Here is a 71,477-nt window from a genome sequence, read left to right as displayed (position 1 = left end):
ATGTTTTCGATGTTGGAGGTTATGCCGGTTCTTCTCAGTTGGAGGTTTCAGTCCTCTATTTGTTGGCATACCTCCCCTGCCTCTTCTTACTATATTATTGGTTCTTGTTTGGTTCTTCTCTTTGTGAGTTTTGGAGCTTATGGTCATCTTGGCGACAAGCTCGAGTTCATCGAAAACGGAGTTCACTCGCATCTTCTATGATGTTTTCGATGTTGGAGGTTAAGCCGGTTCTTCTCAGTTGGAGGTTTCACTCCTTTATTTGTTGGCATACCTCCCCTGCCTCTTCTTACTATATTATCTGTTCTTGTTTGGTTCTTCTCTTTGTGAGTTTTGGAGCTTATGTTCATCTTGGTGACAAGCTCGAGTTCATCGAAAACAGAGTTCACTCGCATCTTCTATGATGTTTTCGATGTTGGAGGTTATGTCGGTTCTTCTCAGTTGGAGGTTTCACTCCTCTATTTGTTGGCATACCTCCCCTGCCTCTTCTTACTATATTATTGGTTTTTCTTTGGTTCTTCTCTTTGTGAGTTTTGGAGCTTATGGTCATCTTGGTGACAAGCTCGAGTTCATCGAGAACGGAGTTCACTCGCATCTTCTATGATGTTTTCGATGTTGGAGGTTATGTCGGTTCTTCTCAGTTGGAGGTTTCACTCCTCTATTTGTTGGCATACCTCCCCTGCCTCTTCTTACTATATTATTGGTTCTTGTTTGGTTCTTCTCTTTGTGAGTTTTGGAGCTTATGGTCATCTTGGTGACAAGCTCGAGTTCATCGAAAATGGAGCTTACTCGCATCTTCTATGATGTTTTCGATGTTGGAGGTTATGCCGGTTCTTCTTAGTTGGAGGTTTCACTCCTCTATTTATTGGCATACCTCCCGTGCCTCTTCTTACTATATTATTGGTTCTTCTCTTTGTGAGTTTCGGAGCTTATGGTCATCTTGGTGACAAGCTCGAGTTCATCGAAAACGGAGTTCACTTGCATCTTCTATGATGTTTTCGATGTTGGAGGTTATGCCGGTTCTTCTCAGTTGGAGGTTTCAGTCCTCTATTTGTTGGCATACCTCCCCTGCCTCTTCTTACTATATTATTGGTTCTTGTTTGGTTCTTCTCTTTTTGAGTTTTGGAGCTTATGGTCATCTTCGCGACAAGCTCGAGTTCATCGAAAACGGAGTTCACTCGCATCTTCTATGATGTTTTCGATGTTGGAGGTTATGTCGGTTCTTCTAAGTTGGAGGTTTCACTCCTCTATTTGTTGGCATATCTCCCCTGCCTCTTCTTACTATATAATTGGTTCTTGTTTGGTTCTTCTCTTTGTGAGTTTTCGAGCTTATGGTCATCTTGGTGACAAGCTCGAGTTCCTCGAAAACGGAGTTCACTCGCATCTTCTATGATGTTTTCGATGTTGGAAGTTATGCCGGTTCTTCTCGGTTGGAAGTTTCACTCCTGTATTTGTTGGCATACCTCCCCTGCCTCTTCTTACTATATTATCGGTTCTTGTTTGGTTCTTCTCTTTGTGAGTTTTGGAGCTTATGGTCATCTTCGTGACAAGCTCGAGTTCATCGAAAACGGAGTTCACTCGCATCTTCTATGATGTTTTCGATGTTGGAGGTTATGCCGGTTCTTCTCAGTTGGAGGTTTCACACCTCTATTTGTTGGCATACCTCCCCTGCCTCTTCTTACTATATTATTGGTTCTTGTTTGGTTCTTCTCTTTTTGAGTTTTGGAGCTTATGGTCATCTTGGCGACAAGCTCGAGTTCATCGAAAACGGAGTTCACTCGCATCTTCTATGATGTTTTCGATGTTGGAGGTTATGCCGGTTCTTCTCAGTTGGAGGTTTCACTCCTCTATTTGTTGGCATACCTCCCCTGCCTCTTCTTACTATATTATCGGTTCTTCTTTGGTTCTTCTCTTTGTGTGTTTCGGAGGTTATGGTCATCTTGGTGACAAGCTCGAGTTCATCGAAAACGAAGTTCACTCGCATCTTCTATGATGTTTTCGATGTTGGAGGTTATGCCGGTTCTTCTCAGTTGGAGGTTTCAGTCCTCTATTTGTTGGCATACCTCCCCTGGCTCTTCTTACTATATTATTGGTTCTTGTTTGGTTCTTCTCTTTGTGAGTTTTGGAGCTTATGGTCATCTTGGCGACAAGCTCGAGTTCATCGAAAACGGAGTTCACTCGCATCTTCTATGATGTTTTCGATGTTGGAGGTTATGCCGGTTCTTCTCAGTTGGAGGTTTCAGTCCTCTATTTGTTGGCATACCTCCCCTGCCTCTTCTTACTATATTATTGGTTCTTGTTTGGTTCTTCTCTTTGTGAGTTTTGGAGCTTATGGTCATCTTGGCGACAAGCTCGAGTTCATCGAAAACGGAGTTCACTCGCATCTTCTATGATGTTTTCGATGTTGGAGGTTATGCCGGTTCTTCTCAGTTGGAGGTTTCACTCCTTTATTTGTTGGCATACCTCCCCTGCCTCTTCTTACTATATTATCTGTTCTTGTTTGGTTCTTCTCTTTGTGAGTTTTGGAGCTTATGTTCATCTTGGTGACAAGCTCGAGTTCATCGAAAACAGAGTTCACTCGCATCTTCTATGATGTTTTCGATGTTGGAGGTTATGTCGGTTCTTCTCAGTTGGAGGTTTCACTCCTCTATTTGTTGGCATACCTCCCCTGCCTCTTCTTACTATATTATTGGTTTTTCTTTGGTTCTTCTCTTTGTGAGTTTTGGAGCTTATGGTCATCTTGGTGACAAGCTCGAGTTCATCGAGAACGGAGTTCACTTGCATCTTCTATGATGTTTTCGATGTTGGAGGTTATGTCGGTTCTTCTCAGTTGGAGGTTTCACTCCTCTATTTGTTGGCATACCTCCCCTGCCTCTTCTTACTATATTATTGGTTCTTGTTTGGTTCTTCTCTTTGTGAGTTTTGGAGCTTATGGTCATCTTGGTGACAAGCTCGAGTTCATCGAGAACGGAGTTCACTTGCATCTTCTATGATGTTTTCGATGTTGGAGGTTATGTCGGTTCTTCTAAGTTGGAGGTTTCACTCCTCTATTTGTTGGCATATCTCCCCTGCCTCTTCTTACTATATAATTGGTTCTTGTTTGGTTCTTCTCTTTGTGAGTTTTCGAGCTTATGGTCATCTTGGTGACAAGCTCGAGTTCCTCGAAAACGGAGTTCACTCGCATCTTCTATGATGTTTTCGATGTTGGAAGTTATGCCGGTTCTTCTCGGTTGGAAGTTTCACTCCTGTATTTGTTGGCATACCTCCCCTGCCTCTTCTTACTATATTATCGGTTCTTGTTTGGTTCTTCTCTTTGTGAGTTTTGGAGCTTATGGTCATCTTCGTGACAAGCTCGAGTTCATCGAAAACGGAGTTCACTCGCATCTTCTATGATGTTTTCGATGTTGGAGGTTATGCCGGTTCTTCTCAGTTGGAGGTTTCACTCCTCTATTTGTTGGCATACCTCCCCTGCCTCTTCTTACTATATTATTGGTTCTTGTTTGGTTCTTCTCTTTTTGAGTTTTGGAGCTTATGGTCATCTTGGCGACAAGCTCGAGTTCATCGAAAACGGAGTTCACTCGCATCTTCTATGATGTTTTCGATGTTGGAGGTTATGCCGGTTCTTCTCAGTTGGAGGTTTCACTCCTCTATTTGTTGGCATACCTCCCCTGCCTCTTCTTACTATATTATCGGTTCTTCTTTGGTTCTTCTCTTTGTGTGTTTCGGAGGTTATGGTCATCTTGGTGACAAGCTCGAGTTCATCGAAAACGAAGTTCACTCGCATCTTCTATGATGTTTTCGATGTTGGAGGTTATGCCGGTTCTTCTCAGTTGGAGGTTTCAGTCCTCTATTTGTTGGCATACCTCCCCTGGCTCTTCTTACTATATTATTGGTTCTTGTTTGGTTCTTCTCTTTGTGAGTTTTGGAGCTTATGGTCATCTTGGCGACAAGCTCGAGTTCATCGAAAACGGAGTTCACTCGCATCTTCTATGATGTTTTCGATGTTGGAGGTTATGCCGGTTCTTCTCAGTTGGAGGTTTCAGTCCTCTATTTGTTGGCATACCTCCCCTGCCTCTTCTTACTATATTATTGGTTCTTGTTTGGTTCTTCTCTTTGTGAGTTTTGGAGCTTATGGTCATCTTGGCGACAAGCTCGAGTTCATCGAAAACGGAGTTCACTCGCATCTTCTATGATGTTTTCGATGTTGGAGGTTATGCCGGTTCTTCTCAGTTGGAGGTTTCACTCCTTTATTTGTTGGCATACCTCCCCTGCCTCTTCTTACTATATTATCTGTTCTTGTTTGGTTCTTCTCTTTGTGAGTTTTGGAGCTTATGTTCATCTTGGTGACAAGCTCGAGTTCATCGAAAACAGAGTTCACTCGCATCTTCTATGATGTTTTCGATGTTGGAGGTTATGTCGGTTCTTCTCAGTTGGAGGTTTCACTCCTCTATTTGTTGGCATACCTCCCCTGCCTCTTCTTACTATATTATTGGTTTTTCTTTGGTTCTTCTCTTTGTGAGTTTTGGAGCTTATGGTCATCTTGGTGACAAGCTCGAGTTCATCGAGAACGGAGTTCACTTGCATCTTCTATGATGTTTTCGATGTTGGAGGTTATGTCGGTTCTTCTCAGTTGGAGGTTTCACTCCTCTATTTGTTGGCATACCTCCCCTGCCTCTTCTTACTATATTATTGGTTCTTGTTTGGTTCTTCTCTTTGTGAGTTTTGGAGCTTATGGTCATCTTGGTGACAAGCTCGAGTTCATCGAAAATGGAGCTTACTCGCATCTTCTATGATGTTTTCGATGTTGGAGGTTATGCCGGTTCTTCTTAGTTGGAGGTTTCACTCCTCTATTTATTGGCATACCTCCCCTGCCTCTTCTTACTATATTATTGGTTCTTCTCTTTGGGAGTTTTGGAGCTTATGGTCATCTTGGTGACAAGCTCGAGTTCATCGAAAACGGAGTTCACTCGCATCTTCTATGATGTTTTCGATGTTGGAGATTATGCCGGTTCTTCTCAGTTGGAGGTTTCACTCCTCTCTTTGTTGGCATACCTCCCCTGCCTCTTCTTACTATATTATCTGTTCTTGTTTGGTTCTTCTCTTTGTGAGTTTTGGAGCTTATGTTCATCTTTGTGACAAGCTCGAGTTCATCGAAAACGTAGTTCACTCGCATCTTCTATGATGTTTTCGATGTTGGAGGTTATGTCGGTTCTTCTCAGTTGGAGGTTTCACTCCTCTATTTGTTGGCATACCTCCCCTGCCTCTTCTTACTATATTATTGGTTTTTGTTTGGTTCTTCTCTTTGTGAGTTTTGGAGCTTATGGTCATCTTGGTGACAAGCTCGAGTTCATCGAGAACGGAGTTCACTTGCATCTTCTATGATGTTTTCGATGTTGGAGGTTATGTCGGTTCTTCTAAGTTGGAGGTTTCACTCCTCTATTTGTTGGCATATCTCCCCTGCCTCTTCTTACTATATAATTGGTTCTTGTTTGGTTCTTCTCTTTGTGAGTTTTGGAGCTTATGGTCATCTTGGTGACAAGCTCGAGTTCATCGAAAACGGAGTTCACTCGCATCTTCTATGATGTTTTCGATGTTGGAAGTTATGCTGGTTCTTCTCGGTTGGAAGTTTCACTCCTGTATTTGTTGGCATACCTCCCCTGCCTCTTCTTACTATATTATCGGTTCTTGTTTGGTTCTTCTCTTTGTGAGTTTTGGAGCTTATGGTCATCTTGGTGACAAGCTCGAGTTCATCGAAAACGGAGTTCACTCACATCTTCTATGATGTTTTCGATGTTGAAGGTTATGCCGGTTCTTCTCAGTTGGAGGTTTTACTCCTCTATTTGTTGGCATACCTCCCCTGCCTCTTCTTACTATATTATCGGTTCTTGTTTGCTTCTTCTCTTTGTGAGTTTCGGAGCTTATGGTCATCTTGGTGACAAGCTCGAGTTCATCGAAAACGGAGTTCACTTGCATCTTCTATGATGTTTTCGATGTTGGAGGTTATGCCGGTTCTTCTCAGTTGGAGGTTTCAGTCCTCTATTTGTTGGCATACCTCCCCTGCCTCTTCTTACTATATTATTGGTTCTTGTTTGGTTCTTCTCTTTTTGAGTTTTGGAGCTTATGGTCATCTTCGCGACAAGCTCGAGTTCATCGAAAACGGAGTTCACTCGCATCTTCTATGATGTTTTCGATGTTGGAGGTTATGCCGGTTCTTCTCAGTTGGAGGTTTCACTCCTCTATTTGTTGGCATACCTCCCCTGCCTCTTCTTACTATATTATCGGTTCTTCTTTGGTTCTTCTCTTTGTGTGTTTCGGAGGTTATGGTCATCTTGGTGACAAGCTCGAGTTCATCGAAAACGGAGTTCACTCGCATCTTCTATGATGTTTTCGATGTTGGAGGTTATGCCAGTTCTTCTCAGTTGGAGGTTTCAGTCCTCTATTTGTTGGCATACCTCCCCTGCCTCTTCTTACTATATTATTGGTTCTTGTTTGGTTCTTCTCTTTGTGAGTTTTGGAGCTTATGGTCATCTTGGCGACAAGCTCGAGTTCATCGAAAACGGAGTTCACTCGCATCTTCTATGATGTTTTCGATGTTGGAGGTTATGCCGGTTCTTCTCAGTTGGAGGTTTCACTCCTCTATTTGTTGGCATACCTCCCCTGCCTCTTCTTACTATATTATCGGTTCTTCTTTGGTTCTTCTCTTTGTGTGTTTCGGAGGTTATGGTCATCTTGGTGACAAGCTCGAGTTCATCGAAAACGGAGTTCACTCGCATCTTCTATGATGTTTTCGATGTTGGAGGTTATGCCGGTTCTTCTCAGTTGGAGGTTTCACTCCTCTATTTGTTGGCATACCTCCCCTGCCTCTTCTTACTATATTATTGGTTCTTGTTTGGTTCTTCTCTTTGTGAGTTTTGGAGCTTATGGTCATCTTGGCGACAAGCTCGAGTTCATCGAAAACGGAGTTCACTCGCATCTTCTATGATGTTTTCGATGTTGGAGGTTATGCCGGTTCTTCTCAGTTGGACGTTTCACTCCTCTATTTGTTGGCATACCTCCCCTGCCTCTTCTTACTATATTATCGGTTCTTGTTTGGTTCTTCACTTTGTGAGTTTTGGAGCTTATGGTCATCTCGGTGACAAGCTCGGGTTCATCGAAAATGGAGGTCACTCGCATCTTCTATGATGTTTTCCATGGTGGAGGTTATGCCGGTTCTTCTTAGTTCGAGGTTTCACTCCTCTATTTGTTGGCATACCTCCCCTGCCTCTTCTTACTATATTATTGGTTGTTGTTTGGTGCTTCTCTTTATGAGTTTTGGAGCTTATGGTCATCTTGGTGACAAGCTCGAGTTCATCGAAAACGGAGTTCACTCGCATCTTCTATGATGTTTTCGATGTTGGAGGTTATGCCGGTTCTTCTCAGTTGGAGGTTTCACTCCTCTATTTGTTGGCATACCTCCCCTGCCTCTTCTTACTATATTATCGGTTCTTCTTTGGTTCTTCTCTTTGTGTGTTTCGGAGGTTATGGTCATCTTGGTGACAAGCTCGAGTTCATCGAAAACGGAGTTCACTCGCATCTTCTATGATGTTTTCGATGTTGGAGGTTATGCCGGTTCTTCTCAGTTGGAGGTTTCACTCCTCTATTTGTTGGCATACCTCCCCTGCCTCTTCTTACTATATTATTGGTTCTTGTTTGGTTCTTCTCTTTGTGAGTTTTCGAGCTTATGGTCATCTTGGCGACAAGCTCGAGTTCATCGAAAACGGAGTTCACTCGCATCTTCTATGATGTTTTCGATGTTGGAGGTTATGCCGGTTCTTCTCAGTTGGAGGTTTCAGTCCTCTATTTGTTGGCATACCTCCCTTGCCTCTTCTTACTATATTATTGGTTCTTGTTTGGTTCTTCTCTTTGTGAGTTTTGGAGCTTATGGTCATCTTGGCGACAAGCTCGAGTTCATCGAAAACGGAGTTCACTCGCATCTTCTATGATGTTTTCGATGTTGGAGGTTATGCCGGTTCTTCTGAGTTGGAGGTTTCACTCCTTTATTTGTTGGCATACCTCCCCTGCCTCTTCTTACTATATTATCTGTTCTTGTTTGGTTCTTCTCTTTGTGAGTTTTGGAGCTTATGTTCATCTTGGTGACAAGCTCGAGTTCATCGAAAACAGAGTTCACTCGCATCTTCTATGATGTTTTCGATGTTGGAGGTTATGTCGGTTCTTCTCAGTTGGAGGTTTCACTCCTCTATTTGTTGGCATACCTCCCCTGCCTCTTCTTACTATATTATTGGTTTTTCTTTGGTTCTTCTCTTTGTGAGTTTTGGAGCTTATGGTCATCTTGGTGACAAGCTCGAGTTCATCGAGAACGGAGTTCACTTGCATCTTCTATGATGTTTTCGATGTTGGAGGTTATGTCGGTTCTTCTCAGTTGGAGGTTTCACTCCTCTATTTGTTGGCATACCTCCCCTGCCTCTTCTTACTATATTATTGGTTCTTGTTTGGTTCTTCTCTTTGTGAGTTTTGGAGCTTATGGTCATCTTGGTGACAAGCTCGAGTTCATCGAAAATGGAGCTTACTCGCATCTTCTATGATGTTTTCGATGTTGGAGGTTATGCCGGTTCTTCTTAGTTGGAGGTTTCACTCCTCTATTTGTTGGCATACCTCCCCTGCCTCTTCTTACTATATTATTGGTTCTTCTCTTTGGGAGTTTTGGAGCTTATGGTCATCTTGGTGACAAGCTCGAGTTCATCGAAAACGGAGTTCACTCGCATCTTCTATGATGTTTTCGATGTTGGAGGTTATGCCGGTTCTTCTCAGTTGGAGGTTTCACTCCTCTCTTTGTTGGCATACCTCCCCTGCCTCTTCTTACTATATTATCTGTTCTTGTTTGGTTCTTCTCTTTGTGAGTTTTGGAGCTTATGTTCATCTTTGTGACAAGCTCGAGTTCATCGAAAACGTAGTTCACTCGCATCTTCTATGATGTTTTCGATGTTGGAGGTTATGTCGGTTCTTCTCAGTTGGAGGTTTCACTCCTCTATTTGTTGGCATACCTGCCCTGCCTCTTCTTACTATATTATTGGTTTTTGTTTGGTTCTTCTCTTTGTGAGTTTTGGAGCTTATGGTCATCTTGGTGACAAGCTCGAGTTCATCGAGAACGGAGTTCACTTGCATCTTCTATGATGTTTTCGAAGTTGGAGGTTATGTCGGTTCTTCTAAGTTGGAGGTTTCACTCCTCTATTTGTTGGCATATCTCCCCTGCCTCTTCTTACTATATAATTGGTTCTTGTTTGGTTCTTCTCTTTGTGAGTTTTGGAGCTTATGGTCATCTTGGTGACAAGCTCGAGTTCATCGAAAACGGAGTTCACTCGCATCTTCTATGATGTTTTCGATGTTGGAAGTTATGCTGGTTCTTCTAGGTTGGAAGTTTCACTCCTGTATTTGTTGGCATACCTCCCCTGCCTCTTCTTACTATATTATCGGTTCTTGTTTGGTTCTTCTCTTTGTGAGTTTTGGAGCTTATGGTCATCTTGGTGACAAGCTCGAGTTCATCGAAAACGGAGTTCACTAGCATCTTCTATGATGTTTTTGATGTTGGAGGTTATGCCGGTTCTTCTCAGTTGGAGGTTTCACTCCTCTATTTGTTGGCATACCTCCCCTGCCTCTTCTTACTATATTATCGGTTCTTGTTTGCTTCTTCTCTTTGTGAGTTTCGGAGCTTATGGTCATCTTGGTGACAAGCTCGAGTTCATCGAAAACGGAGTTCACTTGCATCTTCTATGATGTTTTCGATGTTGGAGGTTATGCCAGTTCTTCTCAGTTGGAGGTTTCAGTCCTCTATTTGTTGGCATACCTCCCCTGCCTCTTCTTACTATATTATTGGTTCTTGTTTGGTTCTTCTCTTTTTGAGTTTTGGAGCTTATGGTCATCTTCGCGACAAGCTCGAGTTCATCGAAAACGGAGTTCACTCGCATCCTCTATGATGTTTTCGATGTTGGAGGTTATGCCGGTTCTTCTCAGTTGGAGGTTTCACTCCTCTATTTGTTGGCATACCTCCCCTGCCTCTTCTTACTATATTATCGGTTCTTCTTTGGTTCTTCTCTTTGTGTGTTTCGGAGGTTATGGTCATCTTGGTGACAAGCTCGAGTTCATCGAAAACGGAGTTCACTCGCATCTTCTATGATGTTTTCGATGTTGGAGGTTATGCCGGTTCTTCTCAGTTGGAGGTTTCAGTCCTCTATTTGTTGGCATACCTCCCCTGCCTCTTCTTACTATATTATTGGTTCTTGTTTGGTTCTTCTCTTTGTGAGTTTTGGAGCTTATGGTCATCTCGGCGACAAGCTCGAGTTCATCGAAAACGGAGTTCACTCGCATCTTCTATGATGTTTTCGATGTTGGAGGTTATGCCGGTTCTTCTCAGTTGGAGGTTTCAGTCCTCTATTTGTTGGCATACCTCCCCTGCCTCTTCTTACTATATTATTGGTTCTTGTTTGGTTCTTCTCTTTGTGAGTTTTGGAGCTTATGGTCATCTTGGCGACAAGCTCGAGTTCATCGAAAACGGAGTTCACTCGCATCTTCTATGATGTTTTCGATGTTGGAGGTTATGCCGGTTCTTCTCAGTTGGAGGTTTCACTCCTCTATTTGTTGGCATACCTCCCCTGCCTCTTCTTACTATATTATCGGTTCTTCTTTGGTTCTTCTCTTTGTGTGTTTCGGAGGTTATGGTCATCTTGGTGACAAGCTCGAGTTCATCGAAAACGGAGTTCACTCGCATCTTCTATGATGTTTTCGATGTTGGAGGTTATGCCGGTTCTTCTCAGTTGGAGGTTTCAGTCCTCTATTTGTTGGCATACCTCCCCTGCCTCTTCTTACTATATTATTGGTTCTTGTTTGGTTCTTCTCTTTGTGAGTTTTGGAGCTTATGGTCATCTTGGCGACAAGCTCGAGTTCATCGAAAACGGAGTTCACTCGCATCTTCTATGATGTTTTCGATGTTGGAGGTTATGCCGGTTCTTCTCAGTTGGAGGTTTCACTCCTTTATTTGTTGGCATACCTCCCCTGCCTCTTCTTACTATATTATCTGTTCTTGTTTGGTTCTTCTCTTTGTGAGTTTTGGAGCTTATGTTCATCTTGGTGACAAGCTCGAGTTCATCGAAAACAGAGTTCACTCGCATCTTCTATGATGTTTTCGATGTTGGAGGTTATGTCGGTTCTTCTCAGTTGGAGGTTTCACTCCTCTATTTGTTGGCATACCTCCCCTGCCTCTTCTTACTATATTATTGGTTTTTCTTTGGTTCTTCTCTTTGTGAGTTTTGGAGCTTATGGTCATCTTGGTGACAAGCTCGAGTTCATCGAGAACGGAGTTCACTTGCATCTTCTATGATGTTTTCGATGTTGGAGGTTATGTCGGTTCTTCTCAGTTGGAGGTTTCACTCCTCTATTTGTTGGCATACCTCCCCTGCCTCTTCTTACTATATTATTGGTTCTTGTTTGGTTCTTCTCTTTGTGAGTTTTGGAGCTTATGGTCATCTTGGTGACAAGCTCGAGTTCATCGAAAATGGAGCTTACTCGCATCTTCTATGATGTTTTCGATGTTGGAGGTTATGCCGGTTCTTCTCAGTTGGAGGTTTCAGTCCTCTATTTGTTGGCATACCTCCCCTGCCTCTTCTTACTATATTATTGGTTCTTGTTTGGTTCTTCTCTTTGTGAGTTTTGGAGCTTATGGTCATCTTGGCGACAAGCTCGAGTTCATCGAAAACGGAGTTCACTCGCATCTTCTATGATGTTTTCGATGTTGGAGGTTATGCCGGTTCTTCTCAGTTGGAGGTTTCACTCCTCTATTTGTTGGCATACCTCCCCTGCCTCTTCTTACTATATTATCGGTTCTTCTTTGGTTCTTCTCTTTGTGTGTTTCGGAGGTTATGGTCATCTTGGTGACAAGCTCGAGTTCATCGAAAACGGAGTTCACTCGCATCTTCTATGATGTTTTCGATGTTGGAGGTTATGCCGGTTCTTCTCAGTTGGAGGTTTCAGTCCTCTATTTGTTGGCATACCTCCCCTGCCTCTTCTTACTATATTATTGGTTCTTGTTTGGTTCTTCTCTTTGTGAGTTTTGGAGCTTATGGTCATCTTGGCGACAAGCTCGAGTTCATCGAAAACGGAGTTCACTCGCATCTTCTATGATGTTTTCGATGTTGGAGGTTATGCCGGTTCTTCTCAGTTGGAGGTTTCAGTCCTCTATTTGTTGGCATACCTCCCCTGCCTCTTCTTACTATATTATTGGTTCTTGTTTGGTTCTTCTCTTTGTGAGTTTTGGAGCTTATGGTCATCTTGGCGACAAGCTCGAGTTCATCGAAAACGGAGTTCACTCGCATCTTCTATGATGTTTTCGATGTTGGAGGTTATGCCGGTTCTTCTCAGTTGGACGTTTCACTCCTCTATTTGTTGGCATACCTCCCCTGCCTCTTCTTACTATATTATCGGTTCTTGTTTGGTTCTTCACTTTGTGAGTTTTGGAGCTTATGGTCATCTTGGTGACAAGCTCGAGTTCATCGAAAACGGAGTTCACTCGCATCTTCTATGATGTTTTCCATGGTGGAGGTTATGCCGGTTCTTCTTAGTTCGAGGTTTCACTCCTCTATTTGTTGGCATACCTCCCCTGCCTCTTCTTACTATATTATTGGTTGTTGTTTGGTGCTTCTCTTTATGAGTTTTGGAGCTTATGGTCATCTTGGTGACAAGCTCGAGTTCATCGAAAACGGAGTTCACTCGCATCTTCTATGATGTTTTCGATGTTGGAGGTTATGCCGGTTCTTCTCAGTTGGAGGTTTCACTCCTCTATTTGTTGGCATACCTCCCCTGCCTCTTCTTACTATATTATCGGTTCTTCTTTGGTTCTTCTCTTTGTGTGTTTCGGAGGTTATGGTCATCTTGGTGACAAGCTCGAGTTCATCGAAAACGGAGTTCACTCGCATCTTCTATGATGTTTTCGATGTTGGAGGTTATGCCGGTTCTTCTCAGTTGGAGGTTTCAGTCCTCTATTTGTTGGCATACCTCCCCTGCCTCTTCTTACTATATTATTTGTTCTTGTTTGGTGCTTCTCTTTTTGAGTTTTGGAGCTTATGGTCATCTTGGCGACAAGCTCGAGTTCATCGAAAACGGAGTTCACTCGCATCTTCTATGATGTTTTCGATGTTGGAGGTTATGCCGGTTCTTCTCAGTTGGAGGTTTCACTCCTCTATTTGTTGGCATACCTCCCCTGCCTCTTCTTACTATATTATCTGTTCTTGTTTGGTTCTTCTCTTTGTGAGTTTTGGAGCTTATGTTCATCTTGGTGACAAGCTCGAGTTCATCGAAAACGGAGTTCACTCGCATCTTTTATGATGTTTTCGATGTTGGAGGTTATGCCGGTTCTTCTCAGTTGGAGGTTTCAGTCCTCTATTTGTTGGCATACCTCCCCTGGCTCTTCTTACTATATTATTGGTTCTTGTTTGGTTCTTCTCTTTGTGAGTTTTGGAGCTTATGGTCATCTTGGCGACAAGCTCGAGTTCATCGAAAACGGAGTTCACTCGCATCTTCTATGATGTTTTCGATGTTGGAGGTTATGCCGGTTCTTCTCAGTTGGAGGTTTCAGTCCTCTATTTGTTGGCATACCTCCCCTGCCTCTTCTTACTATATTATTGGTTCTTCTCTTTGTGAGGTTTGGAGCTTATGGTCATCTTGGTGACAAGCTCGAGTTCATCGAAAACGGAGTTCACTCGCATCTTCTATGATGTTTTCGATGTTGGAGGTTATGCCGGTTCTTCTCAGTTGGAGGTTTCAGTCCTCTATTTGTTGGCATACCTCCCCTGCCTCTTCTTACTATATTATTTGTTCTTGTTTGGTGCTTCTCTTTTTGAGTTTTGGAGCTTATGGTCATCTTGGTGACAAGCTCGAGTTTATCGAAAATGGAGTTCACTCGCATCTTCTATGATGTTTTCGATGTTGGAGGTTATGCCGGTTCTTCTCAGTTGGAGGTTTCACTCCTCTATTTGTTGGCATACCTCCCCTGCCTCTTCTTACTATATTATTGGTTCTTGTTTGGTTCTTCTCTTTGTGAGTTTTGGAGCTTATGGTCATCTTGGTGACAAGCTCGAGTTCATCGAAAATGGAGTTCACTCGCATCTTCTATGATGTTTTCGATGTTAGAGGTTATGCCGGTTCTTCTCAGTTCGAGGTTTCAGTCCTCTATTTGTTGGCATACCTCCCCTGCCTCTTCTTACTATATTATTTGTTCTTGTTTGGTGCTTCTCTTTTTGAGTTTTGGAGCTTATGGTCATCTTGGCGACAAGCTCGAGTTCATCGAAAACGGAGTTCACTCGCATCTTCTATGATGTTTTTGATGTTGGAGGTTATGCCGGTTCTTCTCAGTTGGAGGTTTCACTCCTCTATTTGTTGGCATACCTCCCCTGCCTCTTCTTACTATATTATCGGTTCTTCTTTGGTTCTTCTCTTTGTGTGTTTCGGAGGTTATGGTCATCTTGGTGACAAGCTCGAGTTCATCGAAAACGGAGTTCACTCGCATCTTCTATGATGTTTTCGATGTTGGAGGTTATGCCGGTTCTTCTCAGTTGGAGGTTTCAGTCCTCTATTTGTTGGCATACCTCCCCTGCCTCTTCTTACTATATTATTGGTCCTTGTTTGGTTCTTCTCTTTGTGAGTTTTGGAGCTTATGGTCATCTTGGCGACAAGCTCGAGTTCATCGAAAACGGAGTTCACTCGCATCTTCTATGATGTTTTCGATGTTGGAGGTTATGTCGGTTCTTGTCAGTTGGACGTTTCACTCCTCTATTTGTTGGCATACCTCCCCTGCCTCTTCTTACTATATTATTGGTTCTTGTTTGGTTCTTCTCTTTGTGAGTTTTGGAGCTTATGGTCATCTTGGTGACAAGCTCGAGTTCATTGAAAATGGAGCTCACTCGCATCTTCTATGATCTTTTCGATGTTGGAGGTTATGCCGGTTCTTCTTAGTTGGAGGTTTCACTCCTCTATTTGTTGGCATACCTCCCCTGCCCCTTCTTACTATATTATTGGTTCTTCTCTTTGTGAGTTTTGGAGCTTATGGTCATCTTGGTGACAAGCTCGAGTTCATCGAAAACGGAGTTCACTCACATCTTCTATGATGTTTGCGATGTTGGAGGTTATGCCGGTTCTTCTCAGTTGGAGGTTTCACTCCTCTATTTGTTGGCATACCTCCCCTGCCTCTTCTTACTATATTATCTATTCTTGTTTGGTTCTTCTCTTTGTGAGTTTTGGAGCTTATGTTCATCTTGGTGACAAGCTCGAGTTCATCGAAAACAGAGTTCACTCGCATCTTCTATGATGTTTTCGATGTTGGAGGTTATGTCGGTTCTTCTCAGTTGGAGGTTTCACTCCTCTATTTGTTGGCATACCTCCCCTGCCTCTTCTTACTATATTATTGGTTTTTGTTTGGTTCTTCTCTTTGTGAGTTTTGGAGCTTATGGTCATCTTGGTGACAAGCTCGAGTTCATCGAGAACGGAGTTCACTCGCATCTTCTATGATGTTTTCGATGTTGGAGGTTATGCTGGTTCTTCTCAGTTGGAGGTTTCAGTCCTCTATTTGTTGGCATACCTCCCCTGCCTCTTCTTACTATATTATTGGTTCTTGTTTGGTTCTTCTCTTTTCGAGTTTTGGAGCTTATGGTCATCTTGGCGACAAGCTCGAGTTCATCAAAAACGGAGTTCACTCGCATCTTCTATGATGTTTTCGATGTTGGAGGTTATGTCGGTTCTTCTCAGTTGGAGGTTTCACTCCTCTATTTGATGGCATACCTCCCCTGCCTCTTCTTACTATATTATCGGTTCTTGTTTGGTTCTTCTCTTTGTGAGTTTTGGAGCTTATGGTCATCATGGTGACAAGCTTGAGTTCATCGAAAACGGAGTTCACTCGCATCTTCTATGATGTTTTCGATGTTGGAGGTTATGCCGGTTCTTCTTAGTTGGAGGTTTCACTCCTCTATTTGTTGGCATACCTCACCTGCCTCTTCTTACTATATTATTGGTTCTTGTTTTGTTCTTCTCTTTATGAGTTTTGGAGCTTATGGTCATTTTGGCGACAAGCTCGAGTTCATCGAAAACGTAGTTCACTCGCATCTTCTATGATGTTTTCGATGTTGGAGGTTATGCCGGTTCTTCTCAGTTGGAGGTTTCGCTCCTCTATTTGTTGGCAATCCTCCCCTGCCTCTTCTTACTATATTATCGGTTCTTGTTTGGTTCTTGTGTTTGTAAGTTTTGGACCTTATGGTCATCTTGGTGACAAGCTCGAGTTCATCGAAAACGGACTTCACTCGCATCTTCTATGATGTTTTCGATGATGGAGGTTATGCCGGTTCTTCTCAGTTGGAGGTTTCACTCCTCTATTTGTTCGCATACCTCCCCTGCCTCTTCTTACTATATTATTGGTTCTTGTTTGGTTCTTCTCTTTGTGAGTTTTGGAGCTTATGGTCATCTTGGCGACAAGCTCGAGTTCATCGAAAATGGAGTTCACTCGCATCTTCTATGATGTTTTCGATGTTGGAGGTTATGCTGGTTCTTTTTAGTTGGATGTTTCACTCCTCTATTTGTTGGCATACCTCCCCTGCCTCTTCTTACTATATTATCGGTTCTTGTTTGGTTCTTCTCTTTGTGAGTTTTGGAGCTTATGGTCATCTTGGTGACAAGCTCGAGTTCATCGAAAATGGAGTTCACTCGCATCTTCTATGATGTTTTCGATGTTGGAGGTTATGTCGGTTCTTCTCAGTTGGAGGTTTCACTCCTCTATTTGTTGGCATACCTCCCCTGCCTCTTCTTACTATATTATTGGTTTTTGTTTGGTTCTTCTCTTTGTGAGTTTTGGAGCTTATGGTCATCTTGGTGACAAGCTCGAGTTCATCGAGAACGGAGTTCACTTGCATCTTCTATGATGTTTTCGATGTTGGAGGTTATGTCGGTTCTTCTAAGTTGGAGGTTTCACTCCTCTATTTGTTGGCATATCTCCCCTGCCTCTTCTTACTATATAATTGGTTCTTGTTTGGTTCTTCTCTTTGTGAGTTTTGGAGCTTATGGTCATCTTGGTGACAAGCTCGAGTTCATCGAGAACGGAGTTCACTTGCATCTTCTATGATGTTTTCGATGTTGGAGGTTATGTCGGTTCTTCTAAGTTGGAGGTTTCACTCCTCTATTTGTTGGCATATCTCCCCTGCCTCTTCTTACTATATAATTGGTTCTTGTTTGGTTCTTCTCTTTGTGAGTTTTGGAGCTTATGGTCATCTTGGTGACAAGCTCGAGTTCATCGAAAACGGAGTTCACTCGCATCTTCTATGATGTTTTCGATGTTGGAAGTTATGCCGGTTCTTCTCGGTTGGAAGTTTCACTCCTGTATTTGTTGGCATACCTCCCCTGCCTCTTCTTACTATATTATCGGTTCTTGTTTGGTTCTTCTCTTTGTGAGTTTTGGAGCTTATGGTCATCTTGGTGACAAGCTCGAGTTCATCGAAAACGGAGTTCACTCGCATCTTCTATGATGTTTTCGATGTTGGAGGTTATGCCGGTTCTTCTCAGTTGGAGGTTTCACTCCTCTATTTGTTGGCATACCTCCCCTGCCTCTTCTTACTATATTATCGGTTCTTGTTTGCTTCTTCTCTTTGTGAGTTTTGGAGCTTATGGTCATCTTGGTGACAAGCTCGAGTTCATCGAAAACGGAGTTCACTCGCATCTTCTATGATGTTTTCGATGTTGGAGGTTATGCCGGTTCTTCTCAGTTGGAGGTTTCACTCCTCTATTTGTTGGCATACCTCCCCTGCCTCTTCTTACTATATTATCGGTTCTTGTTTGCTTCTTCTCTTTGTGAGTTTCGGAGCTTATGGTCATCTTGGTGACAAGCTCGAGTTCATCGAAAACGGAGTTCACTCGCATCTTCTATGATGTTTTCGATGTTGGAGGTTATGCCGGTTCTTCTCAGTTGGAGGTTTCAGTCCTCTATTTGTTGGCATACCTCCCCTGCCTCTTCTTACTATATTATTGGTTCTTGTTTGGTTCTTATCTTTTTGAGTTTTGGAGCTTATGGTCATCTTGGCGACAAGCTCGAGTTCATCGAAAACGGAGTTCACTCGCATCTTCTATGATGTTTTCGATGTTGGAGGTTATGCCGGTTCTTCTCAGTTGGAGGTTTCAGTCCTCTATTTGTTGGCATACCTCCCCTGCCTCTTCTTACTATATTATTGGTTCTTGTTTGGTTCTTCTCTTTGTGAGTTTTGGAGCTTATGGTCATCTTGGCGACAAGCTCGAGTTCATCGAAAACGGAGTTCACTCGCATCTTCTATGATGTTTTCGATGTTGGAGGTTATGCCGGTTCTTCTCAGTTGGACGTTTCACTCCTCTATTTGTTGGCATACCTCCCCTACCTCTTCTTACTATATTATTGGTTCTTGTTTGGTTCTTCTCTTTGTGAGTTTTGGAGCTTATGGTCATCTTGGTGACAAGCTCGAGTTCATCGAAAACGGAGTTCACTCGCATCTTCTATGATGTTTTCGATGTTGGAGGTTATGCCGGTTCTTCTCAGTTGGAGGTTTCAGTCCTCTATTTGTTGGCATACCTCCCCTGCCTCTTCTTACTATATTATTGGTTCTTGTTTGGTGCTTCTCTTTTTGAGTTTTGGAGCTTATGGTCATCTTGGCGACAAGCTCGAGTTCATCGAAAACGGAGTTCACTCGCATCTTCTATGATGTTTTCGATGTTGGAGGTTATGTCGGTTCTTCTCAGTTGGAGGTTTCACTCCTCTATTTGTTGGCATACCTCCCCTGCCTCTTCTTACTATATTATCGGTTCTTCTTTGGTTCTTCTCTTTGTGTGTTTCGGAGGTTATGGTCATCTTGGTGACAAGCTCGAGTTCATCGAAAACGGAGTTCACTCGCATCTTCTATGATGTTTTCGATGTTGGAGGTTATGCCGGTTCTTCTCAGTTGGAGGTTTCACTCCTCTATTTGTTGGCATACCTACCCTGCCTCTTCTTACTATATTATCGGTTCTTCTTTGGTTCTTCTCTTTGTGTGTTTCGGAGGTTATGGTCATCTTGGTGACAAGCTCGAGTTCATCGAAAACGGAGTTCACTCGCATCTTCTATGATGTTTTCGATGTTGGAGGTTATGCCGGTTCTTCTTAGTTCGAGGTTTCACTCCTCTATTTGTTGGCATACCTCCCGTGCCTCTTCTTACTATATTATTGGTTCTTGTTTGGTTCTTCTCTTTGTGAGTTTTGGAGCTTATGGTCATCTTGGTGACAAGCTCGAGTTCATCGAAAACGGAGTTCACTCGCATCTTCTATGATGTTTTCGATGTTGGAGGTTATGCCGGTTCTTCTCAGTTGGACGTTTCACTCCTCTATTTGTTGGCATACCTCCCCTGCCTCTTCTTACTATATTATCGGTTCTTGTTTGGTTCTTCACTTTGTGAGTTTTGGAGCTTATGGTCATCTTGGTGACAAGCTCGAGTTCATCGAAAACGGAGTTCACTCGCATCTTCTATGATGTTTTCCATGGTGGAGGTTATGCCGGTTCTTCTTAGTTCGAGGTTTCACTCCTCTATTTGTTGGCATACCTCCCCTGCCTCTTCTTACTATATTATTGGTTGTTGTTTGGTGCTTCTCTTTATGAGTTTTGGAGCTTATGGTCATCTTGGTGACAAGCTCGAGTTCATCGAAAACGGAGTTCACTCGCATCTTCTATGATGTTTTCGATGTTGGAGGTTATGCCGGTTCTTCTCAGTTGGAGGTTTCAGTCCTCTATTTGTTGGCATACCTCCCCTCCCTCTTCTTACTATATTATTGGTTCTTGTTTGGTTCTTCTCTTTGTGAGTTTTGGAGCTTATGGTCATCTTGGCGACAAGCTCGAGTTCATCGAAAACGGAGTTCACTCGCATCTTCTATGATGTTTTCGATGTTGGAGGTTATGTCGGTTCTTGTCAGTTGGAGGTTTCACTCCTCTATTTGTTGGCATACCTCCCCTGCCTCTTCTTACTATATTATTGGTTCTTGTTTGGTTCTTCTCTTTGTGAGTTTTGGAGCTTATGGTCATCTTGGTGACAAGCTCGAGTTCATTGAAAATGGAGCTCACTCGCATCTTCTATGATGCTTTCGATGTTGGAAGTTATGCCGGTTCTTCTCGGTTGGAAGTTTCACTCCTGTATTTGTTGGCATACCTCCCCTGCCTCTTCTTACTATATTATCGGTTCTTGTTTGGTTCTTCTCTTTGTGAGTTTTGGAGCTTATGGCCATCTTGGTGACAAGCTCGAGTTCATCGAAAACGGAGTTCACTCGCATCTTCTATGATGTTTTCGATGTTGGAGGTTATGCCGGTTCTTCTCAGTTGGAGGTTTCACTCCTCTATTTGTAGGCATACCTCCCCTGCCTCTTCTTACTATATTATCGGTTCTTGTTTGCTTCTTCTCTTTGTGAGTTTCGGAGCTTATGGTCATCTTGGTGACAAGCTCGAGTTCATCGAAAACGGAGTTCACTCGCATCTTCTATGATGTTTTCGATGTTGGAGGTTATGCCGGTTCTTCTCAGTTGGAGGTTTCAGTCCTCTATTTGTTGGCATACCTCCCCTGCCTCTTCTTACTATATTATCGGTTCTTGTTTGGTTCTTCTCTTTGTGAGTTTTGGAGCTTATGGTCATCTTGGCGACAAGCTCGAGTTCATCGAAAACGGAGTTCACTCGCATCTTCTATGATGTTTTCGATGTTGGAGGTTATGCCGGTTCTTCTCAGTTGGACGTTTCACTCCTCTATTTGTTGGCATACCTCCCCTGCCTCTTCTTACTATATTATCGGTTCTTGTTTGGTTCTTCACTTTGTGAGTTTTGGAGCTTATGGTCATCTTGGTGACAAGCTCGGGTTCATCGAAAACGGAGTTCACTCGCATCTTCTATGATGTTTTCCATGGTGGAGGTTATGCCGGTTCTTCTTAGTTCGAGGTTTCACTCCTCTATTTGTTGGCATACCTCCCCTGCCTCTTCTTACTATATTATTGGTTGTTGTTTGGTGCTTCTCTTTATGAGTTTTGGAGCTTATGGTCATCTTGGTGACAAGCTCGAGTTCATCGAAAACGGAGTTCACTCGCATCTTCTATGATGTTTTCGATGTTGGAGGTTATGCCGGTTCTTCTCAGTTGGAGGTTTCACTCCTCTATTTGTTGGCATACCTCCCCTGCCTCTTCTTACTATATTATCGGTTCTTCTTTGGTTCTTCTCTTTGTGTGTTTCGGAGGTTATGGTCATCTTGGTGACAAGCTCGAGTTCATCGAAAACGGAGTTCACTCGCATCTTCTATGATGTTTTCGATGTTGGAGGTTATGCCGGTTCTTCTCAGTTGGAGGTTTCAGTCCTCTATTTGTTGGCATACCTCCCCTGCCTCTTCTTACTATATTATTTGTTCTTGTTTGGTGCTTCTCTTTTTGAGTTTTGGAGCTTATGGTCATCTTGGCGACAAGCTCGAGTTCATCGAAAACGGAGTTCACTCGCATCTTCTATGATGTTTTCGATGTTGGAGGTTATGCCGGTTCTTCTCAGTTGGAGGTTTCACTCCTCTATTTGTTGGCATACCTCCCCTGCCTCTTCTTACTATATTATCTGTTCTTGTTTGGTTCTTCTCTTTGTGAGTTTTGGAGCTTATGTTCATCTTGGTGACAAGCTCGAGTTCATCGAAAACGGAGTTCACTCGCATCTTTTATGATGTTTTCGATGTTGGAGGTTATGCCGGTTCTTCTCAGTTGGAGGTTTCAGTCCTCTATTTGTTGGCATACCTCCCCTGGCTCTTCTTACTATATTATTGGTTCTTGTTTGGTTCTTCTCTTTGTGAGTTTTGGAGCTTATGGTCATCTTGGCGACAAGCTCGAGTTCATCGAAAACGGAGTTCACTCGCATCTTCTATGATGTTTTCGATGTTGGAGGTTATGCCGGTTCTTCTCAGTTGTAGGTTTCAGTCCTCTATTTGTTGGCATACCTCCCCTGCCTCTTCTTACTATATTATTGGTTCTTCTCTTTGTGAGGTTTGGAGCTTATGGTCATCTTGGTGACAAGCTCGAGTTCATCGAAAACGGAGTTCACTCGCATCTTCTATGATGTTTTCGATGTTGGATGTTATGCCGGTTCTTCTCAGTTGGAGGTTTCAGTCCTCTATTTGTTGGCATACCTCCCCTGCCTCTTCTTACTATATTATTTGTTCTTGTTTGGTGCTTTTCTTTTTGAGTTTTGGAGCTTATGGTCATCTTGGTGACAAGCTCGAGTTCATCGAAAATGGAGTTCACTCGCATCTTCTATGATGTTTTCGATGTTGGAGGTTATGCCGGTTCTTCTCAGTTGGAGGTTTCACTCCTCTGTTTGTTGGCATACCTCCCCTGCCTCTTCTTACTATATTATTGGTTTTTGTTTGGTTCTTCTCTTTGTGAGTTTTGGAGCTTATGGTCATCTTGGTGACAAGCTCGAGTTCATCGAGAACGGAGTTCACTCGCATCTTCTATGATGTTTTCGATGTTGGAGGTTATGCTGGTTCTTCTCAGTCGGAGGTTTCAGTCCTCTATTTGTTGGCATACCTCCCCTGCCTCTTCTTACTATATTATTGGTTCTTGTTTGGTTCTTCTCTTTTCGAGTTTTGGAGCTTATGGTCATCTTGGCGACAAGCTCGAGTTCATCAAAAACGGAGTTCACTCGCATCTTCTATGATGTTTTCGATGTTGGAGGTTATGTCGGTTCTTCTCAGTTGGAGGTTTCACTCCTCTATTTGATGGCATACCTCCCCTGCCTCTTCTTACTATATTATCGGTTCTTGTTTGGTTCTTCTCTTTGTGAGTTTTGGAGCTTATGGTCATCATGGTGACAAGCTTGAGTTCATCGAAAACGGAGTTCACTCGCATCTTCTATGATGTTTTCGATGTTGGAGGTTATGCCGGTTCTTCTTAGTTGGAGGTTTCACTCCTCTATTTGTTGGCATACCTCACCTGCCTCTTCTTACTATATTATTGGTTCTTGTTTTGTTCTTCTCTTTATGAGTTTTGGAGCTTATGGTCATTTTGGCGACAAGCTCGAGTTCATCGAAAACGTAGTTCACTCGCATCTTCTATGATGTTTTCGATGTTGGAGGTTATGCCGGTTCTTCTCAGTTGGAGGTTTCGCTCCTCTATTTGTTGGCATACCTCCCCTGCCTCTTCTTACTATATTATCGGTTCTTGTTTGGTTCTTGTGTTTGTAAGTTTTGGACCTTATGGTCATCTTGGTGACAAGCTCGAGTTCATCGAAAACGGACTTCACTCGCATCTTCTATGATGTTTTCGATGTTGGAGGTTATGCCGGTTCTTCTCAGTTGGAGGTTTCACTCCTCTATTTGTTCGCATACCTCCCCTGCCTCTTCTTACTATATTATTGGTTCTTGTTTGGTTCTTCTCTTTGTGAGTTTTGGAGCTTATGGTCATCTTGGCGACAAGCTCGAGTTCATCGAAAATGGAGTTCACTCGCATCTTCTATGATGTTTTCGATGTTGGAGGTTATGCTGGTTCTTTTTAGTTGGATGTTTCACTCCTCTATTTGTTGGCATACCTCCCCTGCCTCTTCTTACTATATTATCGGTTCTTGTTTGGTTCTTCTCTTTGTGAGTTTTGGAGCTTATGGTCATCTTGGTGACAAGCTCGAGTTCATCGAAAATGGAGTTCACTCGCATCTTCTATGATGTTTTCGATGTTGGAGGTTATGTCGGTTCTTCTCAGTTGGAGGTTTCACTCCTCTATTTGTTGGCATACCTCCCCTGCCTCTTCTTACTATATTATTGGTTTTTGTTTGGTTCTTCTCTTTGTGAGTTTTGGAGCTTATGGTCATCTTGGTGACAAGCTCGAGTTCATCGAGAACGGAGTTCACTTGCATCTTCTATGATGTTTTCGATGTTGGGGGTTATGTCGGTTCTTCTAAGTTGGAGGTTTCACTCCTCTATTTGTTGGCATATCTCCCCTGCCTCTTCTTACTATATAATTGGTTCTTGTTTGGTTCTTCTCTTTGTGAGTTTTGGAGCTTATGGTCATCTTGGTGACAAGCTCGAGTTCATCGAGAACGGAGTTCACTTGCATCTTCTATGATGTTTTCGATGTTGGAGGTTATGTCGGTTCTTCTAAGTTGGAGGTTTCACTCCTCTATTTGTTGGCATATCTCCCCTGCCTCTTCTTACTATATAATTGGTTCTTGTTTGGTTCTTCTCTTTGTGAGTTTTGGAGCTTATGGTCATCTTGGTGACAAGCTCGAGTTCATCGAAAACGGAGTTCACTCGCATCTTCTATGATGTTTTCGATGTTGGAAGTTATGCCGGTTCTTCTCGGTTGGAAGTTTCACTCCGGTATTTGTTGGCATACCTCCCCTGCCTCTTCTTACTATATTATCGGTTCTTGTTTGGTTCTTCTCTTTGTGAGTTTTGGAGCTTATGGTCATCTTGGTGACAAGCTCGAGTTCATCGAAAACGGAGTTCACTCGCATCTTCTATGATGTTTTCGATGTTGGAGGTTATGCCGGTTCTTCTCAGTTGGAGGTTTCACTCCTCTATTTGTTGGCATACCTCCCCTGCCTCTTCTTACTATATTATCGGTTCTTGTTTGCTTCTTCTCTTTGTGAGTTTCGGAGCTTATGGTCATCTTGGTGACAAGCTCGAGTTCATCGAAAACGGAGTTCACTCGCATCTTCTATGATGTTTTCGATGTTGGAGGTTATGCCGGTTCTTCTTAGTTGGAGGTTTCAGTCCTCTATTTGTTGGCATTCCTCCCCTGCCTCTTCTTACTATATTATTGGTTCTTGTTTGGTTCTTCTCTTTTTGAGTTTTGGAGCTTATGGTCATCTTGGCGACAAGCTCGAGTTCATCGAAAACGGAGTTCACTCGCATCTTCTATGATGTTTTCGATGTTGGAGGTTATGCCGGTTCTTCTCAGTTGGAGGTTTCACTCCTCTATTTGTTGGCATACCTCCCCTGCCTCTTCTTACTATATTATCGGTTCTTCTTTGGTTCTTCTCTTTGTGTGTTTCGGAGGTTATGGTCATCTTGGTGACAAGCTCGAGTTCATCGAAAACGAAGTTCACTCGCATCTTCTATGATGTTTTCGATGTTGGAGGTTATGCCGGTTCTTCTCAGTTGGAGGTTTCAGTCCTCTATTTGTTGGCATACCTCCCCTGCCTCTTCTTACTATATTATTGGTTCTTGTTTGGTTCTTCTCTTTGTGAGTTTTGGAGCTTATGGTCATCTTGGCGACAAGCTCGAGTTCATCGAAAACGGAGTTCACTCGCATCTTCTATGATGTTTTCGATGTTGGAGGTTATGCCGGTTCTTCTCAGTTGGACGTTTCACTCCTCTATTTGTTGGCATACCTCCCCTACCTCTTCTTACTATATTATTGGTTCTTGTTTGGTTCTTCTCTTTGTGAGTTTTGGAGCTTATGGTCATCTTGGTGACAAGCTCGAGTTCATCGAAAACGGAGTTCACTCGCATCTTCTATGATGTTTTCGATGTTGGAGGTTATGCCGGTTCTTCTCAGTTGGAGGTTTCAGTCCTCTATTTGTTGGCATACCTCCCCTGCCTCTTCTTACTATATTATTGGTTCTTGTTTGGTGCTTCTCTTTTTGAGTTTTGGAGCTTATGGTCATCTTGGCGACAAGCTCGAGTTCATCGAAAACGGAGTTCACTCGCATCTTCTATGATGTTTTCGATGTTGGAGGTTATGCCGGTTCTTCTCAGTTGGAGGTTTCACTCCTCTATTTGTTGGCATACCTCCCCTGCCTCTTCTTACTATATTATCGGTTCTTCTTTGGTTCTTCTCTTTGTGTGTTTCGGAGGTTATGGTCATCTTGGTGACAAGCTCGAGTTCATCGAAAACGGAGTTCACTCGCATCTTCTATGATGTTTTCGATGTTGGAGGTTATGCCGGTTCTTCTCAGTTGGAGGTTTCACTCCTCTATTTGTTGGCATACCTCCCCTGCCTCTTCTTACTATATTATCGGTTCTTCTTTGGTTCTTCTCTTTGTGTGTTTCGGAGGTTATGGTCATCTTGGTGACAAGCTCGAGTTCATCGAAAACGGAGTTCACTCGCATCTTCTATGATGTTTTCGATGTTGGAGGTTATGCCGGTTCATCTCAGTTGGAGGTTTCAGTCCTCTATTTGTTGGCATACCTCCCCTGCCTCTTCTTACTATATTATTGGTTCTTGTTTGGTTCTTCTCTTTGTGAGTTTTGGAGCTTATGGTCATCTTGGCGACAAGCTCGAGTTCATCGAAAACGGAGTTCACTCGCATCTTCTATGATGTTTTCGATGTTGGAGGTTATGCCGGTTCTTCTCAGTTGGACGTTTCACTCCTATATTTGTTGGCATACCTCCCCTGCCTCTTCTTACTATATTATCGGTTCTTGTTTGGTTCTTCACTTTGTTAGTTTTGGAGCTTATGGTCATCTTGGTGACAAGTTCAACTTCATCGAAAACGGAGTTCACTCGCATCTTCTATGATGTTTTCCATGGTGGAGGTTATGCCGGTTCTTCTTAGTTCGAGGTTTCACTCCTCTATTTGTTGGCATACCTCCCCTGCGTCTTCTTACTATATTATTGGTTCTTGTTTGGTGCTTCTCTTTATGAGTTTTGGAGCTTATGGTCATCTTGGTGACAAGCTCGAGTTCATCGAAAACGGAGTTCACTCGCATCTTCTATGATGTTTTCGATGTTGGAGGTTATGCCGGTTCTTCTCAGTTGGAGGTTTCAGTCCTCTATTTGTTGGCATACCTCCCCTGCCTCTTCTTACTATATTATTGGTTCTTGTTTGGTTCTTCTCTTTGTGAGTTTTGGAGCTTATGGTCATCTTGGCGACAAGCTCGAGTTCATCGAAAACGGAGTTCACTCGCATCTTCTATGATGTTTTCGATGTTGGAGGTTATGTCGGTTCTTGTCAGTTGGAGGTTTCACTCCTCTATTTGTTGGCATACCTCCCCTGCCTCTTCTTACTATATTATTGGTTCTTGTTTGGTTCTTCTCTTTGTGAGTTTTGGAGCTTATGGTCATCTTGGTGACAAGCTCGAGTTCATTGAAAATGGAGCTCACTCGCATCTTCTATGATGCTTTCGATGTTGGAAGTTATGCCGGTTCTTCTCGGTTGGAAGTTTCACTCCTGTATTTGTTGGCATACCTCCCCTGCCTCTTCTTACTATATTATCGGTTCTTGTTTGGTTCTTCTCTTTGTGAGTTTTGGAGCTTATGGTCATCTTGGTGACAAGCTCGAGTTCATCGAAAACGGAGTTCACTCGCATCTTCTATGATGTTTTCGATGTTGGAGGTTATGCCGGTTCTTCTCAGTTGGAGGTTTCACTCCTCTATTTGTTGGCATACCTCCCCTGCCTCTTCTTACTATATTATCGGTTCTTGTTTGCTTCTTCTCTTTGTGAGTTTCGGAGCTTATGGTCATCTTGGTGACAAGCTCGAGTTCATCGAAAACGGAGTTCACTCGCATCTTCTATGATGTTTTCGATGTTGGAGGTTATGCCGGTTCTTCTCAGTTGGAGGTTTCAGTCCTCTATTTGTTGGCATACCTCCCCTGCCTCTTCTTACTATATTATCGGTTCTTGTTTGGTTCTTCTCTTTGTGAGTTTTGGAGCTTATGGTCATCTTGGCGACAAGCTCGAGTTCATCGAAAACGGAGTTCACTCGCATCTTCTATGATGTTTTCGATGTTGGAGGTTATGCCGGTTCTTCTCAGTTGGACGTTTCACTCCTCTATTTGTTGGCATACCTCCCCTGCCTCTTCTTACTATATTATCGGTTCTTGTTTGGTTCTTCACTTTGTGAGTTTCGGAGCTTATGGTCATCTTGGTGACAAGCTCGAGTTCATCGAAAACGGAGTTCACTCACATCTTCTATGATGTTTTCCATGGTGGAGGTTATGCCGGTTCTTCTTAGTTCGAGGTTTCACTCCTCTATTTGTTGGCATACCTCCCCTGGCTCTTCTTACTATATTATTGGTTGTTGTTTGGTGCTTCTCTTTATGAGTTTTGGAGCTTATGGTCATCTTGGTGACAAGCTCGAGTTCATCGAAAACGGAGTTCACTCGCATCTTCTATGATGTTTTCGATGTTGGAGGTTATGCCGGTTCTTCTCAGTTGGAGCTTTCACTCCTCTATTTGTTGGCATACCTCCCCTGCCTCTTCTTACTATATTATCGGTTCTTCTTTGGTTCTTCTCTTTGTGTGTTTCGGAGGTTATGGTCATCTTGGTGACAAGCTCGAGTTCATCGAAAACGGAGTTCACTCGCATCTTCTATGATGTTTTCGATGTTGGAGGTTATGCCGGTTCTTCTCAGTTGGAGGTTTCAGTCCTCTATTTGTTGGCATACCTCCCCTGCCTCTTCTTACTATATTATTTGTTCTTGTTTGGTGCTTCTCTTTTTGAGTTTTGGAGCTTATGGTCATCTTGGCGACAAGCTCGAGTTCATCGAAAACGGAGTTCACTCGCATCTTCTATGATGTTTTCGATGTTGGAGGTTATGCCGGTTCTTCTCAGTTAGAGGTTTCACTCCTCTATTTGTTGGCATACCTCCCCTGCCTCTTCTTACTATATTATCTGTTCTTGTTTGGTTCTTCTCTTTGTGAGTTTTGGAGCTTATGTTCATCTTGGTGACAAGCTCGAGTTCATCGAAAACGGAGTTCACTCGCATCTTTTATGATGTTTTCGATGTTGGAGGTTATGCCGGTTCTTCTCAGTTGGAGGTTTCAGTCCTCTATTTGTTGGCATACCTCCCCTGGCTCTTCTTACTATATTATTGGTTCTTGTTTGGTTCTTCTCTTTGTGAGTTTTGGAGCTTATGGTCATCTTGGCGACAAGCTCGAGTTCATCGAAAACGGAGTTCACTCGCATCTTCTATGATGTTTTCGATGTTGGAGGTTATGCCGGTTCTTCTCAGTTGGAGGTTTCAGTCCTCTATTTGTTGGCATACCTCCCCTGCCTCTTCTTGCTATATTATTGGTTCTTCTCTTTGTGAGGTTTGGAGCTTATGGTCATCTTGGTGACAAGCTCGAGTTCATCGAAAACGGAGTTCACTCGCATCTTCTATGATGTTTTCGATGTTGGATGTTATGCCGGTTCTTCTCAGTTGGAGGTTTCAGTCCTCTATTTGTTGGCATACCTCCCCTGCCTCTTCTTACTATATTATTTGTTCTTGTTTGGTGCTTCTCTTTTTGAGTTTTGGAGCTTATGGTCATCTTGGTGACAAGCTCGAGTTCATCGAAAATGGAGTTCACTCGCATCTTCTATGATGTTTTCGATGTTGGAGGTTATGCCGGTTCTTCTCAGTTGGAGGTTTCACTCCTCTATTTGTTGGCATACCTCCCCTGCCTCTTCTTACTATATTATTGGTTCTTGTTTGGTTCTTCTCTTTGTGAGTTTTGGAGCTTATGGTCATCTTGGTGACAAGCTCGAGTTCATCGAAAACGGAGTTCACTCGCATCTTCTATGATGTTTTCGATGTTAGAGGTTATGCCGGTTCTTCTCAGTTGGAGGTTTCAGTCCTCTATTTGTTGGCATACCTCCCCTGCCTCTTCTTACTATATTATTTGTTCTTGTTTGGTGCTTCTCTTTTTGAGTTTTGGAGCTTATGGTCATCTTGGCGACAAGCTCGAGTTCATCGAAAACGGAGTTCACTCGCATCTTCTATGATGTTTTCGATGTTGGAGGTTATGCCGGTTCTTCTCAGTTGGAGGTTTCACTCCTCTATTTGTTGGCATACCTCCCCTGCCTCTTCTTACTATATTATCGGTTCTTCTTTGGTTCTTCTCTTTGTGTGTTTCGGAGGTTATGGTCATCTTGGTGACAAGCTCGAGTTCATCGAAAACGGAGTTCACTCGCATCTTCTATGATGTTTTCGATGTTGGAGGTTATGCCGGTTCTTCTCAGTTGGAGGTTTCAGTCCTCTATTTGTTGGCATACCTCCCCTGCCTCTTCTTACTATATTATTGGTCCTTGTTTGGTTCTTCTCTTTGTGAGTTTTGGAGCTTATGGTCATCTTGGCGACAAGCTCGAGTTCATCGAAAACGGAGTTCACTCGCATCTTCTATGATGTTTTCGATGTTGGAGGTTATGTCGGTTCTTGTCAGTTGGACGTTTCACTCCTCTATTTGTTGGCATACCTCCCCTGCCTCTTCTTACTATATTATTGGTTCTTGTTTGGTTCTTCTCTTTGTGAGTTTTGGAGCTTATGGTCATCTTGGTGACAAGCTCGAGTTCATTGAAAATGGAGCTCACTCGCATCTTCTATGATCTTTTCGATGTTGGAGGTTATGCCGGTTCTTCTTAGTTGGAGGTTTCACTCCTCTATTTGTTGGCATACCTCCCCTGCCCCTTCTTACTATATTATTGGTTCTTCTCTTTGTGAGTTTTGGAGCTTATGGTCATCTTGGTGACAAGCTCGAGTTCATCGAAAACGGAGTTCACTCGCATCTTCTATGATGTTTGCGATGTTGGAGGTTATGCCGGTTCTTCTCAGTTGGAGGTTTCACTCCTCTATTTGTTGGCATACCTCCCCTGCCTCTTCTTACTATATTATCTGTTCTTGTTTGGTTCTTCTCTTTGTGAGTTTTGGAGCTTATGTTCATCTTGGTGACAAGCTCGAGTTCATCGAAAACAGAGTTCACTCGCATCTTCTATGATGTTTTCGATGTTGGAGGTTATGTCGGTTCTTCTCAGTTGGAGGTTTCACTCCTCTATTTGTTGGCATACCTCCCCTGCCTCTTCTTACTATATTATTGGTTTTTGTTTGGTTCTTCTCTTTGTGAGTTTTGGAGCTTATGGTCATCTTGGTGACAAGCTCGAGTTCATCGAGAACGGAGTTCACTCGCATCTTCTATGATGTTTTCGATGTTGGAGGTTATGCTGGTTCTTCTCAGTTGGAGGTTTCAGTCCTCTATTTGTTGGCATACCTCCCCTGCCTCTTCTTACTATATTATTGGTTCTTGTTTGGTTCTTCTCTTTTCGAGTTTTGGAGCTTATGGTCATCTTGGCGACAAGCTCGAGTTCATCAAAAACGGAGTTCACTCGCATCTTCTATGATGTTTTCGATGTTGGAGGTTATGTCGGTTCTTCTCAGTTGGAGGTTTCACTCCTCTATTTGATGGCATACCTCCCCTGCCTCTTCTTACTATATTATCGGTTCTTGTTTGGTTCTTCTCTTTGTGAGTTTTGGAGCTTATGGTCATCATGGTGACAAGCTTGAGTTCATCGAAAACGGAGTTCACTCGCATCTTCTATGATGTTTTCGATGTTGGAGGTTATGCCGGTTCTTCTTAGTTGGAGGTTTCACTCCTCTATTTGTTGGCATACCTCACCTGCCTCTTCTTACTATATTATTGGTTCTTGTTTTGTTCTTCTCTTTATGAGTTTTGGAGCTTATGGTCATTTTGGCGACAAGCTCGAGTTCATCGAAAACGTAGTTCACTCGCATCTTCTATGATGTTTTCGATGTTGGAGGTTATGCCGGTTCTTCTCAGTTGGAGGTTTCGCTCCTCTATTTGTTGGCATACATCCCCTGCCTCTTCTTACTATATTATCGGTTCTTGTTTGGTTCTTGTGTTTGTAAGTTTTGGACCTTATGGTCATCTTGGTGACAAGCTCGAGTTCATCGAAAACGGACTTCACTCGCATCTTCTATGATGTTTTCGATGTTGGAGGTTATGCCGGTTCTTCTCAGTTGGAGGTTTCACTCCTCTATTTGTTCGCATACCTCCCCTGCCTCTTCTTACTATATTATTGGTTCTTGTTTGGTTCTTCTCTTTGTGAGTTTTGGAGCTTATGGTCATCTTGGCGACAAGCTCGAGTTCATCGAAAATGGAGTTCACTCGCATCTTCTATGATGTTTTCGATGTTGGAGGTTATGCTGGTTCTTTTTAGTTGGATGTTTCACTCCTCTATTTGTTGGCATACCTCCCCTGCCTCTTCTTACTATATTATCGGTTCTTGTTTGGTTCTTCTCTTTGTGAGTTTTGGAGCTTATGGTCATCTTGGTGACAAGCTCGAGTTCATCGAAAATGGAATTCACTCGCATCTTCTATGATGTTTTCGATGTTGGAGGTTATGTCGGTTCTTCTCAGTTGGAGGTTTCACTCCTCTATTTGTTGGCATACCTCCCCTGCCTCTTCTTACTATATTATTGGTTTTTGTTTGGTTCTTCTCTTTGTGAGTTTTGGAGCTTATGGTCATCTTGGTGACAAGCTCGAGTTCATCGAGAACGGAGTTCACTTGCATCTTCTATGATGATTTCGATGCTGGAGGTTATGTCGGTTCTTCTAAGTTGGAGGTTTCACTCCTCTATTTGTTGGCATATCTCCCCTGCCTCTTCTTACTATATAATTGGTTCTTGTTTGGTTCTTCTCTTTGTGAGTTTGGGAGCTTATGGTCATCTTGGTGACAAGCTCGAGTTCATCGAAAACGGAGTTCACTCGCATCTTCTATGATGTTTTCGATGTTGGAAGTTATGCCGGTTCTTCTCGGTTGGAAGTTTCACTCCTGTATTTGTTGGCATACCTCCCCTGCCTCTTCTTACTATATTATCGGTTCTTGTTTGGTTCTTCTCTTTGTGAGTTTTGGAGCTTATGGTCATCTTGGTGACAAGCTCGAGTTCATCGAAAACGGAGTTCACTCGCATCTTCTATGATGTTTTCGATGTTGGAGGTTATGCCGGTTCTTCTCAGTTGGAGGTTTCACTCCTCTATTTGTTGGCATACCTCCCCTGCCTCTTCTTACTATATTATCGGTTCTTGTTTGCTTCTTCTCTTTGTGAGTTTCGGAGCTTATGGTCATCTTGGTGACAAGCTCGAGTTCATCGAAAACGGAGTTCACTCGCATCTTCTATGATGTTTTCGATGTTGGAGGTTATGCCGGTTCTTCTCAGTTGGAGGTTTCAGTCCTCTATTTGTTGGCATACCTCCCCTGCCTCTTCTTACTATATTATTGGTTCTTGTTTGGTTCTTCTCTTTTTGAGTTTTGGAGCTTATGGTCATCTTGGCGACAAGCTCGAGTTCATCGAAAACGGAGTTCACTCGCATCTTCTATGATGTTTTCGATGTTGGAGGTTATGCCGGTTCTTCTCAGTTGGAGGTTTCACTCCTCTATTTGTTGGCATACCTCCCCTGCCTCTTCTTACTATATTATCGGTTCTTCTTTGGTTCTTCTCTTTGTGTGTTTCGGAGGTTATGGTCATCTTGGTGACAAGCTCGAGTTCATCGAAAACGGAGTTCACTCGCATCTTCTATGATGTTTTCGATGTTGGAGGTTATGCCGGTTCTTCTCAGTTGGAGGTTTCAGTCCTCTATTTGTTGGCATACCTCCCCTGCCTCTTCTTACTATATTATTGGTTCTTGTTTGGTTCTTCTCTTTGTGAGTTTTGGAGCTTATGGTCATCTTGGCGACAAGCTCGAGTTCATCGAAAACGGAGTTCACTCGCATCTTCTATGATGTTTTCGATGTTGGAGGTTATGCCGGTTCTTCTCAGTTGGACGTTTCACTCCTCTATTTGTTGGCATACCTCCCCTGCCTCTTCTTACTATATTATCGGTTCTTGTTTGCTTCTTCTCTTTGTGAGTTTCGGAGCTTATGGTCATCTTGGTGACAAGCTCGAGTTCATCGAAAACGGAGTTCACTCGCATCTTCTATGATGTTTTCGATGTTGGAGGTTATGCCGGTTCTTCTCAGTTGGAGGTTTCAGTCCTCTATTTGTTTGCATACCTCCCCTGCCTCTTCTTACTATATTATTGGTTCTTGTTTGGTGCTTCTCTTTTTGAGTTTTGGAGCTTATGGTCATCTTGGCGACAAGCTCGAGTTCATCGAAAACGGAGTTCACTCGCATCTTCTATGATGTTTTCGATGTTGGAGGTTATGCCGGTTCTTCTCAGTTGGAGGTTTCACTCCTCTATTTGTTGGCATACCTCCCCTGCCTCTTCTTACTATATTATCGGTTCTTCTTTGGTTCTTCTCTTTGTGTGTTTCGGAGGTTATGGTCATCTTGGTGACAAGCTCGAGTTCATCGAAAACGGAGTTCACTCGCATCTTCTATGATGTTTTCGATGTTGGAGGTTATGCCGGTTCATCTCAGTTGGAGGTTTCAGTCCTCTATTTGTTGGCATACCTCCCCTGCCTCTTCTTACTATATTATTGGTTCTTGTTTGGTTCTTCTCTTTGTGAGTTTTGGAGCTTATGGTCATCTTGGCGACAAGCTCGAGTTCATCGAAAACGGAGTTCACTCGCATCTTCTATGATGTTTTCGATGTTGGAGGTTATGCCGGTTCTTCTCAGTTGGACGTTTCACTCCTATATTTGTTGGCATACCTCCCCTGCCTCTTCTTACTATATTATCGGTTCTTGTTTGGTTCTTCACTTTGTTAGTTTTGGAGCTTATGGTCATCTTGGTGACAAGTTCAACTTCATCGAAAACGGAGTTCACTCGCATCTTCTATGATGTTTTCCATCGTGGAGGTTATGCCGGTTCTTCTTAGTTCGAGGTTTCACTCCTCTATTTGTTGGCATACCTCCCCTGCCTCTTCTTACTATATTATTGGTTCTTGTTTGGTGCTTCTCTTTATGAGTTTTGGAGCTTATGGTCATCTTGGTGACAAGCTCGAGTTCATCGAAAACGGAGTTCACTCGCATCTTCTATGATGTTTTCGATGTTGGAGGTTATGCCGGTTCTTCTCAGTTGGAGGTTTCAGTCCTCTATTTGTTGGCATACCTCCCCTGCCTCTTCTTACTATATTATTGGTTCTTGTTTGGTTCTTCTCTTTGTGAGTGTTGGAGCTTATGGTCATCTTGGCGACAAGCTCGAGTTCATCGAAAACGGAGTTCACTCGCATCTTCTATGATGTTTTCGATGTTGGAGGTTATGTCGGTTCTTGTCAGTTGGAGGTTTCACTCCTCTATTTGTTGGCATACCTCCCCTGCCTCTTCTTACTATATTATTGGTTCTTGTTTGGTTCTTCTCTTTGTGAGTTTTGGAGCTTATGGTCATCTTGGTGACAAGCTCGAGTTCATTGAAAATGGAGCTCACTCGCATCTTCTATGATGCTTTCGATGTTGGAAGTTATGCCGGTTCTTCTCGGTTGGAAGTTTCACTCCTGTATTTGTTGGCATACCTCCCCTGCCTCTTCTTACTATATTATCGGTTCTTGTTTGGTTCTTCTCTTTGTGAGTTTTGGAGCTTATGGTCATCTTGGTGACAAGCTCGAGTTCATCGAAAACGGAGTTCACTCGCATCTTCTATGATGTTTTCGATGTTGGAGGTTATGCCGGTTCTTCTCAGTTGGAGGTTTCACTCCTCTATTTGTTGGCATACCTCCCCTGCCTCTTCTTACTATATTATCGGTTCTTGTTTGCTTCTTCTCTTTGTGAGTTTCAGAGCTTATGGTCATCTTGGTGACAAGCTCGAGTTCATCAAAAACGGAGTTCACTCGCATCTTCTATGATGTTTTCGATGTTGGAGGTTATGCCGGTTCTTCTCAGTTGGAGGTTTCAGTCCTCTATTTGTTGGCATACCTCCCCTGCCTCTTCTTACTATATTATTGGTTCTTGTTTGGTTCTTCTCTTTTTGAGTTTTGGAGCTTATGGTCATCTTGGCGACAAGCTCGAGTTCATCGAAAACGGAGTTCACTCGCATCTTCTATGATGTTTTCGATGTTGGAGGTTATGCCGGTTCTTCTCAGTTGGAGGTTTCACTCCTCTATTTGTTGGCATACCTCCCCTGCCTCTTCTTACTATATTATCGGTTCTTCTTTGGTTCTTCTCTTTGTGTGTTTCGGAGGTTATGGTCATCTTGGTGACAAGCTCGAGTTCATCGAAAACGGAGTTCACTCGCATCTTCTATGATGTTTTCGATGTTGGAGGTTATGCCGGTTCTTCTCAGTTGGAGGTTTCAGTCCTCTATTTGTTGGCATACCTCCCCTGCCTCTTCTTACTATATTATTGGTTCTTGTTTGGTTCTTCACTTTGTGAGTTTTGGAGCTTATGGTCATCTTGGCGACAAGCTCGAGTTCATCGAAAACGGAGTTCACTCGCATCTTCTATGATGTTTTCGATGTTGGAGGTTATGCCGATTCTTCTCAGTTGGACGTTTCACTCCTCTATTTGTTGGCATACCTCCCCTGCCTCTTCTTACTATATTATCGGTTCTTGTTTGGTTCTTCACTTTGTGAGTTTTGGAGCTTATGGTCATCTTGGTGACAAGCTTGAGTTCATCGAAAACGGAGTTCACTCGCATCTTCTATGATGTTTTCCATGGTGGAGGTTATGCCGGTTCTTCTTAGTTCGAGGTTTCACTCCTCTATTTGTTGGCATACCTCCCCTGCCTCTTCTTACTATATTATTGGTTCTTGTTTGGTGCTTCTCTTTATGAGTTTTGGAGCTTATGGTCATCTTGGTGACAAGCTCGAGTTCATCGAAAACGGAGTTCACTCGCATCTTCTATGATGTTTTCGATGTTGGAGGTTATGCCGGTTCTTCTCAGTTGGAGGTTTCAGTCCTCTATTTGTTGGCATACCTCCCCTGCCTCTTCTTACTATATTATCGGTTCTTGTTTGGTTCTTCTCTTTGTGAGTTTTGGAGCTTATGGTCATCTTGGCGACAAGCTCGAGTTCATCGAAAACGGAGTTCACTCGCATCTTCTATGATGTTTTCCATGGTGGAGGTTATGCCGGTTCTTCTTAGTTCGAGGTTTCACTCCTCTATTTGTTGGCATACCTCCCCTGCCTCTTCTTACTATATTATTGGTTCTTGTTTGGTGCTTCTCTTTATGAGTTTTGGAGCTTATGGTCATCTTGGCGACAAGCTCGAGTTCATCGAAAACGGAGTTCACTCGCATCTTCTATGATGCTTTCGATGTTGGAAGTTATGCCGGTTCTTCTCGGTTGGAAGTTTCACTCCTGTATTTGTTGGCATACCTCCCCTGCCTCTTCTTACTATATTATCGGTTCTTGTTTGGTTCTTCTCTTTGTGAGTTTTGGAGCTTATGGTCATCTTGGTGACAAGCTCGAGTTCATCGAAAACGGAGTTCACTCGCATCTTCTATGATGTTTTCGATGTTGGAGGTTATGCCGGTTCTTCTCAGTTGGAGGTTTCACTCCTCTATTTGTTGGCATACCTCCCCTGCCTCTTCTTACTATATTATCGGTTCTTGTTTGCTTCTTCTCTTTGTGAGTTTCGGAGCTTATGGTCATCTTGGTGACAAGCTCGAGTTCATCGAAAACGGAGTTCACTCGCATCTTCTATGATGTTTTCGATGTTGGAGGTTATGCCGGTTCTTCTCAGTTGGAGGTTTCAGTCCTCTATTTGTTGGCATACCTCCCCTGCCTCTTCTTACTATATTATTGGTTCTTGTTTGGTTCTTCTCTTTTTGAGTTTTGGAGCTTATGGTCATCTTGGCGACAAGCTCGAGTTCATCGAAAACGGAGTTCACTCGCATCTTCTATGATGTTTTCGATGTTGGAGGTTATGCCGGTTCTTCTCAGTTGGAGGTTTCACTCCTCTATTTGTTGGCATACCTCCCCTGCCTCTTCTTACTATATTATCGGTTCTTCTTTGGTTCTTCTCTTTGTGTGTTTCGGAGGTTATGGTCATCTTGGTGACAAGCTCGAGTTCATCGAAAACGGAGTTCACTCGCATCTTCTATGATGTTTTCCATGTTGGAGGTTATGCCGGTTCTTCTCAGTTGGAGGTTTCAGTCCTCTATTTGTTGGCATACCTCCCCTGCCTCTTCTTACTATATTATTGGTTCTTGTTTGGTTCTTCTCTTTGTGAGTTTTGGAGCTTATGGTCATCTTGGCGACAAGCTCGAGTTCATCGAAAACGGAGTTCACTCGCATCTTCTATGATGTTTTCGATGTTGGAGGTTATGCCGATTCTTCTCAGTTGGACGTTTCACTCCTCTATTTGTTGGCATACCTCCCCTGCCTCTTCTTACTATATTATCGGTTCTTGTTTGGTTCTTCACTTTGTGAGTTTTGGAGCTTATGGTCATCTTGGTGACAAGCTCGAGTTCATCGAAAACGGAGTTCACTCGCATCTTCTATGATGTTTTCCATGGTGGAGGTTATGCCGGTTCTTCTTAGTTCGAGGTTTCACTCCTCTATTTGTTGGCATACCTCCCCTGCCTCTTCTTACTATATTATTGGTTCTTGTTTGGTGCTTCTCTTTATGAGTTTTGGAGCTTATGGTCATCTTGGTGACAAGCTCGAGTTCATCGAAAACGGAGTTCACTCGCATCTTCTATGATGTTTTCGATGTTGGAGGTTATGCCGGTTCTTCTCAGTTGGAGGTTTTAGTCCTCTATTTGTTGGCATACCTCCCCTGCCTCTTCTTACTATATTATCGGTTCTTGTTTGGTTCTTCTCTTTGTGAGTTTTGGAGCTTATGGTCATCTTGGCGACAAGCTCGAGTTCATCGAAAACGGAGTTCACTCGCATCTTCTATGATGTTTTCCATGGTGGAGGTTATGCCGGTTCTTCTTAGTTCGAGGTTTCACTCCTCTATTTGTTGGCATACCTCCCCTGCCTCTTCTTACTATATTATTGGTTCTTGTTTGGTGCTTCTCTTTATGAGTTTTGGAGCTTATGGTCATCTTGGTGACAAGCTCGAGTTCATCGAAAACGGAGTTCACTCGCATCTTCTATGATGTTTTCGATGTTGGAGGTTATGCTGGTTCTTTTTAGTTGGATGTTTGACTCCTCTATTTGTTGGCATACCTCCCCTGCCTCTTCTTACTATATTATCGGTTCTTGTTTGGTTCTTCTCTTTGTGAGTTTTGGAGCTTATGGTCATCTTGGTGACAAGCTCGAGTTCATCGAAAATGGAGTTCACTCGCATCTTCTATGATGTTTTCGATGTTGGAGGTTATGTCGGTTCTTCTCAGTTGGAGGTTTCACTCCTCTATTTGTTGGCATACCTCCCCTGCCTCTTCTTACTATATTATTGGTTTTTGTTTGGTTCTTCTCTTTGTGAGTTTTGGAGCTTATGGTCATCTTCGTGACAAGCTCGAGTTCATCGAGAACGGAGTTCACTTGCATCTTCTATGATGTTTTCGATGTTGGAGGTTATGTCGGTTCTTCTAAGTTGGAGGTTTCACTCCTCTATTTGTTGGCATATCTCCCCTGCCTCTTCTTACTATATAATTGGTTCTTGTTTGGTTCTTCTCTTTGTGAGTTTTGGAGCTTATGGTCATCTTGGTGACAAGCTCGAGTTCATCGAAAACGGAGTTCACTCGCATCTTCTATGATGCTTTCGATGTTGGAAGTTATGCCGGTTCTTCTCGGTTGGAAGTTTCACTCCTGTATTTGTTGGCATACCTCCCCTGCCTCTTCTTACTATATTATCGGTTCTTGTTTGGTTCTTCTCTTTGTGAGTTTTGGAGCTTATGGTCATCTTGGTGACAAGCTCGAGTTCATCGAAAACGGAGTTCACTCGCATCTTCTATGATGTTTTCGATGTTTGAGGTTATGCCGGTTCTTCTCAGTTGGAGGTTTCACTCCTCTATTTGTTGGCATACCTCCCCTGCCTCTTCTTACTATATTATCGGTTCTTGTTTGCTTCTTCTCTTTGTGAGTTTCGGAGCTTATGGTCATCTTGGTGACAAGCTCGAGTTCATCGAAAACGGAGTTCACTCGCATCTTCTATGATGTTTTCGATGTTGGAGGTTATGCCGGTTCTTCTCAGTTGGAGGTTTCAGTCCTCTATTTGTTGGCATACCTCCCCTGCCTCTTCTTACTATATTATTGGTTCTTGTTTGGTTCTTATCTTTTTGAGTTTTGGAGCTTATGGTCATCTTGGCGACAAGCTCGAGTTCATCGAAAACGGAGTTCACTCGCATCTTCTATGATGTTTTCGATGTTGGAGGTTATGCCGGTTCTTCTCAGTTGGAGGTTTCACTCCTCTATTTGTTGGCATACCTCCCCTGCCTCTTCTTACTATATTATCGGTTCTTCTTTGGTTCTTCTCTTTGTGTGTTTCGGAGGTTATGGTCATCTTGGTGACAAGCTCGAGTTCATCGAAAACGGAGTTCACTCGCATCTTCTATGATGTTTTCCATGTTGGAGGTTATGCCGGTTCTTCTCAGTTGGAGGTTTCAGTCCTCTATTTGTTGGCATACCTCCCCTGCCTCTTCTTACTATATTATTGGTTCTTGTTTGGTTCTTCTCTTTGTGAGTTTTGGAGCTTATGGTCATCTTGGCGACAAGCTCGAGTTCATCGAAAACGGAGTTCACTCGCATCTTCTATGATGTTTTCGATGTTGGAGGTTATGCCGATTCTTCTCAGTTGGACGTTTCACTCCTCTATTTGTTGGCATACCTCCCCTGCCTCTTCTTACTATATTATCGGTTCTTGTTTGCTTCTTCTCTTTGTGAGTTTCGGAGCTTATGGTCATCTTGGTGACAAGCTCGAGTTCATCGAAAACGGAGTTCACTCGCATCTTCTATGATGTTTTCGATGTTGGAGGTTATGCCGGTTCTTCTCAGTTGGAGGTTTCAGTCCTCTATTTGTTGGCATACCTCCCCTGCCTCTTCTTACTATATTATTGGTTCTTGTTTGGTTCTTATCTTTTTGAGTTTTGGAGCTTATGGTCATCTTGGCGACAAGCTCGAGTTCATCGAAAACGGAGTTCACTCGCATCTTCTATGATGTTTTCGATGTTGGAGGTTATGCCGGTTCTTCTCAGTTGGAGGTTTCACTCCTCTATTTGTTGGCATACCTCCCCTGCCTCTTCTTACTATATTATCGGTTCTTCTTTGGTTCTTCTCTTTGTGTGTTTCGGAGGTTATGGTCATCTTGGTGACAAGCTCGAGTTCATCGAAAACGGAGTTCACTCGCATCTTCTATGATGTTTTCCATGTTGGAGGTTATGCCGGTTCTTCTCAGTTGGAGGTTTCAGTCCTCTATTTGTTGGCATACCTCCCCTGCCTCTTCTTACTATATTATTGGTTCTTGTTTGGTTCTTCTCTTTGTGAGTTTTGGAGCTTATGGTCATCTTGGCGACAAGCTCGAGTTCATCGAAAACGGAGTTCACTCGCATCTTCTATGATGTTTTCGATGTTGGAGGTTATGCCGATTCTTCTCAGTTGGACGTTTCACTCCTCTATTTGTTGGCATACCTCCCCTGCCTCTTCTTACTATATTATCGGTTCTTGTTTGGTTCTTCACTTTGTGAGTTTTGGAGCTTATGGTCATCTTGGTGACAAGCTCGAGTTCATCGAAAACGGAGTTCACTCGCATCTTCTATGATGTTTTCCATGGTGGAGGTTATGCCGGTTCTTCTTAGTTGGAGGTTTCACTCCTCTATTTGTTGGCATACCTCCCCTGCCTCTTCTTACTATATTATTGGTTCTTGTTTGGTGCTTCTCTTTATGAGTTTTGGAGCTTATGGTCATCTTGGTGACAAGCTCGAGTTCATCGAAAACGGAGTTCACTCGCATCTTCTATGATGTTTTCGATGTTGGAGGTTATGCCGGTTCTTCTCAGTTGGAGGTTTCAGTCCTCTATTTGTTGGCATACCTCCCCTGCCTCTTCTTACTATATTATCGGTTCTTGTTTGGTTCTTCTCTTTGTGAGTTTTGGAGCTTATGGTCATCTTGGCGACAAGCTCGAGTTCATCGAAAACGGAGTTCACTCGCATCTTCTATGATGTTTTCCATGGTGGAGGTTATGCCGGTTCTTCTTAGTTCGAGGTTTCACTCCTCTATTTGTTGGCATACCTCCCCTGCCTCTTCTTACTATATTATTGGTTCTTGTTTGGTGCTTCTCTTTATGAGTTTTGGAGCTTATGGTCATCTTGGTGACAAGCTCGAGTTCATCGAAAACGGAGTTCACTCGCATCTTCTATGATGTTTTCGATGTTGGAGGTTATGCTGGTTCTTTTTAGTTGGATGTTTGACTCCTCTATTTGTTGGCATACCTCCCCTGCCTCTTCTTACTATATTATCGGTTCTTGTTTGGTTCTTCTCTTTGTGAGTTTTGGAGCTTATGGTCATCTTGGTGACAAGCTCGAGTTCATCGAAAATGGAGTTCACTCGCATCTTCTATGATGTTTTCGATGTTGGAGGTTATGTCGGTTCTTCTCAGTTGGAGGTTTCACTCCTCTATTTGTTGGCATACCTCCCCTGCCTCTTCTTACTATATTATTGGTTTTTGTTTGGTTCTTCTCTTTGTGAGTTTTGGAGCTTATGGTCATCTTGGTGACAAGCTCGAGTTCATCGAGAACGGAGTTCACTTGCATCTTCTATGATGTTTTTGATGTTGGAGGTTATGTCGGTTCTTCTAAGTTGGAGGTTTCACTCCTCTATTTGTTGGCATATCTCCCCTGCCTCTTCTTACTATATAATTGGTTCTTGTTTGGTTCTTCTCTTTGTGAGTTTTGGAGCTTATGGTCATCTTGGTGACAAGCTCGAGTTCATCGAAAACGGAGTTCACTCGCATCTTCTATGATGCTTTCGATGTTGGAAGTTATGCCGGTTCTTCTCGGTTGGAAGTTTCACTCCTGTATTTGTTGGCATACCTCCCCTGCCTCTTCTTACTATATTATCGGTTCTTGTTTGGTTCTTCTCTTTGTGAGTTTTGGAGCTTATGGTCATCTTGGTGACAAGCTCGAGTTCATCGAAAACGGAGTTCACTCGCATCTTCTATGATGTTTTCGATGTTGGAGGTTATGCCGGTTCTTCTCAGTTGGAGGTTTCACTCCTCTATTTGTTGGCATACCTCCCCTGCCTCTTCTTACTATATTATCGGTTCTTGTTTGCTTCTTCTCTTTGTGAGTTTCGGAGCTTATGGTCATCTTGGTGACAAGCTCGAGTTCATCGAAAACGGAGTTCACTCGCATCTTCTATGATGTTTTCGATGTTGGAGGTTATGCCGGTTCTTCTCAGTTGGAGGTTTCAGTCCTCTATTTGTTGGCATACCTCCCCTGCCTCTTCTTACTATATTATTGGTTCTTCTTTGGTTCTTCTCTTTTTGAGTTTTGGAGCTTATGGTCATCTTGGCGACAAGCTCGAGTTCATCGAAAACGGAGTTCACTCGCATCTTCTATGATGTTTTCGATGTTGGAGGTTATGCCGGTTCTTCTCAGTTGGAGGTTTCACTCCTCTATTTGTTGGCATACCTCCCCTGCCTCTTCTTACTATATTATCGGTTCTTCTTTGGTTCTTCTCTTTGTGTGTTTCGGAGGTTATGGTCATCTTGGTGACAAGCTCGAGTTCATCGAAAACGGAGTTCACTCGCATCTTCTATGATGTTTTCCATGTTGGAGGTTATGCCGGTTCTTCTCAGTTGGAGGTTTCAGTCCTCTATTTGTTGGCATACCTCCCCTGCCTCTTCTTACTATATTATTGGTTCTTGTTTGGTTCTTCTCTTTGTGAGTTTTGGAGCTTATGGTCATCTTGGCGACAAGCTCGAGTTCATCGAAAACGGAGTTCACTCGCATCTTCTATGATGTTTTCGATGTTGGAGGTTATGCCGATTCTTCTCAGTTGGACGTTTCACTCCTCTATTTGTTGGCATACCTCCCCTTCCTCTTCTTACTATATTATCGGTTCTTGTTTGGTTCTTCACTTTGTGAGTTTTGGAGCTTATGGTCATCTTGGTGACAAGCTCGAGTTCATCGAAAACGGAGTTCACTCGCATCTTCTATGATGTTTTCCATGGTGGAGGTTATGCCGGTTCTTCTTAGTTCGACGTTTCACTCCTCTATTTGTTGGCATACCTCCCCTGCCTCTTCTTACTATATTATTGGTTCTTGCTTGGTGCTTCTCTTTATGAGTTTTGGAGCTTATGGTCATCTTGGTGACAAGCTCGAGTTCATCGAAAACGGAGTTCACTCGCATCTTCTATGATGTTTTCGATGTTGGAGGTTATGCCGGTTCTTCTCAGTTGGAGGTTTCAGTCCTCTATTTGTTGGCATACCTCCCCTGCCTCTTCTTACTATATTATCGGTTCTTGTTTGGTTCTTCTCTTTGTGAGTTTTGGAGCTTATGGTCATCTTGGCGACAAGCTCGAGTTCATCGAAAACGGAGTTCACTCGCATCTTCTATGATGTTTTCCATGGTGGAGGTTATGCCGGTTCTTCTTAGTTCGAGGTTTCACTCCTCTATTTGTTGGCATACCTCCCCTGCCTCTTCTTACTATATTATTGGTTCTTGTTTGGTGCTTCTCTTTATGAGTTTTGGAGCTTATGGTCATCTTGGTGACAAGCTCGAGTTCATCGAAAACGGAGTTCACTCGCATCTTCTATGATGTTTTCGATGTTGGAGGTTATGCCGGTTCTTCTCAGTTGGAGGTTTCACTCCTCTATTTGTTGGCATACCTCCCCTGCCTCTTCTTACTATATTATGGGTTCTTGTTTGCTTCTTCTCTTTGTGAGTTTCGGAGCTTATGGTCATCTTGGTGACAAGCTCGAGTTCATCAAAAACGGAGTTCACTCGCATCTTCTATGATGTTTTCGATGTTGGAGGTTATGTCGGTTCTTCTCAGTTGGAGGTTTCACTCCTCTATTTGTTGGCATACCTCCCCTACCTCTTCTTACTATATTATTGGTTCTTGTTTGGTTCTTCTCTTTGTGGGTTTTGGAGGTTATGGTCATCTTTGTGACAAGCTCGAGTTCATTGAAAACGGAGTTTACTCGCATCTTCTATGATGTTTTCGATGTTGGAGGTTATGCCGGTTCTTCTCAGTTGGAGGTTTCACTCCTCTATTTGTTGGCATACCTCCCCTGCCTCTTCTTATTATATTATTGGTTTTTGTTTGGTTATTCTCTTTGTGAGTTTTGGACTTTATGGTCATCTTGGTGACAAGCTCGAGTTCATCGAAAACGGAGTTCACTCGCATCTTCTATGATGTTTTTGATGTTGGAGGTTATGCCGGTTCTTCTCAGTTGGAGGTTTCACTCCTCTATTTGTTGGCATACCTCCCCTGCCTCTTCTTACTATATTATTGGTTCTTGTTTGGTTCTTCTCTTTGTGAGTTTTGGTGCTTATGGTCATCTTGGTGACAAGCTCAAGTTCATCGAAAACGGAGTTCACTCGCATCTTCTATGATGTTTTTGATGTTGGAGGTTATGCCGGTTCTTCTCGGTTGGAGGTTTCACTCCTCTATTTGTTGGCATACCTCCCCTGCCTCTTCCTACTATATTATTGGTTCTTGTTTGGTTCTTCTCTTTGTGAGTTTTGGAGCTTATGGTCATCTTGGTGATAAGCTTGAGTTCATCGAAAACGGAGTTCACTCGCATCTTCTATGATGTTTTCGATGTTGGAGGTTATGCCGGTTCTTCTCAGTTGGAGGTTTCACTCCTCTATTTGATGGCATACCTCCCCTGCCTCTTCTTACTATATTATTGGTTCCTGTTTGGTTCTTCTCTTTGTGAGTTTTGGAGCTTATGGTCATCTTGGTGACAAGCTCGAGTTCATCAAAAACGGAGTTCACTCGCATCTTCTATGATGTTTTCGATGTTGGAGGTTATGTCGGTTCTTCTCAGTTGGAGGTTTCACTCCTCTATTTGTTGGCATACCTCCCCTGCCTCTTCTTACTATATTATTGGTTTTTGTTTGGTTCTTCTCTTTGTGAGTTTTGGAGCTTATGGTCATCTTGGTGACAAGCTCGAGTTCATCGAGAACGGAGTTCACTTGCATCTTCTATGATGTTTTCGATGTTGGAGGTTATGTCGGTTCTTCTAAGTTGGAGGTTTCACTCCTCTATTTGTTGGCATACCTCCCCTGCCTCTTCTTATTATATTATTGGTTTTTGTTTGGTTATTCTCTTTGTGAGTTTTGGACTTTATGGTCATCTTGGTGACAAGCTCGAGTTCATCGAAAACGGAGTTCACTCGCATCTTCTATGATGTTTTTGATGTTGGAGGTTATGCCGGTTCTTCTCAGTTGGAGGTTTCACTCCTCTATTTGTTGGCATACCTCCCCTGCCTCTTCCTACTATATTATTGGTTTTTGTTTATTTCTTCTCTTTGTGAGTTTTGGAGCTTATGGTCATCTTAGTGACAAGCTCGAGTTCATCGAAAACGGAGTTCACTCGCATCTTCTATGATGTTTTCGATGTTGGAGGTTATGCCGGTTCTTCTCAGTTGGAGGTTTCACTCCTCTATTTGTTGGCATACCTCCCCTGCCTCTTCTTACTATATTATCGGTTATTGTTTGGTTCTTCTCTTTGTGAGTTTTGGAGCTTATGGTCATCTTGGTGACAAGCTCGAGTTCATCGAAAACAGAGTTCACTCGCATCTTCTATGATGTTTTCAATGTTGGAGGTTATGCTGGTTCTTCTTAGTTGGACGTTTCACTCCTCTATTTGTTGGCATACCTCCCCTGCCTCTTCTTACTATATTATCGGCTCTTGTTTGGTTCTTCTCGTTGTGAGTTTTGGAGCTTATGGTCATCTTGGTGACAAGCTCGAGTTCATCGAAAACGGAGTTCACTCGCATCTTCTATGATGTTTTCGATGTTGGAGGTTATGTCGGTTCTTCTCAGTTGGAGGTTTCACTCCTCTATTTGTTGGCATACCTCCCCTGCCTCTTCTTACTATATTATTGGTTCTTGTTTGGTTCTTCTCTTTGTGAGTTTTGGAGCTTAGGGTCATCTTGGTGACAAGCTCGAGTTCATCAAAAACGGAGTTCACTCGCATCTTCTATGATGTTTTCGATGTTGGAGGTTATGTCGGTTCTTCTCAGTTGGAGGTTTCACTCCTCTATTTGTTGGCATACCTCCCCTACCTCTTCTTACTATATTATTGGTTCTTGTTTGGTTCTTCTCTTTGTGGGTTTTGGAGCTTATGGTCATCTTTGTGGCAAGCTCGAGTTCATTGAAAACGGAGTTTACTCGCATCTTGTATGATGTTTTCGATGTTGGAGGTTATGCCGGTTCTTCTCAGTTGGAGGTTTCACTCCTCTATTTGATGGCATACCTCCCCTGCCTCTTCTTACTATATTATTGGTTCCTGTTTGGTTCTTCTCTTTGTGAGTTTTGGAGCTTATGGTCATCTTGGTGACAAGCTCGAGTTCATCGAAAACGGAGTTCACTCGCATCTTCTATGATGTTTTCGATGTTGGAGGTTATGTCGGTTCTTCTCAGTTGGAGGTTTCACTCCTCTATTTGTTGGCATACCTCCCCTGCCTCTTCCTACTATATTATTGGTTTTTGTTTATTTCTTCTCTTTGTGAGTTTTGGAGCTTATGGTCATCTTGGTGACAAGCTCGAGTTCATCGAAAACGGAGTTCAATCGCATATTCTATGACGTTTTTGATGTTGGAGGTTATGCCGGTTATTCTCGGTTGGAGGTTTCACTCCTCTATTTGTTGGCATACCTCCCCTGCCTCTTCTTACTATATTATCGGTTATTGTTTGGTTCTTCTCTTTGTGAGTTTTGGAGCTTATGGTCATCTTGGTGACAAGCTCGAGTTCATCGAAAACGGAGTTCACTCGCATCTTCTATGATGTTTTCCATGGTGGAGGTTATGCCGGTTCTTCTTAGTTCGAGGTTTCACTCCTCTATTTGTTGGCATACCTCCCCTGCCTCTTCTTACTATATTATTGGTTCTTGTTTGGTGCTTCTCTTTATGAGTTTTGGAGCTTATGGTCATCTTGGTGACAAGCTCGAGTTCATCGAAAACGGAGTTCACTCGCATCTTCTATGATGTTTTCGATGTTGGAGGTTATGCCGGTTCTTCTCATTTGGAGGTTTTAGTCCTCTATTTGTTGGCATACCTCCCCTGCCTCTTCTTACTATATTATCGGTTCTTGTCTGGTTCTTCTCTTTGTGAGTTTTGGAGCTTATGGTCATCTTGGCGACAAGCTCGAGTTCATCGAAAACGGAGTTCACTCGCATCTTCTATGATGTTTTCGATGTTGGAGGTTATGCCGGTTCTTCTCAGTTGGACGTTCCACTCCTCTATTTGTTTTCATACCTCCCCTGCCTCTTCTTACTATATTATTGGTTCTTGTTTGGTTCTTCTCTTTGTGAGTTTGGAGCTTATGGTCCTCTTGGTGACAAGCTCGAGTTCATCAAAAACGGACTTCACTCGCATCTTCTATGATGTTTTTGATGTTGGAGGTTATGCCGGTTCTTCTCAGTTGGAGGTTTCACTCCTCTATTTGTTGGCATACCCCCCTGCCTCTTCTTACTATATTATTGGTTCTTGTTTGGATCTTCTCTTTGTGAGTTTTGGAGCTTATGGTCATCTTGGTGACAAGCTCGAGTTCATCGAAAACGGAGTTCACTCGCATCTTCTATGATGTTTTCGATGTTGGAGGTTATGCCGGTTCTTCTCAGTTGGAGGTTTCACTCCTCTATTTGTTGGCATACCTCACCTGCCTCTTCTTACTATATTATTGGTTCTTGTTTTGTTCTTCTCTTTATGAGTTTTGGAGCTTATGGTCATTTTGGCGACAAGCTCGAGTTCATCGAAAACGTAGTTCACTCGCATCTTCTATGATGTTTTCGATGTTGGAGGTTATGCCGGTTCTTCTCAGTTGGAGGTTTCACTCCTCTATTTGTTGGCATACCTCCCCTGCCTCTTCTTACTATATTATCGGTTCTTGTTTGGTTCTTATGTTTGTAAGTTTTGGACCTTATGGTCATCTTGGTGACAAGCTCGAGTTCATCGAAAACGGACTTCACTCGCATCTTCTATGATGTTTTCGATGTTGGAGGTTATGCCGGTTCTTCTCAGTTGGAGGTTTCACTCCTCTATTTGTTCGCATACCTCCCCTGCCTCTTCTTACTATATTATTGGTTCTTGTTTGGTTCTTCTCTTTGTGAGTTTTGGAGCTTATGGTCATCTTGGCGACAAGCTCGAGTTCATCGAAAATGGAGTTCACTCACATCTTCTATGATGTTTTCGATGTTGGAGGTTATGCTGGTTCTTTTTAGTTGGATGTTTCACTCCTCTATTTGTTGGCATACCTCCCCTGCCTCTTCTTACTATATTATCGGTTCTTGTTTGGTTCTTCTCTTTGTGAGTTTTGGAGCTTATGGTCATCTTGGTGACAAGCTCGAGTTCATCGAGAACGGAGTTCACTTGCATCTTCTATGATGTTTTTGATGTTGGAGGTTATGCCGGTTCTTCTCAGTTGGAGGTTTCACTCCTCTTATTGTTGGCATACCTCACCTGCCTCTTCTTACTATATTGTTGGTTCTTGTTTGGTTCTTCAATTTCTGAGTTTTGGAGCTTATGGTCATCTTGGCGACAAGCTCGAGTTCATCGAAAACGGAGTTCACTCGCATCTTCTATGAGGTTTTCGATGTTGGAGGTTATGCCGGTTCTTCTTAGTTGGATGTTTCACTCCTCTCTTTGTTGGCATACCTCCCCTGCCTCTTCTTACTATATTATCGGTTCTTATTTGGTTCTTCTCGTTGTGAGTTTTGGAGCTAATGGTCATCTTGGTGACAAGCTCGAGTTCATCGAAAACGGAGTTCACTCGCATCTTCTATGATGTTTTTGATGTTGGAGGTTATGCCGGTTCTTCTCAGTTGGAGGTTTCACTCCTCTTATTGTTGGCATACCTCACCTGCCTCTTCTTACTATATTATTGGTTCTTGTTTGGTTCTTCTCTTTGTGAGTTTTGGAGCTTATGGTCATCTTGGCGACAAGCTCGAGATCATCGAAAACGGAGTTCACTCGCTTCTTCTATGATGTTTTCGATGTTGGAGGTTGTGCCGGTTCTTCTCAGTTGGAGGTTTCACTCCTCTATTTGTTGGCATACCTCCCCTGCCTCTTCTTACTATATTATTGGTTTTTTTTGGTTCTTCTCTTTGTGAGTTTTGGAGCTTATGGTCATCTTGGTGACAAGCTCGAGTTCATCGAAAACGGAGTTCACTTGCATTTCTATGATGTTTTCGATGTTGGAGGTTATGTCGGTTCTTCTAAGTTGGAGGTTTCACTCCTCTATTTGTTGGCATATCTCCCCTGCCTCTTCTTACTATATAATTGGTTCTTGTTTGGTTCTTCCCTTTGTGAGTTTTGGAGCTTATGGTCATCTTGGTGACAAGCTCGAGTTCATCGAAAACGGAGTTCACTCGCATCTTCTATGATGTTTTCGATGTTGGAGGTTATGCCGGTCATTCTCGGTTGGAGGTTTCACTCCTCTATTTGTTGGCATACCTCCCCTGCCTCTTCTTACTATATTATTGGTTTTTGTTTGGTTCTTCTCTTTGTGAGTTTTGGAGCTTATGGTCATCTTGGTGATAAGCTCGAGTTCATCGAGAACGGAGTTCACTTGCATCTTCTATGATGTTTTCGATGTTGGAGGTTATGTCGGTTCTTCTAAGTTGGAGGTTTCACTCCTCTATTTGTTGGCATATCTCCCCTGCCTCTTCTTACTATATAATTGGTTCTTGTTTGGTTCTTCTCTTTGTGAGTTTTGGAGCTTATGGTCATCTTGGTGACAAGCTCGAGTTCATCGAAAACGGAGTTCACTCGCATCTTCTATGATGCTTTCGATGTTGGAAGTTATGCCGGTTCTTCTCGGTTGGAAGTTTCACTCCTGTATTTGTTGGCATACCGCCCCTGCCTCTTCTTACTATATTATCGGTTCTTGTTTGGTTCTTCTCTTTGTGAGTTTTAGAGCTTATGGTCATCTTGGTGACAAGCTCGAGTTCATCGAAAACGGAGTTCACTCGCATCTTCTATGATGTTTTCGATGTTGGAGGTTATGCCGGTTCTTCTCAGTTGGAGGTTTCACTCCTCTATTTGTTGGCATATCTCCCCTGCCTCTTCCTACTATATTATTGGTTTTTGTTTATTTCTTCTCTTTGTGAGTTTTGGAGGTTATGGTCATCTTTGTGACAAGCTCGAGTTCATTGAAAACGGAGTTTACTCGCATCTTCTATGATGTTTTCGATGTTGGAGGTTATGCCGGTTCTTCTCAGTTGGAGGTTTCACTCCTCTATTTGTTGGCATACCTCCCCTGCCTCTTCTTATTATATTATTGGTTTTTGTTTGGTTATTCTCTTTGTGAGTTTTGGACTTTATGGTCATCTTGGTGACAAGCTCGAGTTCATCGAAAACGGAGTTCACTCGCATCTTCTATGATGTTTTTGATGTTGGAGGTTATGCCGGTTCTTCTCAGTTGGAGGTTTCACTCCTCTATTTGTTGGCATACCTCCCCTGCCTCTTCCTACTATATTATTGGTTTCGGTTTATTTCTTCTCTTTGTGAGTTTTGGAGCTTATGGTCATCTTAGTGACAAGCTCGAGTTCATCGAAAACGGAGTTCACTCGCATCTTCTATGATGTTTTCGATGTTGGAGGTTATGCCGGTTCTTCTCAGTTGGAGGTTTCAGTCCTCTATTTGTTGGCATACCTCCCCTGCCTCTTCTTACTATATTATTGGTTCTTGTTTGGTTCTTCTCTTTGTGAGTTTTGGAGCTTATGGTCATCTTGGTGACAAGCTCGAGTTCATCGAAAACGGAGTTTACTCGCATCTTCTATGATGTTTTCAATGTTGGAGGTTATGCCGGTTCTTCTCAGTTGGAGGTTTCACTCCTCTATTTGTTGGCATACCTCCCCTACCTCTTCTTACTATATTATTGGTTCTTGTTTGGTTCTTCTCTTTGTGGGTTTTGGAGGTTATGGTCATCTTTGTGACAAGCTCGAGTTCATTGAAAACGGAGTTTACTCGCATCTTCTATGATGTTTTCGATGTTGGAGGTTATGCCGGTTCTTCTCAGTTGGAGGTTTCACTCCTCTATTTGTTGGCATACCTCCCCTGCCTCTTCTTACTATATTATTGGTTTTTGTTTGGTTATTCTCTTTGTGAGTTTTGGACTATATGGTCATCTTGGTGACAAGCTCGAGTTCATCGAAAACGGAGTTCACTCGCATCTTCTATGATGTTTTTGATGTTGGAGGTTATGCCGGTTCTTCTCAGTTGGAGGTTTCACTCCTCTATTTGTTGGCATACCTCCCCTGCCTCTTCCTACTATATTATTGGTTTTTGTTTATTTCTGCTCTTTGTGAGTTTTGGAGCTTATGGTCATCTTAGTGACAAGCTCGAGTTCATCGAAAACGGAGTTCACTCGCATCTTCTATGATGTTTTCGATGTTGGAGGTTATGCCGGTTCTTCTCAGTTGGAGGTTTCACTCCTCTATTTGTTGGCATACCTCCCCTACCTCTTCTTACTATAATATTGGTTCATGTTTGGTTCTTCTCTTTGTGAGTTTTGGAGCTTATGGTCATCTTGGTGACAAGCTCGAGTTCATCGAAAACGGAGTTTACTCGCATCTTCTATGATGTTTTCGATGTTGGAGGTTATGCCGGTTCTTCTTAGTTGGAGGTTTCACTCCTCTATTTGTTGGCATACCTCCCCTGCCTCTTCTTACTATATTATCGGTTCTTGTTTGGTTCTTCTCTATGTGAGTTTTGGAGCTTATGGTCATCTTGGTGACAAGCTCGAGTTCATCGAAAACGGAGTTCACTCGCATCTTCTATGATGTTTTCGATGTTGGAGGTTATGCCGGTTCTTCTTAGTTGGAGGTTTCACTCCTCTATTTGTTGGCATACCTCCCCTGCCTCTTCTTACTATATTATCGGTTCTTGTTTGGTTCTTCTCTATGTGAGTTTTGGAGCTTATGGTCATCTTGGTGACAAGCTCGAGTTCATCGAAAACGAAGTTCACTCGCATCTTCTATGATGTTTTCCATTGTGGAGGTTATGCCGGTTCTTCTTAGTTGGAGGTTTCACTCCTCTATTTGTTGGCATACCTCACCTGCCTCTTCTTACTATATTATTGGTTCTTGTTTGGTTCTTCTCTTTGTGAGTTTTGGAGCTTATGGTCATCTTGGTGACAAGCTCGAATTCATCGAAAACGGAGTTCAATCGCATATTCTATGACGTTTTTGATGTTGGAGGTTATGCCGGTTATTCTCGGTTGGAGGTTTCACTCCTCTATTTGTTGGCATACCTCCCCTGCCTCTTCTTACTATATTATCGGTTATTGTTTGGTTCTTCTCTTTGTGAGTTTTGGAGCTTATGGTCATCTTGGTGACAAGCTCGAGTTCATCGAAAACGGAGTTCACTCGCATCTTCTATGATGTTTTCGATGTTGGAGGTTATGCCGGTTCTTCTTAGTTGGAGGTTTCACTCCTCTATTTGTTGGCATACCTCCCCTGCCTCTTCTTACTATATTATCGGTTCTTGTTTGGTTCTTCTCTATGTGAGTTTTGGAGCTTATGGTCATCTTGGTGACAAGCTCGAGTTCATCGAAAACGGAGTTCACTCGCATCTTCTATGATGTTTTCCATTGTGGAGGTTATGCCGGTTCTTCTTAGTTGGAGGTTTCACTCCTCTATTTGTTGGCATACCTCACCTGCCTCTTCTTACTATATTATTGGTTCTTGTTTGGTTCTTCTCTTTGTGAGTTTTGGAGCTTATGGTCATCTTGGTGACAAGCTCGAGTTCATCGAAAACGGAGTTCAATCGCATATTCTATGACGTTTTTGATGTTGGAGGTTATGCCGGTTATTCTCGGTTGGAGGTTTCACTCCTCTATTTGTTGGCATACCTCCCCTGCCTCTTCTTACTATATTACTGGTTCTTGTTTGGTTCTTCTCTTTGTGAGTTTTGGAGCTTATGGTCATCTTGGTGACAAGCTCGAGTTCATCGAAAACGGAGTTCACTCGCATATTCTATGACGTTTTTGATGTTGGAGGTTATGCCGGTTCTTCTCGGTTGGAGGTTTCACTCCTCTATTTGTTGGCATACCTCCCCTGCCTCTTCTTACTATATTATCGGTTCTTGTTTGGTTCTTCTGTTTGTGAGTTTTGGAGCTTATGGTCATCTTGGTGACAAGCTCGAGTTCATCGAAAACGGAGTTCACTCGCATCTTCTATGATGTTTTCGATGTTGGAGGTTATGCCGGTTCTTCTCAGTTGGAGGTTTCACTCCTCTATTTGTTGGCATACCTCCCCGGCCTCTTCTTACTATATTATTGGTTCTTGTTTGGTTCTTCGCTTTGTGAGTTTTGGAGCTTATGGTCATCTTGGTGACAAGCTCGAGTTCATCAAAAACGGAGTTCACTCGCATCTTCTATGATGTTTTCGATGTTGGAGGTTATGCCGGTTCTTCTCAGTTGGAGGTTTCACTCCTCTATTTGTTGGCATACCTCCCCTGCCTCTTCTTACTATATTATTGGTTCTTCTCTTTGTGAGGTTTGGAGCTTATGGTCATCTTGGTGACAAGCTCGAGTTCATCGAAAACCGAGTTCACTCGCATCTTCTATGATGTTTTCGATGTTGGAGGTTATGCCGGTTCTTCTCAGTTGGAGGTTTCACTCCTCTATTTGATGGCATACCTCCCCTGCCTCTTCTTACTATATTATTGGTTCCTGTTTGGTTCTTCTCTTTGTGAGTTTTGGAGCTTATGGTCATCTTGGTGACAAGCTCGAGTTCATCAAAAACGGAGTTCACTCGCATCTTCTATGATGTTTTCGATGTTGGAGGTTATGTCGGTTCTTCTCTGTTGGAGGTTTCACTCCTCTATTTGTTGGCATACCTCCCCTACCTCTTCTTACTATATTATTGGTTCTTGTTTGGTTCTTCTCTTTGTGGGTTTTGGAGCTTATGGTCATCTTTGTGACAAGCTCGAGTTCATTGAAAACGGAGTTTACTCGCATCTTCTATGATGTTTTCGATGTTGGAGGTTATGCCGGTTCTTCTCAGTTGGAGGTTTCACTCCTCTATTTGTTGGCATACCTCCCCTGCCTCTTCTTACTATATTATTGGTTTTTGTTTGGTTATTCTCTTTGTGAGTTTTGGAGTTTATGGTCATCTTGGTGACATGCTCGAGTTCATCAAAAACGGAGTTCACTCGCATCTTCTATGATGTTTTCGATGTTGGAGGTTATGCCGGTTCTTCTCAGTTGGAGGTTTCACTCCTCTATTTGTTGGCATACCTCCCCGGCCTCTTCTTACTATATTATTGGTTCTTGTTTGGTTCTTCGCTTTGTGAGTTTTGGAGCTTATGGTCATCTTGGTGACAAGCTCGAGTTCATCAAAAACGGAGTTCACTCGCATCTTCTATGATGTTTTCGATGTTGGAGGTTATGCCGGTTCTTCTCAGTTGGAGGTTTCACTCCTCTATTTGTTGGCATACCTCCCCTGCCTCTTCTTACTATATTATTGGTTTTTGTTTGGTTATTCTCTTTGTGAGTTTTGGAGTTTATGGTCATCTTGGTGACATGCTCGAGTTCATCGAAAACGGAGTTCACTCGCATCTTCTATGATGTTTTCGATGTTGGAGGTTATGCCGGTTCTTCTCAGTTGGAGGTTTCACTCCTCTATTTGTTGGCATACCTCCCCTGCCTCTTCTTACTATATTATTGGTTCTTGTTTGGTTCTTCTCTTTGTGAGTTTTGGAGCTTATGGTCATCTTGGTGACAAGCTCGAGTTCATCGAAATCGGAGTTCACTCGCATCTTCTATGATGTTTTCGATGTTGGAGGTTATGCCGGTTCTTCTCAGTTGGAGGTTTCACTCCTCTATTTGTTGGCATACCTCCCCTACCTCTTCTTACTATATTATTGGTTCATGTTTGGTTCTTCTCTTTGTGAGTTTTGGAGCTTATGGTCATCTTGGTGACAAGCTCGAGTTCATCGAAAACGGAGTTCACTCGCATCTTCTATGATGTTTTCGATGTTGGATGTTATGCCGGTTCTTCTTAGTTGGAGGTTTCACTCCTCTATTTGTTGGCATACCTCCCCTGCCTCTTCTTACTATATTATCGGTTCTTGTTTGGTTCTTCTCTATGTGAGTTTTGGAGCTTATGGTCATCTTGGTGACAAGCTCGAGTTCATCGTAAACGGAGTTCACTCGCATCTTCTATGATGTTTTCGATGTTGGAGGTTATGCCGGTTCTTCTTACTTGGAGGTTTCACTCCTCTATTTGTTGGCATACCTCCCCTGCCTCTTCTTACTATATTATCGGTTCTTGTTTGGTTCTTCTCTATGTGAGTTTTGGAGCTTATGGTCATCTTGGTGACAAGCTCGAGTTCATCGAAAACGGAGTTCACTCACATCTTCTATGATGTTTTCGATGTTGCAGGTTATGCCGGTTCTTCTCAGTTGGAGGTTTCACTCCTCTTATTGTTGGCATACCTCACCTGCCTCTTCTTACTATATTATTGGTTCTTGTTTGGTTCTTCTCTGTGAGTTTTGGAGCTTATGGTCATCTTGGCGACAAGCTCGAGTTCATCGAAAACGGAGTTCACTCGCATCTTCTATGATGTTTTCGATGTTGGAGGTTATGCCGGTTCTTCTCAGTTGGAGGTTTCACTCCTCTATTTGTTGGCATACCTCCCCGGCCTCTTCTTACTATATTATTGGTTCTTGTTTGGTTCTTCGCTTTGTGAGTTTTGGAGCTTATGGTCATCTTGGTGACAAGCTCGAGTTCATCAAAAACGGAGTTCACTCGCATCTTCTATGATGTTTTCGATGTTGGAGGTTATGCCGGTTCTTCTCAGTTGGAGGTTTCACTCCTCTATTTGTTGGCATACCTCCCCTGCCTCTTCTTACTATATTATTGGTTCTTCTCTTTGTGAGGTTTGGAGCTTATGGTCATCTTGGTGACAAGCTCGAGTTCATCGAAAACCGAGTTCACTCGCATCTTCTATGATGTTTTCGATGTTGGAGGTTATGCCGGTTCTTCTCAGTTGGAGGTTTCACTCCTCTATTTGATGGCATACCTCCCCTGCCTCTTCTTACTATATTATTGGTTCCTGTTTGGTTCTTCTCTTTGTGAGTTTTGGAGCTTATGGTCATCTTGGTGACAAGCTCGAGTTCATCAAAAACGGAGTTCACTCGCATCTTCTATGATGTTTTCGATGTTGGAGGTTATGTCGGTTCTTCTCTGTTGGAGGTTTCACTCCTCTATTTGTTGGCATACCTCCCCTACCTCTTCTTACTATATTATTGGTTCTTGTTTGGTTCTTCTCTTTGTGGGTTTTGGAGCTTATGGTCATCTTTGTGACAAGCTCGAGTTCATTGAAAACGGAGTTTACTCGCATCTTCTATGATGTTTTCGATGTTGGAGGTTATGCCGGTTCTTCTCAGTTGGAGGTTTCACTCCTCTATTTGTTGGCATACCTCCCCTGCCTCTTCTTACTATATTATTGGTTTTTGTTTGGTTATTCTCTTTGTGAGTTTTGGAGTTTATGGTCATCTTGGTGACATGCTCGAGTTCATCAAAAACGGAGTTCACTCGCATCTTCTATGATGTTTTCGATGTTGGAGGTTATGCCGGTTCTTCTCAGTTGGAGGTTTCACTCCTCTATTTGTTGGCATACCTCCCCTGCCTCTTCTTACTATATTATTGGTTCTTCTCTTTGTGAGGTTTGGAGCTTATGGTCATCTTGGTGACAAGCTCGAGTTCATCGAAAACCGAGTTCACTCGCATCTTCTATGATGTTTTCGATGTTGGAGGTTATGCCGGTTCTTCTCAGTTGGAGGTTTCACTCCTCTATTTGATGGCATACCTCCCCTGCCTCTTCTTACTATATTATTGGTTCCTGTTTGGTTCTTCTCTTTGTGAGTTTTGGAGCTTATGGTCATCTTGGTGACAAGCTCGAGTTCATCAAAAACGGAGTTCACTCGCATCTTCTATGATGTTTTCGATGTTGGAGGTTATGCCGGTTCTTCTCAGTTGGAGGTTTCACTCCTCTATTTGATGGCATACCTCCCCTGCCTCTTCTTACTATATTATTGGTTCCTGTTTGGTTCTTCTCTTTGTGCGTTTTGGAGCTTATGGTCATCTTGGTGACAAGCTCGAGTTCATCAAAAACGGAGTTCACTCGCATCTTCTATGATGTTTTCGATGTTGGAGGTTATGTCGGTTCTTCTCTGTTGGAGGTTTCACTCCTCTATTTGTTGGCATACCTCCCCTGCCTCTTCTTACTATATTATTGGTTCTTGTTTGGTTCTTCTCTTTGTGGGTTTTGGAGCTTATGGTCATCTTTGTGACAAGCTCGAGTTCATTGAAAACGGAGTTTACTCGCATCTTCTATGATGTTTTCGATGTTGGAGGTTATGCCGGTTCTTCTCAGTTGGAGGTTTCACTCCTCTATTTGTTGGCATACCTCCCCGGCCTCTTCTTACTATATTATTGGTTCTTGTTTGGTTCTTCGCTTTGTGAGTTTTGGAGCTTACGGTCATCTTGGTGACAAGCTCGAGTTCATCAAAAACGGAGTTCACTCGCATCTTCTATGATGTTTTCGATGTTGGAGGTTATGCCGGTTCTTCTCAGTTGGAGGTTTCACTCCTCTATTTGTTGGCATACCTCCCCTGCCTCTTCTTACTATATTATTGGTTTTTGTTTGGTTATTCTCTTTGTGAGTTTTGGAGTTTATGGTCATCTTGGTGACATGCTCGAGTTCATCGAAAACGGAGTTCACTCGCATCTTCTATGATGTTTTCGATGTTGGAGGTTATGCCGGTTCTTCTCAGTTGGAGGTTTCACTCCTCTATTTGTTGGCATACCTCCCCTGCCTCTTCTTACTATATTATTGGTTCTTGTTTGGTTCTTCTCTTTGTGAGTTTTGGAGCTTATGGTCATCTTGGTGACAAGCTCGAGTTCATCGAAATCGGAGTTCACTCGCATCTTCTATGATGTTTTCGATGTTGGAGGTTATGCCGGTTCTTCTCAGTTGGAGGTTTCACTCCTCTATTTGTTGGCATACCTCCCCTACCTCTTCTTACTATATTATTGGTTCATGTTTGGTTCTTCTCTTTGTGAGTTTTGGAGCTTATGGTCATCTTGGTGACAAGCTCGAGTTCATCGAAAACGGAGTTCACTCGCATCTTCTATGATGTTTTCGATGTTGGATGTTATGCCGGTTCTTCTTAGTTGGAGGTTTCACTCCTCTATTTGTTGGCATACCTCCCCTGCCTCTTCTTACTATATTATCGGTTCTTGTTTGGTTCTTCTCTATGTGAGTTTTGGAGCTTATGGTCATCTTGGTGACAAGCTCGAGTTCATCGTAAACGGAGTTCACTCGCATCTTCTATGATGTTTTCGATGTTGGAGGTTATGCCGGTTCTTCTTACTTGGAGGTTTCACTCCTCTATTTGTTGGCATACCTCCCCTGCCTCTTCTTACTATATTATCGGTTCTTGTTTGGTTCTTCTCTATGTGAGTTTTGGAGCTTATGGTCATCTTGGTGACAAGCTCGAGTTCATCGAAAACGGAGTTCACTCACATCTTCTATGATGTTTTCGATGTTGCAGGTTATGCCGGTTCTTCTCAGTTGGAGGTTTCACTCCTCTTATTGTTGGCATACCTCACCTGCCTCTTCTTACTATATTATTGGTTCTTGTTTGGTTCTTCTCTGTGAGTTTTGGAGCTTATGGTCATCTTGGCGACAAGCTCGAGTTCATCGAAAACGGAGTTCACTCGCATCTTCTATGATGTTTTCGATGTTGGAGGTTATGCCGGTTCTTCTCAGTTGGAGGTTTCACTCCTCTATTTGTTGGCATACCTCCCCGGCCTCTTCTTACTATATTATTGGTTCTTGTTTGGTTCTTCGCTTTGTGAGTTTTGGAGCTTATGGTCATCTTGGTGACAAGCTCGAGTTCATCAAAAACGGAGTTCACTCGCATCTTCTATGATGTTTTCGATGTTGGAGGTTATGCCGGTTCTTCTCAGTTGGAGGTTTCACTCCTCTATTTGTTGGCATACCTCCCCTGCCTCTTCTTACTATATTATTGGTTCTTCTCTTTGTGAGGTTTGGAGCTTATGGTCATCTTGGTGACAAGCTCGAGTTCATCGAAAACCGAGTTCACTCGCATCTTCTATGATGTTTTCGATGTTGGAGGTTATGCCGGTTCTTCTCAGTTGGAGGTTTCACTCCTCTATTTGATGGCATACCTCCCCTGCCTCTTCTTACTATATTATTGGTTCCTGTTAGGTTCTTCTCTTTGTGAGTTTTGGAGCTTATGGTCATCTTGGTGACAAGCTCGAGTTCATCAAAAACGGAGTTCACTCGCATCTTCTATGATGTTTTCGATGTTGGAGGTTATGTCGGTTCTTCTCTGTTGGAGGTTTCACTCCTCTATTTGTTGGCATACCTCCCCTACCTCTTCTTACTATATTATTGGTTCTTGTTTGGTTCTTCTCTTTGTGGGTTTTGGAGCTTATGGTCATCTTTGTGACAAGCTCGAGTTCATTGAAAACGGAGTTTACTCGCATCTTCTATGATGTTTTCGATGTTGGAGGTTATGCCGGTTCTTCTCAGTTGGAGGTTTCACTCCTCTATTTGTTGGCATACCTCCGCTGCCTCTTCTTACTATATTATTGGTTTTTGTTTGGTTATTCTCTTTGTGAGTTTTGGAGTTTATGGTCATCTTGGTGACATGCTCGAGTTCATCAAAAACGGAGTTCACTCGCATCTTCTATGATGTTTTCGATGTTGGAGGTTATGCCGGTTCTTCTCAGTTGGAGGTTTCACTCCTCTATTTGTTGGCATACCTCCCCGGCCTCTTCTTACTATATTATTGGTTCTTGTTTGGTTCTTCGCTTTGTGAGTTTTGGAGCTTATGGTCATCTTGGTGACAAGCTCGAGTTCATCAAAAACGGAGTTCACTCGCATCTTCTATGATGTTTTCGATGTTGGTGGTTATGCCGGTTCTTCTCAGTTGGAGGTTTCACTCCTCTATTTGTTGGCATACCTCCCCTGCCTCTTCTTACTATATTATTGGTTTTTGTTTGGTTATTCTCTTTGTGAGTTTTGGAGTTTATGGTCATCTTGGTGACATGCTCGAGTTCATCGAAAACGGAGTTCACTCGCATCTTCTATGATGTTTTCGATGTTGGAGGTTATGCCGGTTCTTCTCAGTTGGAGGTTTCACTCCTCTATTTGTTGGCATACCTCCCCTGCCTCTTCTTACTATATTATTGGTTCTTGTTTGGTTCTTCTCTTTGTGAGTTTTGGAGCTTATGGTCATCTTGGTGACAAGCTCGAGTTCATCGAAATCGGAGTTCACTCGCATCTTCTATGATGTTTTCGATGTTGGAGGTTATGCCGGTTCTTCTCAGTTGGAGGTTTCACTCCTCTATTTGTTGGCATACCTCCCCTACCTCTTCTTACTATATTATTGGTTCATGTTTGGTTCTTCTCTTTGTGAGTTTTGGAGCTTATGGTCATCTTGGTGACAAGCTCGAGTTCATCGAAAACGGAGTTCACTCGCATCTTCTATGATGTTTTCGATGTTGGATGTTATGCCGGTTCTTCTTAGTTGGAGGTTTCACTCCTCTATTTGTTGGCATACCTCCCCTGCCTCTTCTTACTATATTATCGGTTCTTGTTTGGTTCTTCTCTATGTGAGTTTTGGAGCTTATGGTCATCTTGGTGACAAGCTCGAGTTCATCGAAAACGGAGTTCACTCGCATCTTCTATGATGTTTTCGATGTTGGAGGTTATGCCGGTTCTTCTTACTTGGAGGTTTCACTCCTCTATTTGTTGGCATACCTCCCCTCCCTCTTCTTACTATATTATCGGTTCTTGTTTGGTTCTTCTCTATGTGAGTTTTGGAGCTTATGGTCATCTTGGTGACAAGCTCGAGTTCATCGAAAACGGAGTTCACTCACATCTTCTATGATGTTTTCGATGTTGCAGGTTATGCCGGTTCTTCTCAGTTGGAGGTTTCACTCCTCTTATTGTTGGCATACCTCACCTGCCTCTTCTTACTATATTATTGGTTCTTGTTTGGTTCTTCTCTGTGAGTTTTGGAGCTTATGGTCATCTTGGCGACAAGCTCGAGTTCATCGAAAACGGAGTTCACTCGCATCTTCTATGATGTTTTCGATGTTGGAGGTTATGCCGGTTCTTCTCAGTTGGAGGTTTCACTCCTCTATTTGTTGGCATACCTCCCCTGCCTCTTCTTACTATATTATTGGTTCTTCTCGTTGTGAGTTTTGGAGCTTATGGTCATCTTGGTGACAAGCTCGAGTTCATCGAAAACCGAGTTCACTCGCATCTTCTATGATGTTTTCGATGTTGGAGGTTATGCCGGTTCTTCTCAGTTGGAGGTTTCACTCCTCTATTTGATGGCATACCTCCCCTGCCTCTTCTTACTATATTATTGGTTCCTGTTTGGTTCTTCTCTTTGTGAGTTTTGGAGCTTATGGTCATCTTGGTGACAAGCTCGAGTTCATCAAAAACGGAGTTCACTCGCATCTTCTATGATGTTTTCGATGTTGGAGGTTATGCCGGTTCTTCTCAGTTGGAGGTTTCACTCCTCTATTTGTTGGCATACCTCCCCGGCCTCTTCTTACTATATTATTGGTTCTTGTTTGGTTCTTCGCTTTGTGAGTTTTGGAGCTTATGGTCATCTTGGTGACAAGCTCGAGTTCATCAAAAACGGAGTTCACTCGCATCTTCTATGATGTTTTCGATGTTGGAGGTTATGCCGGTTCTTCTCAGTTGGAGGTTTCACTCCTCTATTTGTTGGCATACCTCCCCTGCCTCTTCTTACTATATTATTGGTTCTTCTCTTTGTGAGGTTTGGAGCTTATGGTCATCTTGGTGACAAGCTCGAGTTCATCGAAAACCGAGTTCACTCGCATCTTCTATGATGTTTTCGATGTTGGAGGTTATGCCGGTTCTTCTCAGTTGGAGGTTTCACTCCTCTATTTGATGGCATACCTCCCCTGCCTCTTCTTACTATATTATTGGTTCCTGTTTGGTTCTTCTCTTTGTGAGTTTTGGAGCTTATGGTCATCTTGGTGACAAGCTCGAGTTCATCAAAAACGGAGTTCACTCGCATCTTCTATGATGTTTTCGATGTTGGAGGTTATGTCGGTTCTTCTCTGTTGGAGGTTTCACTCCTCTATTTGTTGGCATACCTCCCCTACCTCTTCTTACTATATTATTGGTTCTTGTTTGGTTCTTCTCTTTGTGGGTTTTGGAGCTTATGGTCATCTTTGTGACAAGCTCGAGTTCATTGAAAACGGAGTTTACTCGCATCTTCTATGATGTTTTCGATGTTGGAGGTTATGCCGGTTCTTCTCAGTTGGAGGTTTCACTCCTCTATTTGTTGGCATACCTCCCCTGCCTCTTCTTACTATATTATTGGTTTTTGTTTGGTTATTCTCTTTGTGAGTTTTGGAGTTTATGGTCATCTTGGTGACATGCTCGAGTTCATCAAAAACGGAGTTCACTCGCATCTTCTATGATGTTTTCGATGTTGGAGGTTATGCCGGTTCTTCTCAGTTGGAGGTTTCACTCCTCTATTTGTTGGCATACCTCCCCGGCCTCTTCTTACTATATTATTGGTTCTTGTTTGGTTCTTCGCTTTGTGAGTTTTGGAGCTTATGGTCATCTTGGTGACAAGCTCGAGTTCATCAAAAACGGAGTTCACTCGCATCTTCTATGATGTTTTCGATGTTGGAGGCTATGCCGGTTCTTCTCAGTTGGAGGTTTCACTCCTCTATTTGTTGGCATACCTCCCCTGCCTCTTCTTACTATATTATTGGTTTTTGTTTGGTTATTCTCTTTGTGAGTTTTGGAGTTTATGGTCATCTTGGTGACACGCTCGAGTTCATCGAAAACGGAGTTCACTCGCATCTTCTATGATGTTTTCGATGTTGGAGGTTATGCCGGTTCTTCTCAGTTGGAGGTTTCACTCCTCTATTTGTTGGCATACCTCCCCTGCCTCTTCTTACTATATTATTGGTTCTTGTTTGGTTCTTCTCTTTGTGAGTTTTGGAGCTTATGGTCATCTTGGTGACAAGCTCGAGTTCATCGAAATCGGAGTTCACTCGCATCTTCTATGATGTTTTCGATGTTGGAGGTTATGCCGGTTCTTCTCAGTTGGAGGTTTCACTCCTCTATTTGTTGGCATACCTCCCCTACCTCTTCTTACTATATTATTGGTTCATGTTTGGTTCTTCTCTTTGTGAGTTTTGGAGCTTATGGTCATCTTGGTGACAAGCTCGAGTTCATCGAAAACGGAGTTCACTCGCATCTTCTATGATGTTTTCGATGTTGGATGTTATGCCGGTTCTTCTTAGTTGGAGGTTTCAGTCCTCTATTTGTTGGCATACCTCCCCTGCCTCTTCTTACTATATTATCGGTTCTTGTTTGGTTCTTCTCTATGTGAGTTTTGGAGCTTATGGTCATCTTGGTGACAAGCTCGAGTTCATCGAAAACGGAGTTCACTCACATCTTCTATGATGTTTTCGATGTTGGAGGTTATGCCGGTTCTTCTTACTTGGAGGTTTCACTCCTCTATTTGTTGGCATACCTCCCCTGCCTCTTCTTACTATATTATCGGTTCTTGTTTGGTTCTTCTCTATGTGAGTTTTGGAGCTTATGGTCATCTTGGTGACAAGCTCGAGTTCATCGAAAACGGAGTTCACTCACATCTTCTATGATGTTTTCGATGTTGCAGGTTATGCCGGTTCTTCTCAGTTGGAGGTTTCACTCCTCTTATTGTTGGCATACCTCACCTGCCTCTTCTTACTATATTATTGGTTCTTGTTTGGTTCTTCTCTGTGAGTTTTGGAGCTTATGGTCATCTTGGCGACAAGCTCGAGTTCATCGAAAACGGAGTTCACTCGCATCTTCTATGATGTTTTCGATGTTGGAGGTTATGCCGGTTCTTCTCAGTTGGAGGTTTCACTCCTCTATTTGTTGGCATACCTCCCCTGCCTCTTCTTACTATATTATTGGTTCTTCTCGTTGTGAGTTTTGGAGCTTATGGTCATCTTGGTGACAAGCTCGAGTTCATCGAAAACCGAGTTCACTCGCATCTTCTATGATGTTTTCGATGTTGGAGGTTATGCCGGTTCTTCTCAGTTGGAGGTTTCACTCCTCTATTTGATGGCATACCTCCCCTGCCTCTTCTTACTATATTATTGGTTCCTGTTTGGTTCTTCTCTTTGTGAGTTTTGGAGCTTATGGTCATCTTGGTGACAAGCTCGAGTTCATCAAAAACGGAGTTCACTCGCATCTTCTATGATGTTTTCGATGTTGGAGGTTATGTCGATTCTTCTCAGTTGGAGGTTTCACTCCTTTATTTGTTGGCATACCTCCCCTACCTCTTCTTACTATATTATTGGTTCTTGTTTGGTTCTTCTCTTTGTGAGTTTTGGAGCTTATGGTCATCTTTGTGACAAGCTCGAGTTCATTGAAAACGGAGTTTACTCGCATCTTCTATGATGTTTTCGATGTTGGAGGTTATGCCGGTTCTTCTCAGTTGGAGGTTTCACTCCTCTATTTGTTGGCATACCTCCCCTGCCTCTTCTTACTATATTATTGGTTTTTGTTTGGTTATTCTCTTTTTGAGTGTTGGAGTTTACGGTCATCTTGGTGACAAGCTCGATTTCATCGAAAACGGAGTTGACTCGCATCTTCTATGATGTTTTCGATGTTGGAGGTTATGCCGGTTCTTCTCAGTTGGAGGTTTCACTCCTCTATTTGTTGGCATACCTCCCCTTCCTCTTCCTACTATTTTATTGGTTTTTGTTTATTTCTTCTCTTTGTGAGTTTTGGAGCTTATGGTCATCTTGGTGACAAGCTCGAGTTCATCGAAAACGGAGTTCACTCGCATCTTCTATGATGTTTTCGATGTTGGAGGTTATGCCGGTTCTTCTCAGTTGGAGGTTTCACTCCTCTATTTGTTGGCATACCTCCCCTACCTCTTCTTACTATATTATTGGTTCATGTTTGGTTCTTCTCTTTGTGAGTTTTGGAGCTTATGGTCATCTTGGTGACAAGCTCGAGTTCATCGAAAACGGAGTTCACTCGCATCTTCTATGATGTTTTCGATGTTGGAGGTTATGCCGGTTCTTCTTAGTTGGAGGTTTCACTCCTCTATTTGTTGGCATACCTCCCCTGCCTCTTCTTACTATATTATCGGTTCTTGTTTGGTTCTTCTCTATGTGAGTTTTGGAGCTTATGGTCATCTTGGTGACAAGCTCGAGTTCATCGTAAACGGAGTTCACTCGCATCTTCTATGATGTTTTCGATGTTGGAGGTTATGCCGGTTCTTCTTAGTTGGAGGTTTCACTCCTCTATTTGTTGGCATACCTCCCCTGCCTCTTCTTATTATATTATCGGTTCTTGTTTGGTTCTTCTCTATGTGAGTTTTGGAGCTTATGGTCATCTTGGTGACAAGCTCGAGTTCATCGAAAACGGAGTTCACTCGCATCTTCTATGATGTTTTCGATGTTGCAGGTTATGCCGGTTCTTCTCAGTTGGAGGTTTCACTCCTCTTATTGTTGGCATACCTCACCTGCCTCTTCTTACTATATTATTGGTTCTTGTTTGGTTCTTCTCTGTGAGTTTTGGAGCTTATGGTCATCTTGGCGACAAGCTCGAGTTCATCGAAAACGGAGTTCACTCGCATCTTCTATGATGTTTTCGATGTTGGAGGTTATGCCGGTTCTTCTCGGTTGGAGGTTTCACTCCTCTATTTGTTGGCATACCTCCCCTGCCTCTTCTTATTATATTATTGGTTCTTGTTTGGTTCTTCTCTTTGTGAGTTTTGGAGCTTATGGTCATCTTGGTGACAAGCTCGAGTTCATCGAAAACGGAGTTCACTCGCATCTTCTATGATGTTTTCGATGTTGGAGGTTATGCCGGTTCTTCTTAGTTGGAGGTTTCACTCCTCTATTTGTTGGCATACCTCCCCTGCCTCTTCTTACTATATTATCGGTTCTTGTTTGGTTCTTCTCTATGTGAGTTTTGGAGCTTATGGTCATCTTGGTGACAAGCTCGAGTTCATCGTAAACGGAATTCACTCGCATCTTCTATGATGTTTTAGATGTTGGAGGTTATGCCGGTTCTTCTTAGTTGGAGGTTTCACTCCTCTATTTGTTGGCATACCTCCCCTGCCTCTTCTTACTATATTATCGGTTCTTGTTTGGTTCTTCTCTATGTGAGTTTTGGAGCTTATGGTCATCTTGGTGACAAGATCGAGTTCATCGAAAACGGAGTTCACTCGCATCTTCTATGATGTTTTCGATGTTGCAGGTTATGCCGGTTCTTCTCAGTTGGAGGTTTCACTCCTCTTATTGTTGGCATACCTCACCTGCCTCTTCTTACTATATTATTGGTTCTTGTTTGGTTCTTCTCTGTGAGTTTTGGAGCTTATGGTCATCTTGGCGACAAGCTCGAGTTCATCGAAAACGGAGTTCACTCGCATCTTCTATGATGTTTTCGATGTTGGAGGTTATGCCGGTTCTTCTCGGTTGGAGGCTTCACTCCTCTATTTGTTGGCATACCTCCCCTGCCTCTTCTTACTATATTATTGGTTCTTGTTTGGTTCTTCTCTTTGTGAGTTTTGGAGCTTATGGTCATCTTGGTGACAAGCTCGAGTTCATCGAAAACGGAGTTCACTCGCATATTCTATGGTGTTTTTGATGTTGGAGGTTATGCCGGTTCTTCTCGGTTGGAGGTTTCACTCCTCTATTTGTTGGCATTCCTCCCCTGCCTCTTCTTACTATATTATCGGTTCTTGTTTGGTTCTTCTGTTTGTGAGTTTTGGAGCTTATGGTCATCTTGGTGACAAGCTCGAGTTCATCGAAAACGGAGTTCACTCGCATCTTCTATGATGTTTTCGATGTTGGAGGTTATGCTGGTTCTTCTCAGTTGGAGGTTTCACTCCTCTATTTGTTGCCATACCTCCCCTGCCACTTCTTACTATATTATCGGTTCTTGTTTGGTTATTCTCTTTGTGTGTTTTGGAGCTTATGGTCATCTTGGTGATAAGCTCGAGTTCATCGAAAACGGAGTTCCCTCGCATCTTCTATGATGTTTTCGATGTTGGAGGTTATGCCGGTTCTTCTTAGTTAGAGGTTTCAGTCCTCTATTTGTTGGCATATCTCCCGTGCCTCTTCTTACTATATTATTGGTTCTTGTTTGGTTCTTCTCTCTGTGAGTTTCGGAGCTTATGGTCATCTTGGCGACAAGCTCGAGTTCATCGAAAACGGAGTTCACTCGCATCTTCTATGATGTTTTCGATGTTGGAGGTTATGTCGGTTCTTCTTAGTTGGATGTTTCACTACTCTATTTGTTGGCATACCTCCCCTGCCTCTTCTTACTATATTATCGGTTCTTGTTTGGTTCTTCTCTTTGTGAGTTTTGGACCTTATGGTCATCTTGGTGACAAGCTCGAGTTCATCGAAAACGGAGTTCACTCGCATCTTCTATGATGTTTTCGATGTTGGAGGTTATGCTGGTTCTTCATAGTTGGATGTTTCACTCCTCTATTTGTTGGCATACCTCCCCTGCCTCTTCTTACTATATTATTGGTTCTTGTTTCGTTCTTCTCTTTGTGAGTTTTGGAGCTTATGGTCATCTTGGTGACAAGCTCGAGTTCATCGAAAACGGAGTTCACTCGCATCTTCTATGATGTTTTCGATGTTGGAGGTTATGCCGGTTCTTCTCAGTTGGAGGTTTCACTCCTCTATTTGTTGGCACACCTCCCCTGCCTCTTCTTACTATATTATTGGTTCTTGTTTGGTTCTTCTCTTTGTGAGTTTTGGAGCTTATGGTCATCTTGGTGACAAGCTCGAGTTCATCGAAAACGGAGTTCACTCGCATCTTCTATGATGTTTTTGATGTTGGAGGTTATGCTGGTTCTTCTCAGTTGGAGGTTTCACTCCTCTATTTGTTGGCATACCTCCCCCGCCTCTTCTTACTATATTATTGGTTCTTGTTTGGTTCTTCTCTTTGTGAGTTTTGGAGCTTATGGTCATCTTGGTGACAAGCTCGAGTTCATTGAAAACGGAGTTCACTCGCATCTTCTATGATGTTTTTGACGTTGGAGGTTATGTCGGTTCCTCTCAGTTGGAGGTTTCACTCCTCTATTTGTTGGCATACCTCCCCTGCCTCTTCTTACTACATTATTGGTTCTTGTTTGGTTCTTCTCTTTGTGAGTTTTGGAGCTTGTGGTCATCTTGGTGACAAGCTCGAGTTCATCGAAAACGGAGTTCACTCGCATATTCTATGATGTTTTTGATGTTGGAGGTTATGCCGGTTCTTCTCCGTTGGAGGTTTCACTCCTCTATTTGTTCGCATACCTCCCCTGCCTCTTCTTACTATATTATCGGTTCTTGTTTGGTTCTTCTGTTTGTGAGTTTTGGAGCTTATGGTCATCTTGGTGACAAGCTCGAGTTCATCGAAAACGGAGTGCACTCGCATCTTCTATGATGTTTTCGATGTTGGAGGTTATACCGGTTCTTCTCAGTTGGAGGTTTCACTCCTCTATTTGTTGGCATACCTCCCCTGCCTCTTCTTACTATATTATTGGTTCTTCTCGTTGTGAGTTTTGGAGCTTATGGTCATCTTGGTTACAAGCTCGAGTTCATCGAAAACCGAGTTCACTCGCATCTTCTATGATGTTTTCAATGTTGGAGGTTATGCCGGTTCTTCTCAGTTGGAGGTTTCACTCCTCTATTTGATGGCATACCTCCCCTGCCTCTTCTTACTATATTATTGGTTCCTGTTTGGTTCTTCTCTTTGTGAGTTTTGGAGCTTATGGTCATCTTGGTGACAAGCTCGAGTTCATCAAAAACGGAGTTCACTCGCATCTTCTATGATGTTTTCGATGTTGGAGGTTATGTCGATTCTTCTCAGTTGGAGGTTTCACTCCTCTATTTGTTGGCATACCTCCCCTACCTCTTCTTACTATATTATTGGTTCTTGTTTGGTTCTTCTCTTTGTGAGTTTTGGAGCTTATGGTCATCTTTGTGACAAGCTCGAGTTCATTGAAAACGGAGTTTACTCGCATCTTCTATGATGTTTTCGATGTTGGAGGTTATGCCGGTTCTTCTCAGTTGGAGGTTTCACTCCTCTATTTGTTGGCATACCTCCCCTGCCTCTTCTTACTATATTATTGGTTTTTGTTTGGTTATTCTCTTTTTGAGTGTTGGAGTTTATGGTCATCTTGGTGACAAGCTCGATTTCATCGAAAACGGAGTTGACTCGCATCTTCTATGATGTTTTCGATGTTGCAGGTTATGCCGGTTCTTCTCAGTTGGGGGTTTCACTCCTCTATTTGTTGGCATACCTCCCCTTCCTCTTCCTACTATATTATTGGTTTTTGTTTATTTCTTCTCTTTGTGAGTTTTGGAGCTTATGGTCATCTTGGTGACAAGCTCGAGTTCATCGAAAACGGACTTCACTCGCATCTTCTATGATGTTTTCGATGTTGGAGGTTATGCCGGTTCTTCTCAGTTGGAGGTTTCACTCCTCTATTTGTTGGCATACCTCCCCTGCCTCTTCTTACTATATTATCGGTTCTTGTTTGGTTCTTCTGTTTGTGAGTTTTGGAGCTTATGGTCATCTTGGTGACAAGCTCGAGTTCATCGAAAACGGAGTTCACTCGCATCTTCTATGATGTTTTCGATGTTGGAGGTTATGCCGGTTCTTCTTAGTTGGAGGTTTCACTCCTCTATTTGTTGGCATACCTCCCCTGCCTCTTCTTACTATATTATCGGTTCTTGTTTGGTTCTTCTCTATGTGAGTTTTGGAGCTTATGGTCATCTTGGTGACAAGCTCGAGTTCATCGTAAACGGAGTTCACTCGCATCTTCTATGATGTTTTCGATGTTGGAGGTTATGCCGGTTCTTCTTAGTTGGAGGTTTCACTCCTCTATTTGTTGGCATACCTCCCCTGCCTCTTCTTACTATATTATCGGTTCTTGTTTGGTTCTTCTCTATGTGAGTTTTGGAGCTTATGGTCATCTTGGTGACAAGCTCGAGTTCATCGAAAACGGAGTTCACTCGCATCTTCTATGATGTTTTCGATGTTGCAGGTTATGCCGGTTCTTCTCAGTTGGAGGTTTCACTCCTCTTATTGTTGGCATACCTCACCTGCCTCTTCTTACTATATTATTGGTTCTTGTTTGGTTCTTCTCTGTGAGTTTTGGAGCTTATGGTCATCTTGGCGACAAGCTCGAGTTCATCGAAAACGGAGTTCACTCGCATCTTCTATGATGTTTTCGATGTTGGAGGTTATGCCGGTTCTTCTCGGTTGGAGGTTTCACTCCTCTATTTGTTGGCATACCTCCCCTGCCTCTTCTTACTATATTATTGGTTCTTGTTTGGTTCTTCTCTTTGTGAGTTTTGGAGCTTATGGTCATCTTGGTGACAAGCTCGAGTTCATCGAAAACGGAGTTCACTCGCATCTTCTATGATGTTTTCGATGTTGGATGTTATGCCGGTTCTTCTCAGTTGGAGGTTTCAGTCCTCTATTTGTTGGCATACCTCCCCTGCCTCTTCTTACTATATTATCGGTTCTTGTTTGGTTCTTCTCTATGTGAGTTTTGGAGCTGATGGTCATCTTGGTGACAAGATCGAGTTCATCGAAAACGGAGTTCACTCGCATCTTCTATGATGTTTTCCATGTTGCAGGTTATGCCGGTTCTTCTCAGTTGGAGGTTTCACTCCTCTTATTGTTGGCATAC

Source organism: Triticum urartu, chromosome 4A, assembly GCF_056163025.1.
Source record: "Triticum urartu cultivar PI428250 chromosome 4A, HENAU_Tu73, whole genome shotgun sequence".
NCBI classification, from domain to species: Eukaryota; Viridiplantae; Streptophyta; class Magnoliopsida; order Poales; family Poaceae; genus Triticum; species Triticum urartu.
This window is presented reverse-complemented; position numbering follows the sequence as displayed.